The sequence below is a fragment of the Brachyhypopomus gauderio genome, chromosome 16, assembly GCF_052324685.1.
Source record: "Brachyhypopomus gauderio isolate BG-103 chromosome 16, BGAUD_0.2, whole genome shotgun sequence".
Lineage (NCBI taxonomy): Eukaryota > Metazoa > Chordata > Actinopteri > Gymnotiformes > Hypopomidae > Brachyhypopomus > Brachyhypopomus gauderio.
Genome location: NC_135226.1, coordinates 6,118,799 through 6,179,746, shown reverse-complemented (window position 1 = coordinate 6,179,746; position 60,948 = coordinate 6,118,799). Strand labels below are relative to the sequence as shown.

The window sequence follows — 60,948 nt, the reverse complement described above, 5'->3', positions numbered from 1 at the left end:
AACTTACTAAAACATAAATAACTTTATAACACTTCAGTTTCTGCATCAGAGGACCCCTTTAACATGATTAGAGAGAAGAAAAAAAAAATTCTATTTTTTTCAAAATTTGGGTTTTACAGGGTTAAACCAAACCTTCCTAAAAATTACAAACAGGATAGGAAGAGTAATATTGTAGGAAAAGTTGAGATAGACCAGGAAGCGGCGCAAAAGTAAAGGACTGGAATGATAAGAATAGAGACTAGAGAGATAATGCACATGAGACGAACAAATGCATAACCAGAGAAAGGCTGACTGAGAGTTCAAACAACTCAGCAGTGAGACACTGCAACTGTCTTCCTTAAATAGGAGGGGAGACAGCTGCAGGTCATCACTGCTGATTACGGATCCGTTGGGAACACCTCATGTTTCAGGATTGAGATGGAGTCCTGTGGGTCTCACCAACACCAGCATTCTACTACACTGTCCTGCCAGTGCTTTGCTTCCCCTGTCATCTCCTACTTTTCCATGGTTGCAGAGGTCTTTGATGCCCCTGCCACACCACTGAAGGGAATTTGGGCATTTCCAAATGTATGTCCCAAATGACTGTTCATATCCTTCTAAACTGCTGTCTTGCTGGTTCACCGATTTTCCATCATGTGGTTTGCAGTGTTGAAGACAGTCACAGTCAATGTTCTGTAATCTTCTGAATAATAATAAATAAAAAAAACGTTAAAATTACATTGTACATACAGTATTGTACAAAATGTTTAGGAACATGCAAAATATGCTGCAAAATAATCGTGCTTTCAATAAAAACGTGCAAATATATGTTTGTTCATTCACAAAATGCATATTGGTGTTCTGAGTTTTAGTTTTTTCAGTTATGTTAGATTTTTTTTAATAATCATTGCTTTACTTCATAGTTTCATTTTGACTGTATAATTTAAATAATTGTAAATGGAGGCAAACATTTCTTCCATAGTGTCACGGTCACAGCTCCGGACCCTTCCCTGTGGGCGTGCCACTATGTCGTCTGCGTGTCGTTATGCCCATGTATGTACTTCCGTGGGTGTGGGTTGTTCGTGAGCGTGTTCGTAGTCGCACCTGTGCCTTGTCTCGAGATCACGAGGGTTTGTGTTATTCACCTATTTAATGTGCGTTCGCGCAGTGTCTTGTGCTCGTCTTTGTCTAAAGCTACGTGTCAGCGTGAGTGTTTGTGTGCTACTTGCGCTCCGCACCAAGCTATTTCGTGTTGTGTCCAATAAATGTTGATTGTGCACCGTAATCGTCGTGGTGTCTGCCTCCTGCACCCGACGTTACACATAGACAATAGAACTGTTGTTTAATTATATATTGATGACATGCTTCAGGACAGTGTCAGTGTACTGAATCAGTCTACACATTCTACAAAGTCCAAAGGCTTTTATGTTTATGTGAATCTGCCCTTTATTTTTCTGAACACCATAATAAATGCATTTCTAAAGTCTTTTGTTTTCATTCCATATATAATTGGATTGACAACTGGAGAGATTGTAAAAGTCATTATACCACAAACTTTTTGTGCATTTGAAGATATATTTTCAAAACGATATGAAAGTATTGCAATGGTACTGACTATTTCAAAGAGAACAAATATAATTATCTGTGCTGAACAAGTATTTACAGCTTTTATTTTAGCATCAGATTGAGGGTGGGAAAGGCAGGTTTTGAGTATTTGTAAATAGGAAAATAATTGAACACCCACACCAACAACCTGCATAAATCCAGTTATAACCAACCCATATATGTTGTTTACTGTTATATCACCTGCACATGAGAGTTGCAATAAGGACATATTTGAACAATACACATTAATAATAAATGTCTTGCACTTTGGTAGTCTGGCCTGAAGGGCAAACAACACAGTTATTAAAGCAAAGTCAAGGCCCCAAGCCAAAGTTATAACACGTCCAACTGTGAAGGATGTCATTATAGCGTGATATCTGAGTGGCTTGCATATTGCTATGTAGCGGTCAAATGCCATTGCTGCCAGTATAAAATATACACTGCCTCCATACAAATGCAGAATAAAACCCTGTAAGACACATGTTGGGTAAGAGACAACATTTGATTGAGTTGGCCGAGCAAAAGCATGCAGTAGAGTCACTGTTTACACTTGATTGAAGGGGACATGACCTATGAAATAAATACAGAGGAAGACCCTTTTTGCTATCATGGAGAAACAGAATTACTGAACTTCTTAAAAACATGATTGAGGTGTGTGGATCATTGGGAAGTTACAAGTTTGCATAGGTCTTCTGGTTCTCTGAGGTGTTATCATGACAATTTCCAAAGCCAAACAAGTTTTTGAATGAAATATGCATTTATTTGGATATTTATTAAAGCACATTTGGCTTAGCTGTCAGTCACTGATTAATAATGATTAATAATGATGTAATGATGTTAATTATTTGCCACTTTCAATTAGACCAGGCCTGTGAAGGGGTGGAATAGAAGGTGGCCCACAGTCCACTGCTGCTGTAAGGAGAACCAATCAATGTGGGGGAGCAGATGTAACAGGGATATGGACACTACCCTCAACACCCCCTATGAATCAAATGCACAGACGTAGTGGCATCAACAGTGGAGCACAATGGCATATTTAAATATTGTTTAGCCCTCCAGAGACCATGACAATTACTCCCTAACACATCCCTCACACAACCCTCTATTTCATCACTCAACATTTTCAGAAGTTGGCCAATAGCCGAGCAAAAGAAGATGGTAGTCACTGTACACACTTGATAGAAGGGGAAACCCTAACTAGTGACAGATACACAGAGGAAGACCTGTATGCTATCATGGAGAAACAGAATTAATTATTAATTCAAATTTTAATTCTTTAAAACATGACTGGGGTGTGTGGACCATTGGCAATTTGCAAGTTTTGATAGGTCTTCTGGTTCTCTGAGATGTTGTCGTATCAATTTCCAAAGCCAACCCCATATTTTTGAACAAAATATACATTTATTTGGATATTCATTAAAAGGAAACTTGGCTTAACTGTCAGTCACTGATTAATAATGGTATTCATTATTTGACACTTTTCAATTAGACCAGAACAGGCATGTGAAGGGGTGGAATAGAAGGTGGCCCACAGTCCACTGCTGCTGTAAGGAGAACCAATCAATGTGGGGGAGCAGATGTAACAGGGATATGGACACTACCCTCAACACCCCCTATGAATCAAAAACACCTCATGTTTCAGCATTGAGATGAACACTGGAGTCCTGTGGGTGTCATGCAGCATAACCAGGAGGACCACAACACCCAGAATCGGATGCGTCAGCTGCCATGATCCTCCTCCCTTCATTAAACTTCACACCCGTTCCTACTTGGCCTTACCCATATAAGCCCCTCTCTGCCAATGTGTCTATGCAAAGTATTGCCGAATCTGATAGTAGTAAGCGTACTGAGCGTTTTCCGCCTTGTTATCTTTTTCATGATTTGACCTGGTTTTTGTATGACTATTCTCTTTTGGATTTGCCCCTTGGTACCTTCGCCTAATATATGTTAGTTTTGCATGCCAACTTGGATTACCTTTGACTCTGGTTTTGCATTAAGTTATAGATTTGACGGCTACGATTTTTTTCAGTACAATCAACTTTTTTCAAATCTGCATGTGTCTGCAAAGTGCCATGTTTCAGCCATCACATCACATCAAATCAAATCAAATCAAATCAAAGTTTATTTGATATAAGTTTATACACATGTTGTCACAAAGCGCTTTACAGGATTTACAAGGTTAACAATACTATGGTTCCAGAACCCTAATGAGCAAGCCAAAGGCGACAGTGGCGAGGAAAAACTCCCTATGATGGTGGGGAATAGGAAGAAACCTCGGGAGAACCAAGACTCAAAAGGGAACCCATCCTCCATTGGGTGGCCCGTTAACACACAAATTACACAAAATACAGACAAATACACAAGTCACACACAAATCACACAATCAGACTAAGTAAAAGGTAAAAATGAAAGTTCTGGGTTTTGATATTGTCACTGTAAATTTCTGTTGATGAACGCCAGGCTTTCATTCCGTGTCGGAGCAGTGATGCTGGTATTGTAGGCTCCGACTGCAGTGTTACTCCCCAGGTGAACCTCGGAGAAAAGATATGTGATGTGGTAAATATGTAACAGATTAATCAAAGGCCAAAGTAAACAGATAGGTTTTTAGTCGAGATTTAAACATTGAGACTGTGTCTGAGTCCCGAATAGAGGCAGGAAGATTATTCCACAATTGTGGAGCTTTAAAAGAAAAGGCTCTTCCAACTGCTGTGATCTTTTTGATCCTAGGAACAGTTAAAAACCCTGCGTCCTGCGAGCGAAGTGAACGTGCTGGGTTATATTGTTCAATAAGTTCACTAAGATAGTCTGGAGCTAAGCCGTGTAGTGTTCTATATGTTAATAAAAGTATTTTATCTAATTGGCAGCCAGTGTAGTGACGATAGTACGGGACTAATGTGTTCAAACTTTTTAGTTTTTGTTAATACTCGTGCTGCTGCGTTCTGAACCAGCTGGAGTTTGTTTATCGATTTACTGGAACATCCAGCTAGGAGACTGTTGCAATAATCTAAACGAGAGGATATGAATGCATGGATTAGTTTTTCCGCATCACTAGTATTTAATATGTTTCTAAATTTAGCAATGTTGCATAAGTGAAAGAACGCTACCCTAGTTATATTATTATTGTGTGTATCGAACGAGAGATCTGGGTCTATTGTGACGCCTAAGTTCTTTACCTCTGTGCTGGGGGTTATAGTAAAAGGATGTGCATCACATCACATCCCCCATCATCTCCTACGTTTGCATGGTTGCAGAGGTCTTTGATGCCCCCACCCCACCGCTGAATGGATTTTGTTCATTTCCAAATGAATGTCCTAAATAACTGTCCATATCCTTCTAAACTGCTGTCTTGTTGGTTCACCCAATTTCCATCATGTGTGTTGGTTCATCCATTTTCCGTCATGTGGCTTGCAGTCTTGAAGGCAGTCATATTCAATGTTCTATTTTAATCTTCTGAATAAAAAAAAAAACATAAAAATTGCATTTTCCTACAGTATTGTAAAAAACCTTTAAGAACATGGAAAATATGCTGCAAAATAATCATACTTTCAATAAAATAAGTGTTAATGTATTTTTGTCATTAACAAAATGCAAAGTGAATGAACAAAAGAGAAACTCAAATCAATATTTGATGCTGATACTTTTTTGAAGGCAAAGAGTGATGCCACATACTGATTTATGGCCTGATCAGAGCATGAGGATCATTTTTAAACAGCCTGTGTGTTTCTCTACATCCTCTGCACATATACAGTGAGTTACATTGGTTGGCTGCTCCACAAGTCCAAAGGCAAAACAGTATTTGGTGAAAAAAGACAGGTTCAGTGAAACTTTTACATTTTGAATGTTAGCTCTTAAGTATTGAGTTTAGAATTGCTATTCAAAAGGTCTACAGCTGTCTTAAACATTGCCTTGAGCATCAGCAGACATGAGCAACAAACAAAATCATTCAGTCAGCTTCAATCTCAGGAACAGTGTCTTATCACAGGTAGCTTATAGCTGATATATTTTTTATCTAGTCCTATCAAGTCAGTAACAAGCATTTTGCAAGTTATGAAATGTCTTCTGATTCCATGAGGTCCTTTCAGTATACAAAGTCAAATTATTTTGAACAAAATATGCATTTATTTGAATATTTAACAAAGTGCTACATGAATGTGTGAAGATGCTCAGCTCTGATTTTTGGTTTAAAAAGAAGACTTGTTTTTTCAGGTTCCTGAATGTGTAGCCAAACAAAAAAATGACATAAAAAAATTTCAAATTTGTTCACACCACTTTATGAAATTTATTTTTTTGTTTTTACACATAAAACAATAAAAAGGGTTTGATAACAGCACATTTGTTGTTGATTAACATCCAAAGATATACCTCAGTTGATAATTGCATAAATTAAATCATTCTGAATGAACATTTTCTTGAATTGACAAAATAATTGTTATTTATTTATGTTTTAATGACACATTGCAGGACAGTGCCAGCATATCTGATTTTAATTTAAAATATAATTATACTTAAGAACAAACCTTTTTGTTTATGTGAATGTGACCTTTATTTTTTTGAAGACCACAAGAAATGCATTTCTAAAATCTTTTGTTTTCATTCCATATATAACTGGATTGACTACTGGAGGGACTGTGAAAGTTAATATGCCACACAATTTTTGAGCATTGGGAGAGATATTTTGGAAACGATATGAAAGTACCCAAACAGTACAGACTATTTCAAACAGAACAAATATAATTATCTGTGCAGAACAAGTATTTACAGCCTTAATTTTAGCATCAGATTGAGAGTGGGTAAGGCAGGTTTTAAGTATATGTGCATATGAGAATAACTGCACACCCACACTAATAGCCTGAATAAATCCTGTTATAACCAACCCATATATATTGTTTACTGTGATATCACCTGCACATGAGAGCCGCACCAAGGACATATTATCACAGAATACATTAACAATAAATGTCTTGCATTTGGGTAGTCTGGCCTGAAGGCCAAACAAAAACATTATTAAAGCAAGGTCAAGACCCCAAGCCAAAGCTATAACACCTCCAACTGTGATGGGTGTCATTATAGACTGATATCTGAGTGGCTTGCATATTGCTATGTACCGGTCAAATGCCATTGCTGCCAGGATAAAAAATACACTACTTCCATATGTATGCAGAATAAAACCCTGTAAGACACATGTTGGGTAATAGACAACATTTGATTGAGTTACAATATCAATTAACAGTCTGGGAAGCAGTGCGGTAATTCCTAATATGTCTGCTAGAGGGAGGCTGAACATAATGTAGAACATTGGCTTATGAAGACTCCGTTGTGTCACAATGAGTGTTAGAATTATTCCATTACATAACACTGAAAACAAGTAGATCAAAGCTCCAGTCAGGAAGACAGGATATACAACATCTGGATGGACATCAAATTTGGCAATCTGAAGGATCCAGCTGAAGGTGTCATTTGACAACTGGGCCTCCATTTAAAATCTGTGGAACAAACAAAAATGTACCAGAAAAGTTAAATGTTTCCAAAATTATTTATCCCGTATTTTACCTAAGTAAACTTGTTTATTTTATATCACATTCAATCAATGTTGAGTAATTTAGATTTACTCTTTGATATATCCAATTTCTTGTTCATTTTGACTACATCATTTGGACATTTTTGTATTTTTGGAATGTTCTATGGCACAAAACATTACTGGGTTCTATATAACCAAAATGTAGAAAAGGCTAGTTATGACACAAGAAGCAAGAATATCACAGGTAATTATTTTGTTATATTTAAAAAAATGAACATTTGAAACAATAAAAGAATGTTATTCTAAATAAACTCATTCTCAAGTTTGTATGCCTGCTTTTGCTTACCTTTTGTTTTTCGGTCTATAGTTAACCTCGGTTGACTTTAACCAGTAAAGTTATGAAATGCACAGACGTAGTGGCATCAACAGTGGAGCACAATGGCATATTTAAATATTGTTTAGCCCTCCAGAGACCATGACAATTACTCCCTAACACATCCCTCACACAACCCTCTATTTCATCACTCAACATTTTCAGAAGTTGGCCAATAGCCGAGCAAAAGAAGATGGTAGTCACTGTACACACTTGATAGAAGGGGAAACCCTAACTAGTGACAGATACACAGAGGAAGACCTGTATGCTATCATGGAGAAACAGAATTATTTATTAATTCAAATTTTATTTCTTAAAAACATGACTGGGGTGTGTCGACCATTGGCAATTTGCAAGTTTTGATAGGTCTTCTGGTTCTCTGAGATGTTGTCGTATCAATTTCCAAAGCCAACCCCATATTTTTGAACAAAATATACATTTATTTGGATATTCATTAAAAGGAAACTTGGCTTAACTGTCAGTCACTGATTAATAATGGTATTCATTATTTGACACTTTTCAATTAGACCAGAACAGGCATGTGAAGGGGTGGAATAGAAGGTGGCCCACAGCCGACTGCCGCTGTAAGGAAAACCAGTTAATGTGGAGGAGCAGATGTGACAGGGCAGTCATGGCCTGGCGGTTAGGGAATTGGTCTTGTGACCGGCGGGTCGTGGGTTCGATTCCCAGAACTGAGGCCATGACTGAGGTGCCCCTGAGCAAGGCCCTTACCCCTCAATTGCTCACTTGTATAAAAAATGAGATAAAATGTAAGTCGCTCTGGATAAGGGCATCTGCCAAATGCTATAAAATGTAAATGTAAACAGGGATATGGACACTACGCTCTACACCCCCCTATGAATCAAAAACACCTCATGTTTCACAATTGAGATGAACATTAGAGTACTGCTGGTCTCACCAACACCAGCATTCTACTACACTGTCCTGCCAGTGCTTTGCTTCCCCCGTCATCTCCTACGTTTGCATGGTTGCAGAGGTCTTTGCTGCCCCTGCCACACCACTGAAGGGAATTTGGGCATTTCCAAATGTATGTCCCAAATGACTGTTCATATCCTTCTAAACTGCTGTCTTGCTGGTTCACCCATTTTCCATCATGTGGTTTGCAGTGTTGAAGAGAGTCACAGTCAATGTTCTGTAATCTAAAAAAAAAAAACTTTAAAATTTTGTACATTATGTACAAAACATTGTACATACAGTATTGTACAAAATGTTTAGGAAGATGCAAAATATGCTGCAAAATAATCATGCTTTCATTAAGTGCAAATATATGTTTGTTCATTAACAAAATGCATATTGGTGTTCTGAGTTTTAGTTTTTTTCAGTTATGTTAGATTTTTTTAAATAATCATTGCTTTACTTCATAGTTTCATTTTGACTGTATAATTGAAATAATTGTAAATGAAGGCAAACATTTCTTCCATAGACAATAGAACTGTTGTTTAATTATATATTGATGACATGCTTCAGGACAGTGTCAGTGTACTGAATCAGTCTACACATTCTACAAAGTCCAAAGGCTTTTATGTTTATGTGAATCTGCCCTTTATTTTTCTGAACACCATAATAAATGCATTTCTAAAGTCTTTTGTTTTCATTCCATATATAATTGGATTGACAACTGGAGAGATTGTAAAAGTCATTATACCACAAACTTTTTGTGCATTTGAAGATATATTTTCAAAACGATATGAAAGTATTGCAATGGTACTGACTATTTCAAAGAGAACAAATATAATTATCTGTGCTGAACAAGTATTTACAGCTTTTATTTTAGCATCAGATTGAGGGTGCACTGTAAAAAAAAACAGTTTTTTTACAGGTTTTTCCCAATAAATTTTACAGTTTTTTCCTGTATTTTAAAATGACAGGGAAAGTGTATTACAATTACCAGAACAAACTGTTTATTTAAAAATGTCATGTGATTTAACAAGAAAAATCTGTATAAATTAAATACATTATAAATCTGTTTTTTAACAATTCTTAGATAATAATTTTAACTAAACAAACTGTAAAAAGAAAGTAATATTGATTAATCTTAATGAGACAAAGTAATAGAATCTTCTGGAATTAATTTCAAGGAAATATTACAAGACAACATTGATGCATGTTTTAATTTAAGTTTTGACATGTTAAATATGTGATTTTCATGTTATAAAAGTGAGTAAAAAGTAAAATGTTCTTGACTGTGATTTATTTTTATATTTATAACATACATAAAGAGTTAAGGCATTCCAGATCCATCTCATTTTCAATCCACTATTAAATATGCACTGTATCTGTATCACTGTATCTACACTGTAAACCCGGATTAGGTTTTAATAAATTATTTTAGTAATCATTAATTATTATTTCATGTTTCATAAAAAATATTGCCATTACTAAATAAAACTAGTTGTTATCATTATTGAGCTGAAATAGGCATTGCAATGATCATGTTAAGTAAAGATAACTGAATATGTTAAGTTTATGATTGGTAGGGGTGGGGCCTGTTTGAATCGGACCACTGCACAGTGTGCATGAAGAGTTGTTCTGGTTGTGCATATTGTTTGAAGAACCTTTCGTTATCACCCCGCTGCAGCCCAAATGCATGAGTTTTGAAATCAGTGTTTCTTCAAATGAGTATTTGCAACGTCAGCTTTCAGTGCATGTAACTTATTTAGTTAACGCGTAATATATTCTTATCGGTTCATATAGTGCTAGAACATGTGTCTGGCATTTCTGTCCGATCATAGTTTAACTATAACCGTAGCGTTGAAATGTGTGTTCTGACGGTTCGGAGTTTATGGCTCATTTTAACTATTAATGTTATATATATTTTTATATTGAAGCGTCGGTCCAATGGGGGACGGCTGTAACGTGGCTCGCGCCACGGAGCGAGGAGACGGACACAATCGCTGAGAAGAGCGAGATTTATTGCAGGGCATTCCACAATCGTCATCGTAGTGGCAGGCAGGGGTCATAACAGGAGAGCCATCAAGGTTGGACAGGTACAGGGGCATAACGACACGGAAAGCAACAAACGACAGCAGGGCAACACGAAACTGAGAAACACATAAACGGTCAGACATCCAAAACAACCGACAACCAGACTGGGGAAATACAGGGACTATATGAACACTGAACTAAACTAGGAACAGGTGGGGACGATTATGACAGGGGCGTGGCGGACAATCAGGGAATCTCAGAGACAACGAGCGGGGCAGGGTAAACAGGCACGGAACACAGACACGAGGGAACCCAGAGTGGCAGCCACGAGAGGGGGCGTTGCCCTACGTGACAACGGCGCTACTTCCCATGAGTCTCTGCGACTCCGGTATCGTTATCTGTTAATGTGATGTCTATGCATGTGTTGATTAATTGTGTACTTGATTATGTGCATTACTTGGTTTAAGTCCCCCTTCATCAATTTATGTAGTTGTACTGTGTGAATTATTCTATGCCATGTTTGTGTAGTGTTGTCGTGTTATTGCCGTTATCTCATGTTTTGTGTCTAAATTAAGTCTCTTCTGCGTGATCGTGGGGTCTGGCGTGATTATGTTGTTGAGGCAGTTTGAATTTAAAAAGCCTTGTACTGCGGTGGATCTGTTTACTACCTCTCCTTCCTACACCACACTGCAATATTGTTATAATTGAATGTGAACTAGAGTAAAGACCACATTCAATTTTAGGAATATTTCCTTTAAAGTGACAGTGTTGCATGTTAAGTGTTATAATCACCGTTTTTTTACAGTTTATGTATGTTTTTAAATTTACAGTACTTATCTGTTTTTTTACATAAACTGTAAAAAAACGGTAATTTTCTGGAAACGGGGGCGCCAGAAAATTGCCGTTTTTTTACAGTTTATGTATGTTTTTAAATTTACAGTACTTATCTGTTTTTTTACAGTAATTTTCTGGCGCCCCCATTTCCAGAAAATTACCGTTTTTTTACACTTTTTTTTTTTACAGTGTGGGAAAGGCAGGTTTTGAGTATTTGTAAATAGGAAAATAATTGAACACCCACACCAACAACCTGCATAAATCCAGTTATAACCAACCCATATATGTTGTTTACTGTGATATCACCTGCACATGAGAGTTGCAATAAGGACATATTTGAACAATATACATTAATAATAAATGTCTTGCACTTTGGTAGTCTGGCCTGAAGGGCAAACAACACAGTTATTAAAGCAAAGTCAAGGCCCCAAGCCAAAGCTATAACACGTCCAACTGTGAAGGGTGTCATTATAGCGTGATATCTGAGTGGCTTGCATATTGCTATGTAGCGGTCAAATGCCATTGCTGCCAGTATAAAATATACACTGACTCCATACAAATGCAGAATAAAACCCTGTAAGACACATGTTGGGTAATAGACAACATTTGATTGAGTTACAATATCAATTAACAGTCTGGGAAGGATAGTGGTGATTCCTAATATGTCTGCTAGAGGGAGACTGAACATAATGTAGAACATTGGCTTATGAAGACTCCGTTGTGTCACAATGAGTGTTAGAATTATTCCATTACATAACACTGAAAACAAGTAGATCAGAGCTCCAGTCAGGAAGGCAGGATATAAAACATCTGGATGGACATCAAATTTGGCAATCTGAAGGATCCATCTAAAGGTGTCATTTGGAAATTTAGCATCCATTAAAATCTGTTGAACAAACAGTATAACAAAAAGACATTTCAAAAATGTTTTTTAGCATATTGTTTATCTTGTAAACCTTTTTTTCTTTGGTCCCTAATCGGAAATAAATAATCTTTACTGCTTTAGTAAAGAATACAATTTGTTTTTGATTCAGACTACACATATGATTGATTTGGACATTTGTGTGTTATTGGAATAGTCTATGACAGAGAACATTACTGATTTACATAACAAACATCCAAGATAGCTAATTATGACACCAGAAGTTATTATGATATATTTAAAAAAATGAAACAAAAAATTCTAAAAAAATGTCTTTATTTTCAAGATTGTATCATTTTGTTTTTACTTACCTTTGGCTTAGCCTTTGCTGTACAGGTAACCTCAGTTGACTCTTTGGCCAGTAAAGTAATGAAATGTACAGATCATCTAGTGGCACCAATAGTTGAGCACAATGACACTTATATATAGTTCAGTGCTTCCGAGACCATGGAAATGACTCACACGAATCACCAGAGAACATTAAGCAAAATATGTTTTACATCTAGAAGAGGCCTCCAGCAGTCTAGATCTTTGAGTGTTTGAAAATGCAAAACTTCCTTAAGTGATTATGAACTTAATGACATTTATTAAGGTTTTGTGTGAATGTGGTGCCATGAGTTTGCAAAGCCAAAATATTTTTAAAAATATGTATTAACATTTATTTGAATAAATTTTGAAAGCCAATTTGGCTTAACTGTTAACAATATTGATTAAATGACAACTTTCAATTAGGCATGAATAGGCCTGTGAAGAGGTGTTATTTTAGAGGGCCCGCAGTCTACTGCTGTAAGAACCTGCAGTCCTGTGGCCCTCTGGTCAATAACATCCTTTTTCTTTAGTACTTTGCTAGTGCTTTTTATCCAGTGTAACCTCCTACTATTGCTTGACTGAAGAGGCCCTTAGATTTTGACCCACCACACAACTGAAGGAATGTGTTCTGATTCTGATTTATTCATGTAGTAGATGAATCCAACCAACACGAAAGTACCTATATGTTGAATCAGAGGAGAGGATAATTAGTTATTAAACATAAACCAGAAAAAAGGTTTTGGTGTGCCTCATAGGTGATAATCACCTGTGAGGCAAAATATGAGTGAAATGAAGAAACACTTTCACTGTGCAGTGTGCTCTGCTACTGAACATTATGTTATTCATAAGTGACATGGAATGCCAGACACCCAGTCAGAGGGACATGCCCACTGACACAATTCTAATCACCCGATCACTGTCACCCATGTCTTGTCCTGTGTCTTGTTCTGTTCTCACCTACATAAAGCCCACAGATGCCTGCATCCAGTGCTACGGATTACTCTCAGAATGACGGACATCCCCGAACCTATGGTGTTGAGTCTGTGTTAAGTGTTCTCTCTCACCCTCCATGCCACTGTCACAGAATGCACAGCCACCTGACGGGGAGCACAGATTGGGCATGATATTTGGCAAAAGCAGATGTTAGGCAAACTCCTGTCCATGGTCAACTGCCTCACCCACTGTTTTTAAAGCCCCTCCGTGAGCCCCTGCTTTCGAGCTGGGAGTATCGACTGATTACTACCACCAAAGTTTATGGTGGGGACCTTGAATGCGTCTAGAGGTTTGTAGTCCAGTGTCAGCTCTGTTTCAACTAGCAGCCTTGGAAGATGGCATTCATCATGTCCCAGCTCATAGGAAGGACTAAAGTCTGAGGAACTGCACTGATGTCTGGTTATTCACTGCTACTGGGTGACTCCCCTGAATTTATAAGCAAACTGAACGAAATATTGTATCATCCAAGTTGTTTATATCCAAGCCCTGCTGAGTGTACAACAGGGTTCACAGTCAGTAACTAACTACATTGTGGAGTTCCAGACACTGGCTTCCTCATCACATTGGAATGAATCAGCACTCGTGGACATCTTCCTGGAGTGACTAAGTGTAAAGTTGCAGGCAGAACTCGCCTGCAAGCAAGAGGTGGTGATGATCTATGACATGGCCATCGCCTACGACTGTCTCATGAAGGACAAATATCACGCTCTCCACATGAGGTATTCACACCGGGCCTCCATTCGAGGTCTCCACACAAGATCATGTGCAACCGCAGTGTGCAAGGTAGCAGCTCCCAAGGAGCTCATGCAGCTGGGTGGAGCTAGGTTCTCCCAATACCTTCCTTGCTAGTCATGCATGCACTCGATAAAAGTCCTGTGGGCAAAGGTGTCATTAAATATGTCTATATTAGGTTAGACATAAATAATGCATATTCAGGACGCCTCACAGGCTAGGGCTGCCTTGGTTTTGCATGCATGATCCTCACATTTCCCTGGGCAGGTACTGTTCAGTGAGCCCCATCATTTCAACAGTGCTTCCTACCAGAAGTGGGTGTCTCTCTTGTCCACCTACATGGAACGTCCAGAGGTGCTCAAAGCCATCCCTACACCTCCACCCTATAGGTGATTGTGTTTAGCCCCCTCCTCCCAGGGACTACGACTGCACTGAAGGAGGGAGCCGTTCTGCCAAGTTGCAGGGTATACCCTCTCTCACAACAAGAGAAGCAGATTGTGGAACAGTACATCCAGGTGGCCCTGCCTCAGGGCTCCATCTGCCCCACCACCTCAGCTGCCTCAGTTATCGTTTTCTTTGTGAAGAAGCAAGATGGTGGACTGAGGCCAGGCATGGTTTATCAATGTCTCTGTACCAAGTTTTTTTTTTATCCACTCACGCTTGTCCCAGAAACTCTAGGACAGCTGTGTGGAGCATGGTACTTCACTAAGCCAGGCATGCGCAGTGTGTACAACCTCATCTGGCATTTTTCCTAATAAAATGAAAATAGCCAAAATTATTCCTATCTACAAATGTGGTGACAGACATCAATTTTCTAATTATAGACCAATTTCTCTTCCACCTCAGTTTTCAAAAAATTTTGAAAAATTATTTGTTCATAGACTCGATAGATTTGTTGAAAAGCACAATCTATTGAGTGATTATCAATATGGTTTTAGAGAAAATAGGTCCACTACAATGGCAGTAATGCAACAAGTAGAAGACATAGCTACAGCAACAGATAATAAAGAATATACAGTTGGAGTTTTTATAGACCTAAAAAAAGCATTTGACACTATTGATCATGATATATTGTTAAAAAAACTGGAAAGATATGGAATGAGAGGGGTAGCATACTCATGGCTCAAAAGTTATTTAGGCAATAGATATCAATATGTGCAAATAGGGAATAGTAAATCTGACTTATTAAATGTCACTTGTGGTATTCCTCAAGGTTCAGTGTTGGGGCCCAAACTGTTCATATTATATGTAAATGACATTTGTAAAGTCTCAAATCTATTAAAAACTGTATTATTTGCTGATGATACAAATTTATATTGTTCTGGGGAAAAACTGGAATGGCTTTTGAATACAGTAGGAAGAGAATTAAGTACTTTAAAGAGATGGTTTGATATTAATAAGTTATCATTGAATCTAACTAAAACAAAGTTTATGATATTTGGTAACCGAGAAATTAGAACTGAGGTAAAACTTAGTATAGATGATGTTGAAATTGAAAGAGTGTACGAAAATAATTTTTTGGGGGTGATAATTGATAATAACCCAGCAAACATGGCAACAGTGGCCCTCTTTGAGACCACAGCAGGCTTAAAATGTTGCCCTATTTGGGCTGCCCACATTGGACCCCCTCCGGTTTGAACGTGGGGGCGTAACAGGGCCCACTGTTATGGACCCAAATGGGCTACCCGCAATCAGCCCAGTTATCTGAGTTTGCCCAATTCAAGCCCTTTCAAGTATGGTGTGGTAGTGTGTAATAAATTCATAAATATTTCATATGTAATTCTAACTTACATGAAATGAAGTTGAAGTGATGGAATAAGTAGTAGACACCTAGAAAAATATATATTTTAGATATATATATATAATTTATAGATATAAATTTACCTACATATATCTGTACATATCCACTGTGTATAGGCCTACACAGAATTGTATATAAAAGCTAGCAACTATAGTCTAGACCCCCCATACTCAAATAGCGGCCCGCGGGCTATCTATTTCTGGCCCGTGAGCTGTTTTGAAAAGTGTTTTTTTTTTTTTAGGAATCTTTTTTCTCAATCGCGCTATCCGCTCTTATTTTGAAAATCGCGCACCGCGATCTCAAGACGATGCTGGGGATTGCCTTTATGGCAACAACATGTAGCAGTTTTATTTTTGAAAAAATAAAATGTGGCTCGTCATCATTTCTATTTGAGTACCCCTGGTCTAGACTCTGTAGGTGCTTGAAATCTCGAATGCGGCCTATATTACATGTAAAGATATATTTCACAAACAACATGCTAATGTATAAATGTTTAGCTAGCGGGTCTTGTCAACTAGCTAAATTTACGGGCGCACTGCAAACATTATATATACAGTCAGTGAGTGAGTGTGTGTGTGTGTGTGTGTGTGTGTGTGTGTGTGTGTGTGTGTGTGTGTGTTTGTGTGCGAGCGCGTAATAGATTTGATAAGACACCCTAACAGCAATGGTGTTCATTAGTCAACGTATTATATGGTAGGGATTACACCATGAGTAAAAATGTTAACTGCTTTGCAGTTTTGTGCATAATTATTCGAAATTTAAGTGCACGTATGAAATGATTGTATTGGTCAAAACATACCTTACAAATGCGTTAACGATTAACAGACGAGAACCGAAAAAGAGCTGGCAATCTTCTCAACAAACGATCTGCGCGGTTTCTTCTTGCCGCGATTTAATTATGTGCCTGTTATGTGACTGATGAAAAATGTTAAGAGCCATCATACAGCAAATTGACTGAGGCAAAACGCCTGTTTTTTAATCACAAATTGTTTAAGTTTTGTGTTTTTGTTTCACTCAAGATATTTTTTAAAAGATGAAAAGCGAACAATTGTGGCTGTTGTAACGAATTGTTTAGACACCCAACACTCGCAACAAAAAATATAAAGTGGGATTCAAAACAATATTCTACATGAGTGTCCACCAACTGTTGTTTTAACTACAATTCATCAGACTACAATACACAAAAGTGGGACTGAGGACAGCTGACAAAATACTTTACATTTCTTGAACATTTTACAGATTCTGTGCTAAAAGAATAAAAACAAGCCTACTCTTTGCTAACCTCCCATAAACTGTCAGGCACCCATTGTAAGCAGTCCCACTCCTCATATACACATGAAATGCACACAACCCAGACGCCCCCGTATACTTCTTGTTTAGTTCTAAAGTGCTACGTTTTTTAATTGTTTATTGTTTATTAAATCCTATAAACATTCGGTTTCGGTTCGGTTTCAAACTTTATTCATTTCTTAAAAAGACAAATAATGAAATGAAAGGTGGCAGAGAGAAGAGAAAATCTTATAATATATCAATTTAATACATTTAAATGCGGGGGGGGGGGGGGGTGTACAAAGGGAGAAGAAAAAGGGGCTGTAAAGGGAGACAGAAAAAAAAGTGCTACTTTTAAAGTTGTGGCATATGATGCCCAACCTAACCACATCTGTGATGTGAGACTTGAAAAGAGACACAATGCAGCATATTCAAGTAAAAGCAGCTGGGCTGCTGTCCTTAATTCTCTTTACAGTAATCAAACATGCATTTCTTAGTGTGGGGTTGACTATAGGCAAGCCCACATTTTACCTGTAATGGCCAGAAGTGGGCTAATGGGCACGGGCCCAGAGTGGGCTAAACTATTGTGTGCCATCATGAGGTTATCAGTGGGCAAGCCCTATCCCTCACTGCCCAAAGGAAACCCAAAATGGGCCCCAAATGGGATTGTTTGCTGGGTAAGTTATGTTGGAAACCACACATAAATAATGTAAAAACTAAAATATCCAGAATTATTGCAATACTGTATAAAACCAAACATATTTTAAATTAAAATTCACTATATATACTGTACTGTTCTTTAATAGTTCCATACATGACCTATTGCGTGGAGGTATGGGGAAATGCATATAAAACGAACACACATCCAATTTTCATGCTCCAGAAAAAAGCAATACGAATTATCAACCAAGCAGCATATTATGAATCAACTAATAAACTGTTTCTTAAAATACATGCTTTAAAATTTAATGATATAGTTGATTTACATATTGCACAGATAATGTATAAGGCAGAAAAAAATTCTCTTCCTAACAGTATACAGAAGTTATTTGAAATTAGAGACAACACATATGAACTTAGGGAAACAAGTAGATTAAAAAAAATAAGAGCAAGGACTAATATAAAAAATAGATGTGTGTATCAGTTAGGGGGTTAACTTTATGGAATAGTTGCAGTAAGGAAATGAAAATGTGTAGTTCAGTAAGTAAATTAAAAAAAATGTACAAGAGTAAAGTAGTAAATTCTTATAAACTTGTACAGTGAGTATATATGGATTGGGTGATATTTACTTATTTATTTATTTATTATTTATTTTTTATGTTATTTTGTACTGTGCTTTGGTATACAGAATGTGAGATAGGCTTAATGTAAAAAGGGTAGGCAAAATAAGCTATAGCTTCAACCTATACCTTTTCGGTTAAATGTATTTTGCTGACATGTTTACTTACAGCAAACTGAGGTTGTGTTGTTGTTTTGTTTGTTTGTTTGTATATATATTCTTTTTGATTGTGGAGCACATAACCGAAATAAAACTTTTCAAACGTCAATCTGCATCAAAAAGCGTGATGAGTGGAAGATTAGTAAGGCCTTAGGCCTTAGGGCACTATGAGTAACTGCTTCTCCCAAATGACCTCGCCGCAGCACCCTTGGTGTTTCAGGCATACATAAGGCATACATAAACACTGTTCTACAGAGGTTTCTAAATGGACACATTTTTGCCTATGTTGACAATAGCCAAGTGCATTTGCCCTCATATGCGTTCATGTGACATGTGAGAAGTCCTAAACACAGTCTGGCACAGTAATGACAGTTCCACATCTGCAAGGTTAACTTCCTGTTTTACATCATCAGGTGGCCCTATCCCTTCTGAACCTAGACCAGGCTCTAGACCAACATTGAAAAACGCCTTCACCGAGGCACCTGTACTGCAGCAGACAGATCCCAATCGTCCTTTCATCATGGAGACCGATGCCTCAACCCTGCATGCCGGTAAGCTGCTGCTTCACGCACAACATCAACAATGGTCTTACCTGGCTGCTTTTCATCCCCCTCACAGCATTTACTGTAGCCCAAGGAAACCTGTTTTGCCTCGTCTTCTGACACTTTGGGCTGCCCGAAAACATTGTGTCAGACCGGTGAGTCGAGTTCACCTCCAGAGTGGTGAGAATTGCTTGCAAAGGTGAACATCAATCTATGCCTCTTGTTTGGCTACTATCCACAGGCGATCAGACAAGTGCAAATAATTAATTAGGAGCCGAGGAAATCCTGGAGGCGGTAGTGACGGAACAGCCTCGCACATGCTTTTTTATCCCATGGGCACAAGAATATAATTCACAGTATTCATTACAATAAAGGTCCATTACATGCACAGGATCTAGATGATACTGATGTACAAAACTATTTTGTAATGATCATCTGTTTATAAATGTTCTTTTCTTTATGTTGTTTGGTATACTTTTTTAACATTGCAGCTGGTTAGAGTATGGTGTACTTCACACTGTTACCTTTTGCTAAATATCTTGTGATTACTGAAAGACAAGGTACATTGGCAGACTAATCTGATGTAGTTATAGACAATGAATGCTTGGACTAATAAGTAAGTAAAGTAGATAAATGCATAAAATGGACACTGTTCCCGGTGCTGTATCAACTGTTCAAGATTTCCATGTCACACATTATGCAATGAAGCATGAAATGAATGAAATTATGCAAAGTAAGCTAAATATTGTGGAAACATCTTATTAACGTTGATAGTGTTGAGTTTGGTATTGATATTAACTATTGAGTCTAGTATGTCTATTAAGTTGAACTACAGTTGGTATAAGCATCAGCCAATATGAAGAACAAATATTAAATTCTTTAGTCAGCTTCAGTGCCAGGAATAGTGTCTTATCACAGATAAGTTACAGATGATATATTTTATTTTTATCTAATCCTAGCAAGTTAGTAACAAGAATGCTGTAATTTATGAAAGATTCTTCAGATTCCTTGAGGTGCCTTCAGTTTGCAAAGTCAGAATATTTTGAACCAAATGCATTTATTTGGATAACTTGGCTTAAACACACAAAGTGCTACATGAATGTCTGCTGTTGCTCAGCTCTAGGTTTTGGTTTAAAAAGAACATATGTGGCTTCTGTGACGCGGGGTTGGAGGCAGCAGGAGGCAGAGGTTGAGCATCTAATGTTTTATTCTCCATAATCAACAGAAATACTCAGGCCACTGGGCGGTACAAAACAACAGGCAAAAAGGAATACTAAAGCAAAGCAAAGGCTGTGTAGCGAAGTCTGGCAGGAACAGCGTTGCAGCGGACTTTTCCCACGAAGCGAGGCGAGGGGTGCAGGAAGTATGCGCAGCGCTGGACGGCGCCACCTGCAGGAATATAAGGAGTCCGAGTCTGATTAATGACAGGTGTCAGTACTCGGGCGATTGAGAGTGAGGGCGTGACCGAGAGTGAGTGGGTGTGTGTGTGAAGGGAGGTGTGTGAGCATGCGCCCTCTGTTGGCGTCCGGACCGACCCACCGTAACAGCTTCAGCTTGCCTTGAATGTGCAACGAAACAAAAATGTAATGAAAAGGAATGAAAATTATGAAAGAATGTATGTGAAATAAAAGTTAGTTTTCAAATCAGTTCATACCCTTTACATATCAAATGATTATTGTTGTTTTTCCACTTGAAACAAGGAAACCTGCTTTCAGAATATTCTTTGGTTGTTCTTTGATTCTTTTTTAAACATCATAGTTTCATTTTGTCAGCATAATTTAATTTAGAATGAAGGTAAACATTTTTTGTATTGACAATGGAATTGATAATTATATTTTGATGACATGTCAAGACAGCATACATTTTAAATTAAATCATTCTACATATTCATAAAGTACAATGGCTTTGTACTACAGCTATCTTAATGTGACCTTTAATTTTTTTAAGACCATAATAAATGCATTTCTAATATCTTTTGTTTTCATTCCATATATAATTGGATTGGCAACCGGAGGCACTGTGAAAGTCATTATACCACACAGTTTTTGTGCATTGGGAGAGATATTTTGCAAACGATATGACAGTATCCAAATGTTGCCAAATATTTCAAACAGAACAAAAATGATTATCTGTGCTGAACAAGTATTTACAGCCTTAATTTTAGCATCGGATTGAGAGTGGGAGATGCAGGTTTTGAGTATTTGTACATAAGAGAATAACTGAACACCCACACTAACAGCCTGAATAAATCCTGTAAAAACTAAACCATATATATTATTTACTGTGATATCACTTGCACATGAGAGCCGCACCAAGGAAACATTATCACAGAATACATTAACAATAAATGTCTTGCATTTAGGTAGTCTGGCCTGAAGGCCAAACAAAACCATTATTAAAGCAAGGTCAAGACCCCAAACCAAAGCTATAATACCTCCAACTGTGAAGGGTGTCATTATAGACTGATATCTGAGTGGCTTGCATATTGCTATATAGCGGTCAAATGCCATTGCTGCCAGGATAAAAAATACACTGGTTGCATATGTATGCAGAATTATACCCTGTAAGACACATGTTGGGTAATAGACAACATTTGATTGAGTTACAATATCAATTAACAGTCTGGGAAGCAGTGCGGTAATTCCTAATATGTCTGCTAGAGGGAGGCTGAACATAATGTAGAACATTGGCTTATGAAGACTCCGTTGTGTCACAATGAGTGTTAGAATTATTCCATTACATAACACTGAAAACAAGTAGATCAGAGCTCCAGTCAGGAAGACAGGATATACAACATCTGGAGAGACATCAAATTTGGCAATCTGAAGGATCCAGCTGAAGGTGTCATTTGACAACTGGGCCTCCATTTAAAATCTGTGGAACAAACAAAAATGTACCAGAAAAGTTAAATGTTTCTAAAATGATTTATCCCGTCTTTTACCTAAGTAAACTTGTTTATTTTATATCACATTCAATCAATGTTGAGTAATATAGATTTACTCTTTAATATATCCAATTTCTTGTTTATTTTGACTACATCATTTGGACATTTTTGTATTTTTGGAATGTTCTATGGCACAAAACATTACTGGGTTCTATATAACCAAAATATAGAAAAGGCTAGTTATGACACAAGAAGCAAGAATATCACAGGTAATTATTTTGTTATATTAAAAAAAATGAACATTTGAAACAATAAAATAATGTTATTCTAAATAAACTCATTCTCAAGTTTGTATGCCTGCTTTTGCTTACCTTTTGTTTTTCGGTCTATAGTTAACTTCAGTTGACTTTAACCAGTAAAGTTATGAAATGCACAGACGTAATGGCATCAACAGTGGAGCACAATGGCATATTTAAATATTGTTTAGCCCTCCAGAGACCATGACAATTACTCCCTAACACATCCCTCACACAACCCTCTATTTCATCACTCAACATTTTCAGAAGTTGGCCAATAGCCGAGCAAAAGAAGATGGTAGTCACTGTACACACTTGATAGAAGGGGAAACCCTAACTAGTGACAGATACACAGAGGAAGACCTGTATGCTATCATGGAGAAACAGAATTAATTATTAATTCAAATTTTAATTCTTAAAAACATGACTGGGGTGTGTGGACCATTGGCAATTTGCAAGTTTTGATAGGTCTTCTGGTTCTCTGAGATGTTGTCGTATCAATTTCCAAAGCCAACCCCATATTTTTGAACAAAATATACATTTATTTGGATATTTATTAAAAGGAAACTTGGCTTAACTGTCAGTCACTGATTAATAATGGTATTCATTATTTGACACTTTTCAATTAGACCAGAACAGGCATGTGAAGGGGTGGAATAGAAGGTGGCCCACAGCCGACTGCCGCTGTAAGGAAAACCAGTTAATGTGGAGGAGCAGATCTGACAGGGCAGTCATGGCCTGGCGGTTAGGGAATTGGTCTTGTGACCGGCGGGTCGTGGGTTCGATTCCCAGAACTGAGGCCATGACTGAGGTGCCCCTGAGCAAGGCCCTTACCCCTCAATTGCTCACTTGTATAAAAAATGAGATAAAATGTAAGTCGCTCTGGATAAGGGCATCTGCCAAATGCTATAAAATGTAAATGTAAACAGGGATATGGACACTACACTCTACACCCCCTATGAATCAAAAACACCTCATGTTTCACAATTGAGATGAACATTAGAGTCCTGCTGGTCTCACCAACACCAGCATTCTACTACACTGTCCTGCCAATGCTTTGCTTCCCCTGTCATCTCCTACGTTTGCATGGTTGCAGAGGTCTTTGATGCCCCTGCCACACCACTGAAGGGAATTTGGGCATTTCCAAATGTATGTCCCAAATGACTGTTCCTATCCTTCTAAACTGCTGTCTTGCTGGTTCACCCATTTTCCATCATGTGGTTTGCAATGTTTAAGACACAATGTTCTGTATTAATCTTCTGAATCTTTAAAAACTTTAAAATTGCATTTTTTTGGCCCACCTCCATCCCCCATCTTTGGAGGACAACTTTGTTTTTATGTACAGATCAAATGATAATAATTCTGTATAATATAGTGCAAAGTGTTAATAATTATTGGGCTTAGGTGGATAATAAGAAGATAGAATATAGAAAAGGGGAAAAGAAAAGGGGGAGAGAAAGAATAAAAAGGGAAAAGACAGAAGGGCAGGGGAAAAATAAAACAACCAGCTCAAATGACTACTGCAAAGAAGAGCAGAAAGTGTGCCCAAGACATATAGCACAAATGACTGTGATGTATGTGTATGTGTGAGTGTGTGTTTATGTGCAACATAAAAGTGCAACATAGGATAAATGTACGGAATGTACTTGCCAGGGTAGAAAGCTGCGACAACATTACCCCAGAGGTCAGAGGCAGGCAGAGAAAGACCCGGGAGTCCCACCCGCCCACGGCCCCACCAGGAGCAGTGGAGTCCCAGGTCCGCACTTTCCAGTGACACCCGCATGCCCGCCCCAGCGCATGCCCGCCCCAGGAGAACCACCCACCACCCGGCAGGGCCCCCCTCCCACCCATATATTCCCCCCTCTCCCCTCCCCCCCAACACATACTCATTCATCTACCTATACAAAAAGAGACAAGGACAAAGACACACATTCATCCAAACTAACACACCCTCCGTGGCGGGGGCAAATGGCTGGATCAGCCCAGTCCCACTCCCCGCCCCGGCAGGGAGCAGGAAACGGGCCTTCCCACCCCTCCACCCCCAGTGCTGTGTTGTGTGTAGGTGTTGGTGTATATGCATGTATGGTAGTGTGTGATACTATGGTGTAGTTAAAATTGAGGGGACAGGTGCTGGGACAAACGTGGGCAAAGCCCCGGGCCACTTTTCAGTGTTTGTCCACACCGTCCCCTCAAAGGCCCTCGATGTCTAAAGTGCAGTAAAAACTGAGGGACAGACAGTGGTGAGGAGACGGGTGAGGCCATGGCAGCAGGCCCACCTTGTCAACCTCTGAGTAACATGCCTGCCCCCCAGAATCCTAAATGTATAAGGACTGTGTGTGTGTGTATGTATGTGTGGGGGGTGGGTGGGTGGGTGGGAATGCGTAGGTCCAGAGGAAATGGTCCTCTGGAAGAGGATTGGACACCGAGCTTCAATGCCTCCCCCCCAGACCCAACTCCCCAACACAAGGCCGACAGACCCACCCCTCCCAGTGGTGCGCCCGCAGCGGCGCAGGTCCCCCCGCGCAGGCAGGGCCCCAGGCACCGGGCCCTGGATCTCGCCACCTAGCCCAGCAGGGGAGGCCAGCCACCCCGGTAAGGTCCAGCACCTGCTCCCCCCGCACCCCCGGCCCCACATCCCAGAGCCCAGAAGCAGTGCCCTGCGAGCCCCAACCCCCCCACCCCAACGCCAACCAGGGCAAACACACAAACATCCCAGGTTGGCAGCCCCGACCCTCCAGCCCAGAAAGTGGCCGGCACAAGTAGTCCCCCCAGAGTTGACCCCCAGCCACCAACTAGGCCACCCAGGAGTCGATGCCCCAGCCAACCACCCCGACTAGCTAATGAAACTGATCAGTGGGAACCAAAGAACCAAATTTCTCCAACTGGTCTTTAGAGGAAGCAGACATTCTCTCCAGACAGATGTGATCGAGTAAAAAGATTTTGTAATGAGCATTATTCAGGTCCTTTTTTGCTTTCCAATTAATGAGAATGGTTTTCTTGGCGATGCATAGAGCAGTAAGAACTATGTATGATGTGTTTGCCTCCATAGCAAATTCACTGACGTCTCCTAGGATGCACAGTCTGGGGGAAGTTGGGATGCAGCATTTAAACCATGTGGACAAGTCTACACATATTTTCTGTCAGAATTCCTCAACAGGCCTACAATCCCATATAGCATGCATATAGTTATCAATTATATTGCCTGTACAATGGGTGCATATGCTTGACTGTGCTAGGCCCATTTGGAACATCCTTTGTCCTGTATAGTGTGTTCTATGAAGGACTTTGTATTGTATAAGTTTTAAGTTGGGGCTTTTACTTATTTTGAAGATATTTGTACATACACTACCATTCAAAAGTTTGGGGTCACTTAGAAATTTTCTTATTTTTTTAAAGAAAAGCAGATTTTTTTTCAATTTAGCTAACATTAAATGCATCAAAAATACACTCTATACATTATTAATGTGGTAAATGACTATTCTAGCTGTAAACATCTGGTTTTTAATGCAATATCTACATAGATGTATGGAGACCCATTTCCAACAACCATCACTCCAGTGTTCTAATGTTACATTGTGTTTGCTAACTCTGTAAGGAGGCTATTGGATATTTAGAAAACCCTTGTGCAAGTAGGTTAGCACAGCTGAAAATAGTTTTGCTGATTAGAGAAGCTATAAAACTGACCTTCCTTTGAGCTAGTTGAGAATCTGGAGCATTACAATTGTTGGTTCGATTAAACTCACAAAATGGCCAGAAAAAAACAACTTTCAATTGAAACTCGACAGTCTATTCTTGTTCTGAGAAATGAAGTCTATTCCATGCCAGACATTGCCAAGAAACTGAAGATTTCCTACAATGGTGTGTACTACTCCCTTCAGAGGAGAGCACAGACAGGCTCTAACCAGAGTAGAAGGAGAAGTGGAAGGTCCCGCTGCACAACTGAGCAAGAAGACAAGTACATTAGAGTCTCCAGTTTGAGAAATCGACGCCTCACAGGTCCTCAACTGGCAGCTTCATTAAATAGTACCCGCAAAACGCCAGTGTCAATGTCTACAGTGAAGAGGCGACTCTGGGATGCTGGCCTTCAGGGCAGAGTGGCAAAGAAAAAGCCATATCTGGCTAATAAAAGAAAAAGATTAATATGGGCAAAAGAACACAGACATTGGACAGAGGAAGATTGGAAAAAAGTGTTATGGACAGATGAATCAAAGTTTCTGATATATATTCTGATATAAGTTCCTGAAATGAAATGTTATTAAAGTTTCCATCTTTAATAACATGTTCTAAATGTTTCATTCCCTTATCATGCCATGATGTGAAATGTAGTACTTTCTTATTCTGACAAATGTCTGGATTGTTCCAAATGGGTGTTAGTTTGCATGGGATGAGTGGGGACCGAGTTAGTTTTAGAAATTCCCACCAGGCTGTCAGTGAAGTTTTTATATTAAGGCTTTTAAAATAGTCATGACGCTTAATATTAGAGCTAATGTAAAGTAAGTATGAGAGTTTTATTTTCCCACAGAATGCTTGTTCTAGGTCCAACCATGGGCTGTCTATTAAGTCATATTTGATCCATTTTAAAATGTACTGTAATCTATTGGCTAAGAAATAATGATAAAAATTTGGTAGTTCTAAGCCACCATTGAGTTTTGGCTTTTGCAAGGTTTTCAGACTTATTCTTGATGACTTGTTTTTCCATAGGAATTTTGAGATGTTTGACTCTAAGGACTTAAACCAAGCAGCACAGGGTTTATTTGGGATTAGTGAGAATAAATAGTTGACTTTTAGTAGAACCATCATTTTAATGGTAGCGACTTTCCCCATGAATGATATAGGTATAGCCTTCCAGCATGTGAGATCATCTTCTATTATTAGACTACTATTCTTCTATTAAAATTGCATTTTACAGACAGTATTATACAAAACTTTTAGAAACATGCAAAATCCGCTGCAACATAATCATGCTTTCAAAAAATAAGTGTTAATTTATTTTTGTCCATTAATAAAATTAGATTAGATTAGATTAGATTCAACTTTATTGTAATTGCATATTGTCACAAGTACAGGGCAACAAAATACAGTCCTCTGGGGCCTCGATGTAAAGCACCGCGATCCCAGAGCGGCTGCTGCATCAGACATGTGCCACCTTTCACATAAGGAGGAAAGATAGAGAGATAACATTATGAAGGAGACAAAATCCCCATAGCACATATAAGCATTGAAGGTGACACAGTCAGTCAAACAGTGAGCCATGTTCATCCAGAGGCTGGACTGGGACAGTTTTTGTGTCAAAGTTCGCGATGGAAAGCAAGAGCCAACCTCTGACGGTCCCTATGTGGAGAAGGAGCAGGTAACCAAGACAATGACCTTCAAGAAGAGTCTTGTTTGGGCACCAAATGTAGATAAGCAAGAATGTAGATTTCGCAAGAAGCCCGTCCAGTTTAAGCACAGCACTCTGAAGTCAAGCAGTCTCCCAACTGATCCAAATTTTCCTATAGAGCTGTGATTAGTTTTTAATAATAGCCAAAGTTTGTGTTCTGATAGCTCTACCCATGTAGTGTAATGACAAGGAATGGAAATTATAAAAGAATGTATCTGAAATAAAAGTTAGATTTCAAATCAGTTCATACCCTTTACATATCAAATGATTATTGTTGTTTTTCCACTTGAAACAATGAAACCGCTTTTATTGGTTTGACAACAGAATATTCTTTGGTTGTTCTTTGATTCTTTTTTAAACATCATAGTTTCATAGTTTTCATCTAAATAATTTAAATGATTTAGAATGTGTTGACAATGGAATTTATACTTAATTATATTTTGATGACTTGTCAAGACAGCATACATCGTATATATTAAATCAGTCTACATATTCATAAAGTACAATGTCTTTGTGCTACAGCTATTTGAATGTGACCTTTAGGTTTTTTAAGACCGTAATAAATGCATTTCTAATATATTTTGTTTTCATTCCATATATAATTGGATTGGCGACCGGAGGCACTGTGAAAGTCATTATACCACACAGTTTTTGTGCATTGGGCGATATATTTTGCAAACGATATGACAGTATCCAAGTGGTGCTGAATATTTCAAACAGAACAAATATGATTACCTGTGCTGAACAAGTATTTACAGCCTTAATTTTAGCATCAGATTGAGAGTGGAAGATGCAGGTTTTGAGTATTTGTACATAAGAGAATAACTGAACACTCACACTAATAGCCTGTATAAATCCTGTAAAAACTAAACCATATATATTGTTTACTGTGATATCACCTGCACATGAGAGTCGCACCAAGGACATATTATCACAGAATACATTAACAATAAATGTCTTGCATTTGGGTAGTCTGGCCTGAAGGCCAAACAAAACCATTATTAAAGCAAGGTCAAGACCCCAAACCAAAGCTATAATACCTCCAACTGTGAAGGGTGTCATTATAGACTGATATCTGAGTGGCTTGCATATTGCTATATAGCGGTCAAATGCCATGGCTGCCAGAATAAAAAGTACACTAGTTCCATGTGTATGCAGAATTACACCCTGTAAAACACATGTTGGGTAATAAACAACATTTGATTGAGTTACAATATCAATTAACAGTCTGGGAAGGAGAGCAGTAATTCCTACTATGTCTGCTAGAGGGAGACTGAACATAATGTAGAACATTGGCTTATGAAGACTCCGTTGTGTCACAATGAGTGTTAGAATTATTCCATTACATAACACTGAAAACAAGTAGATCAAAACTCCAGTCAGGAAGACAGGATATACAACATCTGCAGAGACATCAAACTTGGCAATCTGAAGGATCCAGCTAAAGGTGTCATTTGAAAATTTGGCATCCATTAAAATCTGTGGAGCACATCAATATATATTTTTAAAAAGTCAGACATAAAATGTTTTATTTTTTGTGTTTAAATGTTTTAAACAAGTGTACCTAGTAAATCATTGTTTATTTTTTTATCACATTGGGCCAAAGATTAATAAATTGAAAAATATATATTTTTTCCTGTTTTGACCAAATTTTTGTTATGTTATATGGCACAAAGCATTACTGGCCTTTATAAGCCAAAACACAGAAATATGACAGAAAAAGCAAGAATATCATAGGTAATTATTTTGCTATATTTTAACAAATGTACATTTGAAACAATAAAATAATGTTATTCTAAATAAACTCATTATCAAGTTTGTATGCCTGTTTTTGCTTACCTTTTGTTTCTGTCTATAGTTAACCTCAGTTGACTTTAGCCAGTAAAGTTATGAAATGCACAGATGTAGTGGCATCACCAGTGGAGCACAATGGCATATTTATACATTGTTTATCCCTCCAGAGACCATGACAATTACTCACACATCCCTACCTACTCAGTGGCGGACTTAGCAATTTGGGGGCTCAAGGCGAATTGCTAAGACCTAGCGGTGACGTCACAGTCGTGGCTGGAGGATCGCAGTTCACTTGATGAGATGGACTTCGAATTTAAACTAAAGTTAATTTCTATCGGCCAAACAGAAATAACTCGAATTTAACTAAGAAAGGAAGATGAGCTTGACTTTAAAGACGATGAAAACAAAAGTAAGTTTGATGACGACACAGACTAAATAAAACACTTTCTTGAGAAATAAATTATAACGAAGATCTTCTAGAGGTTGGACAAAGTTCAAACTTAATTGCGGTCTCTTGGCATCACTCCAACTCTAGAATTCACTCTCGAGGGACACCTTTTAAGCAACATTTAGGGGCGTGACTGTAGTTCCCCATGAGTTGCTATCCTGGTGATCATTGGACTTTGATTCCTGAATATGCATAATCTCTGCCCAGGCAGGAGGTAATCCGAGAAAGAGAGAGAAAGAGGAGAAGGGAAAAGAGGGAGAGAAGGGGGGTTTGTGACCCTGCCCGTCTCTCATAGGTTTAGTTAATGGGAGACAAAAGCAGACTATTACAATTTCAAGACAATTGGAATTCTCTTATTCCTAAATAAATTGATTTGTATGCTCTGCCTAAATAAGTATATGTATATGCCTACTATAGCACATTACATGTTGATACTCGGATATATATATATATATATATATATATATATATATATATATATATATATATATGCTATATATATATATATATATATATATATATATATATATATATATATCTTAATTAGACATTACACTGGACTACAAGTTTATTGATAGATCTCAAATAATGTAGCACATGGATATGAGAATATGTAGGTCTCTATGACCTTAACACACAGAACTTAATGACCTGGCATATCTAAATGGCAGAACATACAAGAATATGTATATGCATGCATGCCTTCACAATACAATTCAAAGCTACAAAGATAGGTGTATCTAACTAATGAAATTATAGTAATATATGGATATGCATCAATGTGGTGTGATTATATAACCTGTTGGGGAAAAATAAATTTTCTTCTGTAGACCCAGACGGGCCCCAACACCGCCCCGATGGACCGACAGGTTGTTGAATGGACGACTCAAATAAAGTCTTGACACCAAAAGTTATTTTGTATTCAATTTGTATTGTATATGATTAAATGCAGATTAATCAGAATATATGAGTATACGAGTACTAGGGCTATTTGTCTAAGTCTACTAAAGCCAAGTATGTCAATTAGCAGAGTTTGAGCAAGAAGCCCAGTGCTGGACGAACCATCTTCTTTTATATCCTTCTCTAGATTTCTGTTTGTTCCTTGTTCCAAAAGCACAAGTTCGTACAGAGGTCACAGATATTTTTCACATCTGCTTTTTCCCTGTATCGGTTCTTGTAACATTCTTATTTGCTGAACGGGTCAGTGCACTTGTTGCGCCTCATCGCTCACTTCTCCCCGATGCCAGCGTGCCGTGACCCCTCACTTCCCTGTACCTACACCTCTGACTCTGGTGTACGCCCAAGATAAACTTGCCCGAAGGCGTATTACAAAGATCACCAATTCCAATTCCGTGTACAGTTAAGATTTGGAGGTACAAGGATTCCTGAAATATTGCATCTTTAGTTCTGGGTCTTAACACAAGAATTCAAGGTGTTATAAAGTGGGGTCAAACCTTGGGGAATCAGATAGGCCTGTGATTTAGGTTTATGAGAGTAGACCTTTCCTGCTCTCTGTGCTCTGTGCCCTCCTGAGAAGGGTTGATCCTGGCCAGAGCACGTTAAGGGTCTTTGTTTTACTCTCAGACGATCAGATAAGTTAAGTCTTCCTAAGCTTTTTGGAGAGGAGAGCCATTAGGAGTATGAATTCCTTGGTGATTGTTACCAAGCGAAGGACCAGTGTTTATGTTTACATACACTTAAAGAGCTGTGGATGGGTTAGTCTCTTGCCTTCCAAGTTGAAAGTAATCCACTTTGTGATTTTGCAATGTCTTTGGCTGTCGCCGCTACAAAGCCAAACAAAACTTTGAACAAAATATGCATTTATTTAATGTGATGCGATCCTTCCAATGAAGAAAGAATCAGCGGTTTTAAAAATAGCAAACCCAAGTGCAAATCACAAAAAACCACAAACTGAGACATCCATAAAAACTACACGAGAAAAGAGACAAACTAAACACCCTGATAACAGCAAAAGTTAAGAAACAAAAAATACACAGAGAAAGCTCAACGTGTCAGTAAAACAAGAAACAAAAAAATAGACATGTCAGCAAAAGGGAAAACAAAATGCGTGAAAAACTCAACATGCAAAAATACAAACAAGAAACCAAAAAAGTCAGGGAAGTAACTGGTAGCCAAAGACATACAAATGTTAAACCAAACGTTCCTAAAAATAACAAACGGGATAGGAAGAGTGTAGGAAAAGTTGAAATAAACCAGGAAGTGGCGCAGGAGTAAAGGACTCCAATGATAAGGAAAGAGAGTAGAGAGGTAGGGAGAGAATGCTCATGAGATGAGCAGACATGTAACCAGAGAAAGGCTTACTGTGAGAATTCACATAGTGGCATCAAATAATTCAGCAGTGAGACTCTGCAACTGTCTTCCTTAAATAGGAGGGGAGACAGCTGCAGGCCATCACTGCTGATTACAGCTCCGTTGGGAAGTGACTCGCCAACCCCCCCCCCCCCCCCCATTGTGGCAGCAGGCTTTGCAAGCACGTGACCTACAGGCCCCCCACATGGGAGCAACCAGGATATCAGGGGGGAGCGCAGTCTCAGGAAACTGAGGTTCCGTCCTAGGTTCCCATTGCCTAGACAATGCGTCAGGTTTGGTGTTCTTTGATCCTGGCCGATAGAACAGAGTGAAATCAAACTGACCAAAGAACAGCGCCCAGCTGGCTTGTCTAGGGTTGAGACGCTTAGCTTGTTGCAGGTAAGAGAGGTTCTTGTGGCCCTTGAGCCAATGGCGCCACTCCTCCAGTGCCAACTTGACAGCCAACAATTCCTTACCCCCCACATCATACTTGCGTTCCGCAGGGGTGAAGCAACGAGAAAAGGCACACTGATGTAATTGTGGTGGTTCTCCCACACATTGGGACAGCACAGCCCCTACCCCCATCTCAGAAATGTCTGTCTCCACAATGAATGGGAGCTCCGGGTCGGGTGCTCGCAACACGGGAGCCGACACAAACTGCTGCGTAAGACCATCAAATGACGTTTGGGCTTCGGTGGTCCATTCAAACTTACCCAGCTTTTCACTGATGAGAGCTGAGAGCGAGGCAGCTAAGAAGCTAAAGCCCTTTACAAACCTCCTATAGAAGTTGGCGAAACCCAAGAAACATTGGGTCAGACAAACGGAGGTGGGGGTAGGTCATTGGGCCACAGCATGTGTCTTGGCAGGGTCCATGGCTAACTGGTTTTCTGAGAAAAAGGAGAGCTCATCCTTGATCTCCTCACTGAAACCCTTCAGATATATGGCTTCAAGAGCCTCAGTGCCCCAGTCACTCTCTGCCACGAGAGTGCTGAATTCTAGTGAGTATTCTGCCACAGATAACCGTCCATGGTGCATAAGCAACTAAGCCACCTGAATCAGAATGTTAAAAAGCCTGACACATTGCCTGAGAGAAGCACTCAAACAATGTGCATATGTCGGGCTGATTTTCCCAAACAGGGGTTGCCCATCTTAATGCCTTGCCTAAGAGAAGTGCCATGGCATAGGATACTTTTGACAGCTCTGAGGGAAACCATGAGGGGTGCTGCTCAAAGATGAGTTAGCACTGTAGCAGAAACCCCCTAAACTCATCGGGATCCCCACAGAGTGTGCAGGAGAAGGCAGTACTAGCTCAGCACGAGCTGTCATGGCCGGCTCAAGTGTAAACCACCAAAAACCACAAACTGAGACCTCCGTAAAACCAGCATGGGAAAAGAGACAAACTAAACATGCTGTGTCACGTCTAGCTCTGTCCTCCGCTCCTACTTGTTTTTTCATTTCCATAGTTCACAGATCTGTCTATCACTCCCCTGATCCTTTTGTCTCTACCCACGTCATTATCATTCCCAGCCGTGTTTCCTCTATCTCCCTTGAATCAGTGTTTAAAATCCCCAGGTTTCCCCAGTTCCCTCGTCGGTCATTGTCTGTATGTTTCTCGTGGTTCGTCGCTGTTGTCCCCGTCTCCTCATCATTCGGCCTTGCTCTCCCTACTCCCGGTTCTTTCTGTGTTTTGTTATCCTACCCTCGTTGCCTCAGTTCTTCCCGTGTATCCCGTGTCCTGGTTTAAAATATGTTTTAAACATTTTTCACATTTGTTTCTAGATATGTGCGTGTCTCGTAGTGTATTTAATGTTTCTGTAACATTTAGTGTTTCGCTGTTCGCTTCATATGCAGTACCCAGGGAAGTAACTGGCAGCCAGAGGCATACAAATAAACAGAATAGGAAGAGAAACACTGTAGGAAAAGTTGAGATAGACCAGGAAGCGGCACAAGAGTAAAGGACTCAGATGATAAGGAAAGAGATTAGAGAGAGAATGCACATGAGACGAGAAAACACGTAAAGAGAAAGGTTGACTGTGAGAATTGTCGAGGGCTGACCACGTTCCCACCACTTCAGCCCAGCGTGTTCGTTCGATTGTAGGAGAAAACAGGAGCCAACAGCCAAATTGTTGCAATGCTATCAAAAGGCTTTATTAAAAATCAGAGATATATCTCAGGGAGAATCTCAGAGACACCAACACAACCTGTGCATCCGAGAATTCTCAAAGAGTATGATTAGATGCAGTCGTTATATACTGTTTTCTCCACCCCTCCGTTCACTCTTCTATACCTTACATGGTAATGTCATCCACACGTACCACACTACTTCTTTCTGCACCCCCAACACTTTCCCTCATAGACTTATGGTCCCTACCGATGGACTGATAGGCCGGAAAAGAGACCACCATCCATGAAGATGCTGTAGATTCATATTTCCTCAACGTCGGCACAATCAGGCCTACGCCTTCTGCTTTTTAGGCCTCACTTCACTTCTACATTAAACAGTGGTTACATTTTATTAAATTACATTATGTTAAAAGAATACTGCATTATGTTAAAAGAATACTGTTAAAAGAATACTGTATTATGTTAAAAGAATAAACATGTGTATTATGTTAAAAGAATAAACAAAGCATGTGTTAACTGCTAAGCAAAAAAAAACCCAAATCACAACAGAATTCACTGTCTTCCTTAAATAGGAGGGCACAGGGGCGGACTGGCATACATTGCTACCGGGGATTTCCCCGGTGGGCCGATGGGTTAGTGGGCCGGTGGGCCGCCGTCCTCCGGTGGTTTAACTCGGCCCGTGGAGGAGCCACTGCCGCGCACTGCGGCCCCGGCCCATAGTCACGCTGCTGTTTAACGGTGTTATTACCTCCCCCGCTCCAGTCAGGCAAACCTGCGCTGCCGCGGACTGAGCCTGTAAACACATGAACGAGTTGGACCGGGCCGCAGACTGGGCCAGCTGATGCGGGCTGACGGCATGCAGCGGAGATCAGAAAAAAAACCAACTTGTCCCAGAAAATCCGGGCCGGACTACGAAAACATACAGCAGTTTAAATTGTAGATAACATGTTATTTTAAATGTACTGCTGTTGCCTCTGCAACGTCTAAGGCATCATGTACAATTTACCTTAACACGGTTAACACGGACGCAAGTGGTGGTCTTAAAGGTTCCAGAGCACTGCGCACTGTTTTTTTTTTTTAAAGCTATTGAAATTCTTAGATTAAAACTAACCACCACAAATAGGTAAGAGGAAGAAATACCCACGTTAGAGTTGTAGGTTGTTCTTTAGGATGCACTTTGCGTAAAACAACTTGTTTGGTGGTCTTATGATGGACTATTTAAAAGCCACTATGTGGCTTTGTAATCATATTATTGCTGGAATTAATATTGTCCATATGACAATAAACGCCGTCATATACACTACGTGCCATGTATAGATTCATATACAGTATACACACACACACACACACACACACACACACACACACACACACACACACACATATATATATATATATATACAGTATATACACACACACACACTATATTAGGGGTGGGCATAGATACATTTTTTAAATCTAGATTAATCTCACTGAAATTTTGAAATTAATCTAGATTAATCTAGATTAATCTATATTAAAATGGCTCATATGCGTGCTACCCAAGTAATGACCAAGTTTTTGAGATAGGGTTTCTTAATACAGAGGGTGCATTAGCTCATCTCCTGTTACCAAAATGCATCAATGACTGCTTGAGAAAGCTGTTCTACTTTGATATTTGAAGAAAAACATGTTCAATAAAATGTATGCTACTTGTGTTCAACGGTTTATTCAGTTAAACATGAATTTGTAAGCCTATACTGTACATTAAAAGGGGTTGATAACATGTTTATTCAGCTAAACATGATATTTGAAATGTAAGCCAACATTTAGTACATTTAACCTCACGAACGTAATTTGGGGGGGACTTTTTCAAAAGCCGGTTTTGGTCCTCTGCAGTTTTAACGGTTAAAAATAAATATTTAAATTGTGACGAATCTAGCGCTAGTACCATGCAGAAAACGACCGCTCCGAGCTCCGCTCCGGTAACACTTTACGTTCCTAAAAATGAATTTTCCATGAAGCAAACCTGACGACTTCGTGGCTGCATTCATGCAAACACATGTACGATTTGTAATTCACAGGTTTGAAAACTCGTTCTCGCCCCTACTGTGCAATTTGGTTAGGTATACAGCCGAGCTAAACTATCAAGTTGAAGTCATCATAGTTTGCTTACCCATTTTGACCCAGTTCCCAACCCAACATTAAGAATAATTTTTATATCCCACCACTAATATATATATATATATAGAGTGGGCCAGTCTGTCAGGAACTCCCGGGCCACTTTTTCTCCCCAGTCCGCCCCTGGGAGGGGAGACAGCTGCAGGTCATCACTGCTGATTACGGATCCGTTGGGAACACCTCATGTTTCAGGATTGAGATGATTCCTTTGGTTCTCATGTGGGTTCTCGCCCCCCAGGAATCCTTTCAGAAAAAATAGTATCAATTGCGTTGAGAGACAACTTCTTCTTGTTTGAAATTCGAAGATCAGCATCAGGGTACTGAGCCGAGACAGAGAAGCTAAGCTCAAATAAGCAGGAGCAAGAGAGTGTGACCGTCTCTCACTGAAGCCAGAAAATGTAAAGTGAATGAACAAAAGAGAAACTTGAATCAATATTTGATGCTGATATGTTTTTGAAGGCAAAGAGTGATGCCACAAAATACAGGTTTGTGACCTGGTCAGAGAATATGGAGTATTTTTGAACAGCCTGTGTGTTTCAGTAGATCCTCTACACATGTACAGTGAGTTACATCGGTTGGCTGCTCCACAATTCTGGCCTGAAGGGCAAGCAACAATTATTAAAGCAAAGTCAAGGACTCAAGCCCCAATGGTGTCATTATAGTGTGATGTCTTAGTGGCTTGCATATTGCTATGTTGCGGTCAAATGCCATTGCTGACAGTATAAGAAGTACACTAGTTCCATATGTATGCAGAATAAAACCCTGTAAGCAGTGATGGCTAAGTTACCTTGAGAAAGTAATCCGATTACTGATTACTGATTACTCCTTTTAAAAGTAACTTAGTTACGTTACATATTACTTGATTTTAAAAGTAACTACGTTAGATTACAAGTTACTTTAGTAGTTACATTCAGCAGCAAAATAAAATTTTCCAATACTCACTTTATTGGAAGTGCATTTTTACCAGTAACAATGTATTGAAGCAGGTTCGGTAACCGAGGCAGAAACTGCTTAATCCAAAAATCCCGAGGAGGGAAACTTTATTGATAACGCAACCCTGGCACCCCCCCCCCCCCCCCCCCCCAGTGTCACTTAAAGGGCAAGACTCTCCTGACATTACGTTTGTGTAGCTGCGCGGTATTATTTGTAAATTTATTTGTAAACGTAATACAAGCGAACTGGGGTGGGTTTCCCGAAAGGGACGTTTTTGCTACGTTCGTAACGCCAAGTACTTCGTAACCTTCGTAACCTCGTATGAAACGTACGAGGTTTCGTAACCTTCGTAACCTCGTATGAAACGTACGAGGTTAAGAAGTACTTAGCGCTACGAACGTTTCGGGAAACCCACCCCTGTTCAGTCAGACAGCTTGTGAAACGAAATACCATTACAACTTCAAGCATTTTAAAGTAGGCGACGTTAGTCAAAATTCCAGCACTTTTCAAACGTGGAACACAGTGCAACATTAAAATTCTTCAGGTAAATGTTCCTTCCCCTGTTTTTGAGGGGTGTTTCTTGTATGAAACGAAATTACTTGTATGAAACAATGACTTGTAAAACGTGCTCGCGCTCTCACAGGGTCGCGCACAGCATTCGGAGTCGTGCGCTACGGTCAGACGCAAAAGTAGAACTGAGCCAAGAAGAAAGCTAAAACATATATATTTAATAGGGAAAATAACAATAGTAACGCACAGTTATTTGGATAAGTAACTTTAATCTGATTACTGGACTGGAAATAGTAGCGCGTTATATTACTCGTTACCGAAAAAAGTGTAGAGTAACGCGTTATTAAGTAACGCGTTACTGACATCACTGCCTGTAAGACACATGTTGGGCAATAGACAACATTTGATTGAGTTACAATATCAATTAACTGTCTGGGAAGGACAGCAGTAATTACTAATAAGTCTATTAGAGGGAGGCTGAACCAGTGGGGAACCGTCAGGGTCCTCTACGCCCTCTCAGAGGGCCTAAAATATTCTTAAAACATTATATATATAATTATCCAATTTTATTTGATCTACTTACAGTTTTACAATCGACATCTAAACAATTACAAAAATATAAGCAAATAAATTATTCAAACGTGTCCATTCAATCTGTGTTGGAAGGTGAGGGGTTAAGTGGAAGCCTGTGAGCCTGTGTCTCCCCCTATCAGGACTGTGATGCCCGCTGTTCGTTTACAGAGGGCCTGCCAGTTAAAATTCAACGCAATACCAGTTTCAAATGACAGTAAAATTGACCAATCATATCTTCCCTCTTAGTGGGCGGGCTTTACTGTATGATAGTTTCCATGGACGTAATTTTGATTTCAAAAGTGGGGGGGGCATGGATTCGTCGCTATTTAAATATTTGGTTTAAACCGTAAAAACTGGTGGGGACCAAAACAGGCTTTTGAGAAAGTCCCCCCCCTAAATTACGCCCCCCCCCCCCCTAAATTACGTCCGTGATAGTTTCTGCCCGCTGTGGCGATGCTAGCTGTCGTTAGCGTACCGCCGCTAGTTAGTTTTGATTCAGTCCTTTGACGTCCTCATTTACATATTCCGCTTCCGCGAAACACGGAGCTGTGAAACCATATTTTGTTTGGAAACTTATTTTGCTTAACAAGTTATCTAGTACAAATGTTATTGTTTATTGCGTTTCTAAAGCTATACTGTCGTCTCGGTTTTTTCTTTATTCTTTATTGCAGTTTATTAGTGTGGGCCTTTCTATATAGGCTATATAGAAATATCCAACTGAAAATGTTGTTTTGGGGTTTTTTATTCTGGCACAAACTTATGGCATAAACAAAATGAAAAGTTTGCAGGTGTTAGGACCTAGCTCTGCCTCCTAGCAAGGAGGTAAAAAAAATAAAATTAAATTAAATAAAGCATTAGCCCACAACCTAATCTTTATACAAATACTAGCCCAAAATAATACGGTAGTGGCTAGTGGTCCGCGTGGCAGAAATCTCTAACACAGATGGGTATTTCTTCATGAACAAAAATATCACCACAGCTGCTTTAAACTTGTACACACTCCTGCTCAACCCGTGTTCTCTGTCCGGAATACTCACAGCGCATGCGTAACAACCCCCGCACACACTCATGGGTAGGGTGAGTCTTAAAGGGCCAGTACTCTTTTTAAAGAAAAAGAGAGCATACTGCTCACCACCTGGCTACATTCTCCCCTGCTTAAGGCAACGTCCCCGGTGCCCTAATACATTCCCTTCAATTCTTTAACAGCCTCCCCACGAACACAGTACCAAGGCTGGTAAGTACATGTGATAATGCCTCTGGACTAAGAGAAACCGCATTAACAGACCTTGGCTCATGGAAAGGATTTGAATGCTTGCCAGCATTACCCCTCTGAGTACGTCTGGGTGCTGGTACAGGCACCCAGCTCAGCTCTGTCCTCTGGTTGTAGAGTGAGAACTTCCTCATGCTCAAGTGGCATGGACAACTGAATGGGCTGTAATGCATCTCCCTCATGGATCCCTACTTCACTAGTCCCAATCCCATCTAACTGTTGGTGACCCCCACAATTACTTTCAGCCATTATATTGGACCCTGAGCTGATTCTGGGATAAGTGACTTCTTCCACTATCACATACTCCGCTTCTGAAGTCTTTGGCTTTGTTTGCTCTGACAATTCACTGGCTGTGGAGTAGTCATTCCTTAACAGAGGGACCTTCCTAGGAGCTGGGACAGGTACCTCACATGGACGCAGATGCACTCTGTGAACTCGTTTGACAGGTCCTCCTTCTATAGGTTCCACTGTGTGAGTCGTACCCTGTACTTCTATCACTCTGTACACTGTGGATCCCCAGGCATCCTGGATCTTGTTGCGACCTGGTGGCCTGTGATGTAGGTACACCAACTGGCCAACATTAACAGGGGGACAGTATACTTTACCCTCGTGAGATGACATTCTCTTAGCTGCTTTCAGTTTCGTATACTCTCTGGCCTTTTCATGTGCCTCCCTCAGCCTCTTTTTATGCAGGTCCAACCAGCATTGAGTCTTATCACCTTTAGGCTTCTGACCCAGCAGCGCATCCACCGGTAAATGAGGATTGACACCAAAGAGTAGATAATGTGGTGAGTAATCTGTTGTAGCATGTGGTGTTGCGTTGTAAGCATACACTGTAGGGGTTATAGTTATGAGATATAACTAACCTACCTGCTTGCCTACAACCAAGGACGGAAATAGGTGCAGAAGAAGGATTGACGTGCATAAAACTTAAATATCTGACTCCAAATTATAGTTGGTAAGAATCTAAAAGAACTCACTTCTCAAATAGATCAGTACAGGTTATAGAATATACCTAACCAACTTTATAAAGTACCTTGCTATAAACAATAGCCTGCTTTGTCAGAGGTTTATCATAAACATGCGTAGCAGATGGGATACTTTAGAGGGAATTGGCATTAGCATTGATTTACCTTTTAACTGATACTAATAATGAGCTCATCTGGCCCAGTATAGCTATAATCAAGGAAGACCGTGGCTACACAATTAACCAGAGTGAGTGTCTCTGTCATAGTGGAGCAAAGGGCAGTGATGTGCTTCCTGAAATAGCAGAACTGGATCAGGGTGATGGCGAGTATTAAAGAACTGGCCAGGACGCATCCCCGGAAAACCCAGTCCCACCAGGTATACATGTACTCCGCTGAAAGGGTTGAAGCACTGGTCAGGATTCTCACCGTCTCACTGGCGAGATGCACTTCCACTTGTGCTTGACGAAGATGATAGCTGGTTGTCTGAATCAGGCGCTGAACCAGCTGTACAGTGTCTGTGAGAGGTTTTGTGCTTTCCTCATAGAAAGTGTCTTCCCACCATGGAGAAACATCAGTGTCCATTGGTATCCTACCCAGAATGTTTAAAGGTCCCATTGTGAAGTCATCTCTCACCTCTAGACAGAACGAGTGATTGGCAGGGCACAGAAGACCCCCATAACTGAAAGATGTCATTTCACTAATCACACACCACTGGGTGTGTGATACTTGGACTGCATCAGAGTATCCATGCAACGAATGAACATTTATCAACTTAGTATCATTTGAAGAGACAGGTTGTAATGTATTGCATGTACAGATTACATAACTGGCTGTTTCATGGCAGCAAGAACGTGTAGTAAGCAACATTTCAGAACCCTTTACAGTCATATAACCAGTCACCTGATCCCATTTGACAACCTGATCCCTGATAACCGTACCCAATGAACGTATAGAGGTGGAATCTGGAAAAATTTGCTCAGGGTGAATAAAAGGATAAGTTGCATAAAAACCAATACAACCGGGGCACTCGTTTCCATTGTACATCATAATAGTTGTAAGAAGTTCAGCATAATAGATGGTTTTCATAGAAATTGATTTAAACCAACGATCAAGATCAAGCATTTCAATCAAATCAGCTAAGGCATGACGTGGTGATTTCTGGAATCGGAGATCCAATACCTCCTGCCTTGCTGCTGTAAACAGATCTTGAGCATAAGCTCTGCATGCAAAATCAAGCTCTAAGGTATGTGTTTGGTTAAAAAAAATGACTAAGGTGTAACAAAGCTTGAGCTTCTGACTTTACTGCTTTAATAATGTTATCTTCACCATTAGTCAGATGTTGAAAACCAGTTGCAAACTGATTGGTAAGCCAAGATGTATACTGTGATTGTTTGGAAATTTGGTATGTGTTTATTAGTGAATTACTACTACCAAATAATCCAGTGATGTCCGAGAATAGATCTCGCTTCATGCGTGCCTGTGAGTATGAAATTTCGACAGCTAATCTGCTTTTGTAGTCATACACCAAATCTTCAATTTGAGTTTTGAGCCATGTGTATGTTTTAGTGTAGGCTTTACAATGTGTCAGATAAGCTGATAGGATATTTGAAATATTGTAACTAACATGAACCATAACAAGGTTTACATCATGCAATAGAGTCTTATTAATGTTTCCTAGACCAGCTAGAGGGACAGGGTATGTATGTATTTGGACACTGTGTTGGTTTGTGGTAGCCGCATGTCATTAGATTGAAACAATGTTTACGTGTCCATGTGCAATTTTCTGCACCTGTCCACAAATTTAGGTCAGCTTCACACCTACCAACACAATACATGCCTTCCCGACGTTTTGTCCAAACAAAAGGTTTGGGCGTAATAGAATAATCCTGTGGAGAAGAGAGATTAAAAAGATGGGATATATATGTGTTGTGTGTAGAATTGAGTGGTTCTATATGTGTGCACTCGTACATGGCAGGTTCAAGTTCTTTTGTGTTATAGCACTTCCGAGGATCTACTCCATTATTTCCTCGCTTGTATAATGTGCTTAAAACACCTGCTTCTTGACCCTCAATTGATTTTAGTTTTATCCATGTTGTAGAATTGGCTTGGCTTGGAACATGGATAATAGGAATAGAAAAACTAATTGTAGGAGGATGGGTGGAACCTAAATTACAGCAAATTTCAGTTATACAATTTGGTTCTGGTGCTACACCAGGAGGCCATGTAACTATTTGCTTAGGTAAAATTGTCAGTGAATTTGGTGTGAATGGCCCCTTGAAATACTTCCATACCCATCTCCCACATCCGAGCATGTGGCTCAATTTGACTCGCTGTCCTAGCTCAATGCAGGTTTCTTTGGTCACCGTCCTAGCATCAGGGATCCATGGAACTGCAGTAGTGAGTCTGTGAATGTGAGAATGAAAACAGAACAACATGCTCTACATTTACTCACTATGTTTGAATAGCTTACATTGGGTCATATGGTACCACTTTAGTTTCTGCCTTGCTTTGACAGCTATACAGCTGTTGCAAACTCCTTTGACTTCACAAGGTCTGTGCCAGCGTGGAGCAAAAGCATGGTCTTTTACAAAAACTCTGATAAGAACCAAGTCTCCTTCTGAGAACTTGGTTTCTGTTGTCGGATTAAACAGAGCATCATTTGCTCTGTCTGACTGCTGCTGCTTCAGAGCTGCATGAGCATTCAGAACCTTGAGTCTATCTTGCATTTGCTGCAAGATAGTTTGCTGAGTGGTATGCATTAATGGACCCAAATCAGCAGGTGACACCTCTGGATCAATGGGAAGCTTCATGACTCGTCCTGTCATAAGCTCATAAGAGCTGATACCTGTGGCCCTTAAAGGAACGGCTCATAAGACAATTAACACTGTGGGCTCATCAGTCAGTGAAAGTGTAGCATCTGTACATGAACAGGCAGCTCCCGTATCAACAAGCGAAAAATCATAACCGGCCTCCAAGGTTAGCTCAAATTTTTGATACGATTACCATGATGGATAACACTGCCTATAGTAATGGAGGCCATGCACCCTTATTGAGGACCACTGTTTCTATCTGACCGGTTTTTGAGGTCAGATGTTATGAGCTTCGCTTGTAGAGCATCTAACTGCTGACTGATCAGTGCAAGCTGCTCTCTTAACGTCTGATATTCACCAGTAGGGCTAGCCTCTTGGCGTTCCTTTGGCTTATGTGCCCTTTTCAACTTCTGTTTGTTTAGCTTGAAACAGTCCTCAATTAGGTGTCCTACCTTGTTACAAAATTTGCAACGTTTCTCAAAAGTAGGCGTACTTGGTTTGCTAGGGACTTCACCCTCAGCTACCCACTGAACTGTTGCAAGAGGTCTCTTGTTTGTTTTCAAGCGACTCTCCATCCCCATAACCCACCTGACTATGGAGTCAAATGTGTTATCTGGAGGATTTGCTCCATGACTTAGTGCCTGCTGCACATGTGGACCTGCATTATTTTTAAGGATTTGCAACAGGATTTCATTATCCTTAGTTGGCTCTTCAATTCCTGAATACTCCCTAAAAACTACCCAAAGGCGCTCTGCAAACTGTTCAAACGGTTCTTTCCCTTGTTTTGCATCAATGATCTTATCCCAAGCTGCCGGAACCGTACCCCTAATATCTAGAAGGGTATCTTTCAGTCTGGCTAACACATCCGTGTGTGTTTCTCCCAGTAAGGGAGTCATGATTCTCCCATCCAGAAGTTGTTCTGGAGCTTTAGATATTGGCTCTGGAGGGATAGTTGTGAGAGCTATTTGCCAGATGTCCTTTGGTTCTAAGCTAAAATCGCTAGCTTGACGCATTAGCGCACTCCAGTATGGCTCAAATAGACCTTTACAGGGAAGCATCCCAACAACGCTGGAATGTGCTGCACATTCATGAAAAGTTAGCTGTCGGCTAACATTAAAGCGTTCCCCGTTGGGATCTGTCATTGTTTTAATGACGGCTACTTTAGATGCACTAGCAGTTTTAGACCTGGTGCAAATAGGACTATGCTCCCTGTGCTCAGGTAACCCTGGAATTGCTACTGCGAGCACCTGACCGCTTTTGTCTTGTCTCCATTTTCTTGGGCTTCCAGCCACATGGTCTTCCTTAACCAAATCTGCAAGTCGGGGTGTGGGCTCTGACCCAGCTGCTCCAGCTAGCTGTGGTATCACAGCTGGAGACTGCTGATAAACACTATCTGTATGAGGCTGTGGCACTAACCCAGGTGCAAGGATTGGTGCTGGTGGGGGTGGTAACACAACCCCCTGCTGGCGGGCCTGGTCTAATCCACTGTTAGCAAAGGCCATTAACATAACATCTTCATCACCCTCAGTATCATCCAACAAAGGCATGATTTGAGATTGAGGGTTAAAGATCTGTCGCACAGCAGCCACAGGAATTCCAGCATTATCACAGCATTTCTCCAAAGTTGAGGCATAGTTCGTACCTGCTCTCAACTTACTTTGGAGACTAGCTATTTGCCTAGTGAATGCCTCACTCTGGCGTGCCCAAGTTAGCTTATCATACGCAAAGCTGTCTATTTGTAAACGCATTCTCCTGATCTCCTCAGATCGGAGGCTTTCCAAGTTGCGCATACTGTCCAGTGCTTTCTTGTGTTGCTCTAAAGAGTTTAGGCTGTTGCGGAGGACTAAATAGCCTGTGGCAGCTAATAGTTTGTGTTGCTTAGGCTTTTTCAGTAAAATATGTTGGAGTTTACTCCTAGTGCTAAGCTTACAACCCTCAGATGAGAGCCAATTTAAAATGAACTCATTGCTAGCATTTAGCGACAATCCTTTGATGCGCATGCTAACCAGAGTTTCTTTTACCTCCAAAGCCCAATCCTCCATGAAGGCCTGCTCTTCTACACTAGCATATCCCTGAGCCATTGTGTATACAAGCTAAAATCCTTGTCTTTTTGCACGTGTCGGCACGCCTGCTACTCGGTGGGTATTCCGACCCGTTCTACAAATGTGTCTGTATGGTGCACCTATGTTTTCCCTGCTGCTAAAAGAAGGGTATATTTGTCTTACCTCAGAAGAGACCAAACCCAAAGATGCAGCAACATAGGTGTGAATCACAGACAGCAATCCGGGCGGATGGTCGTTATCTGCTTGCAAAACTGTAAACTGGTTACTTTGTACTAGTACTGGATCACACTAGTACACAAATTTCTGTACTAGTACCATATCACGTCGGGGTCACCAAATTCTGTAGGGGTTATAGTTATGAGATATAACTAACCTACCTGCTTGCCTACAACCAAGGACGGAAATAGGTGCAGAAGAAGGATTGACGTGCATAAAACTTAAATATCTGACTCCAAATTATAGTTGGTAAGAATCTAAAAGAACTCACTTCTCAAATAGATCAGTACAGGTTATAGAATATACCTAACCAACTTTATAAAGTACCTTGCTATAAACAATAGCCTGCTTTGTCAGAGGTTTATCATAAACATGCGTAGCAGATGGGATACTTTAGAGGGAATTGGCATTAGCATTGATTTACCTTTTAACTGATACTAATAATGAGCTCATCTGGCCCAGTATAGCTATAATCAAGGAAGACCGTGGCTACACAATTAACCAGATTTATTCAATAACCAACAAAATATAAAACAATAACAACCATACTAGACTAAAGTAACAATAATACCTAATGGAAACAGAGATACCAACCGGTGCAGGCTGCCTCACGGAGAAGGACCCCAAAGGAAGCAAAAAAGAGAGCCCAGATGAAAAAAAGAGCCAAGATGAAAAAAAGAGACCCCAAATGAAAGAAGAGCCCCTGCACCCACAAACTTCTCTTTTTATATCCCCCCAGCATCTCAAAGGGACAGCAGTCACAAAAACCAGGTTAACCAATGGGAATCAGGTTGCTGGTAAAGACATCAGAGTACATTTGCATACAGTGTGCATTCCATACAGGACTGTCCCCTTTGGGGTGAAGTCTACAAACCTTATCAGGGAGTGATGGAACTCTTATCCTGTTAGCATAGCCTTTACCCAGTACACAACAAGCTGCAAAATAAGACTAAACATGCCACACAAACATACTGACATAACTAAAATACAAATGGTCAGTTTTATCCCATTTCTCTGGGAACCTCTTGAGGTAAACCACCATTTGTTGCCCCCCATGGTTTTATGGAAGAACACCAGATCCTGCATCCCCCACAGGAACACATCTGAGCACTCCTACAACACCAACTCAGGTAAGTGCTCTGGCCACCTCCTTTTCTTTTCAGGGGGCAAGGTGCGCAATAGGTCATGAAGAGTTCGGTTAAATCGCTCACACTGAGCGTTACCTTCAGGATGATGAGGTGTGGTGCGGGTCTTTTTCACCCCATAGAGTCTGCACAGCTCAGCAATCACCTCACTCTTGAAGTTTCTCCCTTGGTCCGAGTGTAGTCTCTCTGGCACTCCATATTTCATGAACCACTCTTTTAGCAACACCTTGGCAGTTGTATCTGCTTTCTGGTCACGTGTGGGGAAAGCTTGGGTAAATTTGTGAACACATCTGTTACAACTAACACATTTTCACGCTCTAGGATAGTAAAATCCACTGCCACCACCTCCAAGGGTCTTGAAGCCATGAAAGCTTTCCTGGGTGGTTGAATCCTGGGCTGTGGCATCTTGGTCAGAATACATTGGTGGCACTTTTTCACCCAATTCTCCACATCCTCATACATCCCAACCCAGAAGCATCTCTGCCTCAACAAACTTAAGGTGCATTCAATGCCCTGATGACCCATGTCATCATGGACGTTGCGTAGCACTTTCTCCTTCAAACTAGAAGGGAGGAGGAGCTGATAACATTCACCTTGCTTAGCATTTTCCGTTAGACAATATAGCACTCCTTCATGTTCTCGAATCTGATCCCAATGTTTCAAGAGAGAGTGTGTTGCTTTTGGGCAACTAGACCGTTCTGCCATGTTGGGTTTCTTATTGGCCCTCCAGAACTTGCTGAACACACCCACACTGGGGTCTTGACTCTGGAATGCACTCAGCTCATTTCTAGTGTAACCAGGCAGGGTTTCTGTGTTACCATGCATCCTGACATCAAGATCCACTCCAGCGTCCCTTGCCCTGACCTCTCTGACACTACAACATCTAACACCTGCCTCTACCAGGTCCGGCCCTAGGTCTGTACCTCTATCCACAAAGCTGCAGATGGCCACACAGTCATGTATGTCTTCATCATCCAGGTCAGCATCTGGCTCCCCTGCTAATGGGTACCTAGAGAGAGCGTCAGCAGCAGTATTATGCCGGCCAGGCCGATGAATGACCTCAAAATCGAACACTGCGAGCTGTGCCACCCACCTTTGCTCAATGGCCCCAAGTTTAGCTGTTTTGAGGTGACAGAGTGGATTATTGTCAGTGATCACTATAAACTTAGACCCTAACAAGTAGCCTCGAAATTTCTCAGATACGGCCCACTTAAGAGCCAGTAGCTCAAGTTTCATGCTACTGTAATTCCGATCATTCCTCTCCGCATTTCGCAATCTTCTGCTGGCAAAGGCTATTACCGTCCTGACATTGCCTTGCTGTTGAGACAGGATAGCTCCCAAACCTTGACTGCTCGCATCAGTCTCTACAATGAATGGGAGCGTGAAATCAGCAAACCCTAAAATTGGTGCAGACGTCATCTTTTCCTTGAGCTGTTCAAATGAGGACTGGCACTCAGAGGTCCACATAGTGCTGAACATACTGCTACTCTGGGCAGATCTACCTTCATGAAGACATCGATTTACTAGGTCATGGAGAGGTCCAGCTACTTGTGAAAAGCCCTTGATGAAACGCCTATAATAACTGCAAAGGCCTAAAAATGACCTCAACCCCTTTACAGACTTAGGAACTTCCCACTGCCGAACCGCTGCAACCTTACTTGGGTCTGTCCCTATGCCCTGTGCAGATATCTGATGCCCAAGGAACCGAACTTCCTGTTGCAAGAAGTTACACTTCTCTAGTTTGACTTTTAACCCCGTTTCCTGCAGCCGTTGCAGTACAGTCTCCAGCCTTGTCAAATGCTCCTCAAAAGTCTCTGAAAATATCAGAATGTCGTCCAAATAGACTAACATAATGTGGAACGTCAGGTCACTCACGGTAGCCTGCATTAGCCGCTGAAAGGTTGCTGGCCCATTGCAGACACCAAACGGCATCCTGGAGTACTCAAACAACCCAAAAGGGGTGGTAAAGGCTGTCTTATGACGGTCTCTCTCATGCACTGCTACCTGGTGGTATCCGCTGGCTAAATCAATTGTGGAGAAGAATTTGGCCCCACGCAGTGCATCAAAACTTTCATCAATTCGTGGTAAGGGGAAGGCATCACGCTTGGTCTTGGAGTTCAACCGTCTGTAGTCTACACACATTCGTAGACTGCCGTCAGGCTTCCTAACCAGCACCACTGGAGAAGCATAAGCATTAGCACTTTCCTGTATAATCCCTTTTTTTAGGAGTTGACTGATATGCTCCCTCACTTCGTTATATTGATTAGGCGGGATTCGACGATAAGGCTGGGTTACAGGGATGTCATCAGTGAGATTGATCTCATGCTGAACTTTCTCTGTGTAGCCTAGGTCATCCTCCCCATATGCAAAAACGTCTGAGTACTTGGTCAGCAGAATTCCTAGCTTCACCTGCTGTACAGGAGTACCACCCAATTGAAACCTACCCAGAAGAGGTAAGGAGGCGGCATCCGGTGTGTGCTTCTCCCTTTTATCCACTGTGATCTGTTCCACACTTGCGGAGATCCTCTGAAATTTCACTTCACAGGGACTATGGGGGTTGACACATTCGACTCTTGACAGGGTGCCTAGTCATGTCCGGGGCTTCAACCATACGTCTTCCTGTGAGAAATTTATTACACGCACTGGAATCAGGTGAGTTTGTGAGGACACCAAACCAGGAATTACTACAAGGCCACCTGGCAAAGGATGTGCAGGCTTTAGTAGCATATCAGGAGCCCCCGTGGTTTTTTCTCCTAACCCCTTAGCCATGACTGTTGCCACTGACAGTGCTGGCACATGGACAATGTCCTTTCCTACCACACGTGCAACTGCTAATCTATTGACATGGTCTTTCCTGTGCGGGTGTGGTATTGCTGTTCCCCCATTCTGGTCCAACTGTCCACCCAGTGTTGGCCCTAACTCAGCTTGAACCAGCTGCCTACATCTACTAATGATGTTCATGCCAACTAGTACTGGAACTTGGTTACAAGAATTTTGGGGATCTTTTACAACCAAGAACCCACAGCTTGGTAAGTCTATGCCCATGGTCTCTACATCTAATTCCAGATACCCCAAATAGGGTATGTCCAAGCCATTCGCAGCAGTGATCTTCAACCACCCCGATGTTGACAATATGTCTTGATTGTCTCCCCCTAGGCTTTCCCTGAAAAAATGTTCTGAAATGGTGCTCACCTGACTTCCAGTGTCTAATATGCAAGACATTCTTACCCCTCTAATTTTTAGTTCCATGGTCGGGCATTTGCCCACTGCCCGCTGCAGCAATTGGCTACGACCAATTCCGATTTCGTCTGCGCCTAACGTGTTCCCTCGCATCTCGCGGCTCACAGCAACCGAAGGGGGTTCGTTTCTCCCCGCTGCTGCCACTGGTGCAGACTCATCCTCTGATGCAGGGGGCCTGCGAATACACTTCTTAGTAATGTGTCCTGCTTCTCTGCACCGGAAACATATTGGCTGTCCGTCATCCGTGAACCTACGCTGTGCCCTTGGCCTCTCATTGGATTCATTTCCTCCCCTTGACTGTTTGAGGGTCAGATCCCGCACGGCGCTGGTCAACTCTCCAATCACTCTACCCTGTTCTGCCACTACTTTTAGTACGTCTTCCAGTGTCACAGATGATTTGTTGGGCGCATATACAGAGGAGCACCATGCCTCCTTCTCCCCTTCGGTTTCACTTACTATATTCCTACTCTGTATATTTTTACTACTCAACTTGCAATCTTCAAATGACCAGGTCATTGCCTCATCGCATACTTCAATGAGAGTGGATTGCGGCCTACTTCTAACAAACTTTCGCAGTTCCCTGTGGAGCAGATCATCTCTCACCCCCTCTATAAACTGATCTCGAAGCAAGAGTGGGGTGTTTGACACCATGTCTGGTGCACATTTAGTGACTGAACTCAGTATTTTTGATAAGGCATGTGAATAGTCTCGAAGATCCTCACCCTCAGCTTGCTTACGGCTGTAGAACATACACAGCAGTTGAGGAGCACTGCGTTTCTCTCTAAACCCTTCCCTTAAATAAGTAAAGAGTTCAGTGGGTTGTTTAGACTCTCTACCCATACGTAACCTTACTTCTTCTAAGGCTGGGCCCCTTAACAAAGAGAGGACTAAATCAACCTGATCCTCTGCAGTTCTGTCTCTAACCCCCAAAATGCGTTCGACCTCCTCAATAAATTCATCTACTGACCTCCCATCTTTTGCTATAGGTCACCGCTGAACAGTTGAATATGTCGCTCCCTAGGTACATACACGTATGACCTTGTTGGTCCCTGACTTAAATTGGCTATTGCGGCCATGGCTTCATTTTGTTTCATTCTTAACTCATGTAATTGCATTTGCCAATTATCAGCGAGACCTTCAGCTTCACCCATTTCAACAGCCACATCATCACCAGACACCTGAGACATTGTGTCGGGTTTTCAGTTACCTCTATCTACTTAGAGTTCAACTTATTGCAGTCCTTGCAACAGTGAAAAGGATATTTCTGACAACAGTCTTTTAGGTCAAGAAGAGATGATCAGCACACTCCAACGTGCCAGCTGCCACGATGATGCTGCTGTCCCTTCAGACTGGAACACAACTGCTGCCTCCAGAGACGCACACCTCTCCCACCAGGCCAACGTCCTCTAGAACTGGGAAGCTCTGTCTTTGCCACTACCGTATTATTTCCTGTTTGCTACACTGTGATTTAGCTAGCCTAACTGCCAGAACCCCACTCCTGGTACCAAAAATGTGTGGGCCTTTCTATATAGACTATATAGAAATATCCAACTGAAAATGTTGTTTTGGGGTTTTTTATTCTGGCACAAACTTATAAACAATATGAAAAGTTTGCAGGTGTTAGGACCTAGCTCTGCCTCCTAGCAAGGAGGTAAGCATTAACCCACAACCTAATCTTTATACAAATACTAGCCCAAAATAATACGGTAGTGGCTAGTGGCCAGCGTGGCTGAAATCTCTAACACAGATGGGTATTTCTTCATGAACAAAATCTCCAATTGTTTTCCAACCAAAATGTCCACATAAATTCAAATATTAACAAAAATATCACCACAGCTGCTTTAAACTTGTACACACTCCTGCTCAACCCGTGTTCTCTATCCGGAATACTCACAGCGCATGTGTAACAACCCACTCATGGGTAGGGTGAGTCTTAAAGGGCCAGTACTCTTTTTAAAGAAAAAGAGAGCATACTGCTCACCACCTGGCTACATTAGGAGAGGAAAAAAACATTTCGGGGTGGGGGGGGTCTAGCGGGCCCAGGTTTAATGGTCACGGTTCGCTACTGGGCTGAACGTAATGTAGAACAATGGTTTATGAAGACTCTGTTGTGTCACAATGAGTGTTAGAATTATTCCTTTACATAACACTGAAAACAAGTAGATCAGAGCTCCAGTCAGGAAGACAGTATATACAGCATCTGGATAGACATCAAATTTGGCAATCTGAAGGATCCAGCTAAAAATTTGGCATCCTCTACACGTACAGTGAGTTACTTCGGATGAGTGCTCCAGAATTACAAAGCCAAAACAATATTTTGGGAAAAAAAAGAAAAAAAAGGTTCAGTGAATCTTTTACATTTTAAACATTGCCTTCAGCATAAGCTGATATGAGGAACAAATACTGAGTACTATGGTTGGCTTCAATGTCTTATCACAGGTATTTTAATGGTGATGTATTTTTAATTAATCCTAGCAAGTAACATGCATGTTGCAAGTTGTGAAAGGTCTTCTGATTCTCTTCTTAGGTGCTGTGAGTTTGCAAAGTCAAAATATTTTAAACAAAATTTACATTTATTTGGATATATATAAATAGAAAACTTGGCATAAAAACACAACGTGCTACATGAATGTCTGCTGTTGCTCAGCTCTGGGTTTTGGTTTAAAATGAGCACTTGTACTTCTCTTGAATGTACAAAGAAAGAAAACAATATAATTAAAAGAGCATGTCGGTAAATCTGACCTAAAATTTGGATTTCAAATTAATCAAATCAATTAATACCCCTCGGAAAATCTAATTATTATTGTTTTTCCAAACAAAACTGGTTTTCTTGTGCTTTTTTACATAATCAGGGCTTTAGTTCATATTTTCGTTTTGACAATATAACTTAAAATAACTTTAAATGAAGGCAAACATTTTTGTAGAGACAATAGAACTGTTATTTAATTACATTTTAATGACACTTTTGGACAGTGTCAGCACATTTTTGTGTACTGAATCAGTCTGCATGTTCATAAAGACCAAAGCTTTTCATGCTATGTTTATGTGAATTTGCCCTTAATTTTTTTGAAGACCATAATAAATCCATTTCGAATGTCTTTTGTTTTCATTCCATATATAATTGGATTGACAACTGGCGGGACTGTGAAAGTCATTATACCACACAGTTTTTGTGCATTTGGAGATATATTTTGGAATCGATATGAAAGTATTGCAGTGGTACAAACTATTTCAAACAGAACAAATATAATTATCTGTGCAGAACAAGTATTTAGAGCCTTCATTTTAGCATCAGATTGAGAGTGGGAAAGGCAGGCTTTGAGTATTTGTACATAGGAGAATAACTGAATTCCCACACTAACAGCCTGCATAAATCCTGTTAGAACCAACCCATATATGTTGTTAACTGTGACATCACCTGCACATGAGAGTTGCACTAAGGACATATTTGAACAATACACATTAACAATAAATGTCTTGCACTTTGGTAGTCTGGCCTGAAGGGCAAACAACACGGTTATTAAAGCAAAGTCAAGGCCCCAAGCCAAAGCTATAACACCTCCAACTGTGAAGGGTGTCATTATAGTGTGATATCTGAGTGGCTTGCATATTGCTATGTAGCGGTCAAATGCCATTGCTGCCAGTATAAAATATACAGTACCTCCATAAAAATGCAGAATAAAACCCTGTAAGACACATGTTGGGTAATAGACAACATTTGATTGAGTTACAATATCAATTAACAGTCTGGGAAGGATAGTGGTGATTCCTATTATGTCTGCTAGAGGGAGGCTGAACATAATGTAGAACATTGGTTTATGAAGACTCCGTTGTGTCACAATGAGTGTTAGAATTATTCCATTACATAACACTGAAAACAAGTAGATCAGAGCTCCAGTCAGGAAGACAGGATATACAACATCTGGATAGACATCAAACTTGGCAATTTGAAGGATCCAGCTAAAGGTGTCATTTGAAACTTTGGTATCCATTAAAATCTGTTGAACAAACAACAATGTAACAGAAAAGTTAAACATTTCAAAAATGTTTTTACCGATTGCTTACCATATACTAATATATATTTTTTCTTTGTTCCTACATTGCACAAAAGAGGAATCATATTCACTGCTTTATCTTACCTTTGGCTTCAGTTAACCTCAGTTGACTCTTGTCAGTAAAGTAATGAAATGCACAGATATAGTGGAATCAATAGTGGTACACAATGGCAAATTTATATGTAGTTCAGTTCTCCAGAGGCCATGGCGATGACTCACACACCAGCAGAGGTGGGCATTCCAGGTTCAGAAAGGAAAAGTCCTCACCAGACATCAAAATGTGTTCAAAATCTAGAAGAGGTCTCCAGCAGTCTAGATTGCTGTGTATTTGAAACCACACAGCTGTCTTAGGTTATTATGAACCTAATGATATTTATTAAAATGAATTTTTAATTAATTAAATGAATTAAAAAAATTTTGCCTGTGTACTGTGGTTGGTTTGTGATGATTGTACATGTTTCAGGCTCTGTTTTAGTGGTGGTTCTGGTTCTGTAGTGGTTGTCAGTATGATATAATGAAGGCAATGGACTTGGACAGTTTTGGATGGATCTTGTATGGGTACACTCCATCACCAATTGTACAGCACCCAGGGGATGGATACAGCTGTTAGTTATATAGAGGGCCATGATTTAAAAGTCCAATCGTGTTCACCTCAGGGCCCTTACTTTAGTAACTGACTGGTCTGTTTTAGCACAAAAAATATTTTTCACAACCAAAATAATTGGATTATTCAACATTCTTTAGTTGTGAACAATGTCTCAAAGTAGGGTCTAACATTTATAGAATTAGACATAAAATAACAGCAGTGAAAATACAAATATTAGCACTGAAAATGTGTTACAAAATGAACATTGTGCAAAAAATAAGTTGAAAACCAAAAACCAAACTCAGGATGAAGTTGTGTGTGTGTGTGTGTGTGTGTGTGTGTGTGTGTGTGTGTGTGTGTTTGTGTGTGAATTCAAGAACCCATGTCCTTTTTGGGGGAGAGCAGCCAGGGCTGAGGTTGGGGCAGCACCTGGGCTGGGGCATTGGCTTAAACACTCCTGAACAGACTGGTACAGGCTGGTGTGCGGGGAATGAAACTGTTGTAAGGACACAGTTACCTAGAATATAGGCCTCAGACATTTTGTAGCCTCATTGTTTGAGCAATATAGGCTACTCCTGCAAAAATCATCAGACCTATGTAGGCTTAGAGGCCTTTAAAGTCGCTTTCTCTCCAGGTGTCCCCAAACGCACACTTCACCTCCAGGTTTGTCATCTCCAGTATAATTACTAGGGGTGACCTGCAATAGTCGCTGATTCGACTATAATCGACTATACCCCCTAGTCGACTATGAACGTCACAGTCGAATGTACCATTCTAACTGCATGGGGGTGCCCAAGGATGCAGCTATGCATTAGTTGTTACATGAAATGTCTTTGTTTTCGTTATATATAGCCTTTTGTCAAATAAAATCATCCTAATTTCTGTTAATAAATATTTTAAAATGATGTTTGCACATTAACAATAGGCATCTTCCTTACTACACATTAATAAATCACACCCTGCTGTTGCACAATCCAAACGAGCGGAGCTGAACACGCTATAGAATACGCGCAGCATCTGCCGAGATTATAAAGTGTTACGGTGACAGTCCCGGACCCTTCCCTGTGGGCGTGCCTCTACGTTGTCTGCGTGTCATTATGTCCATGTATGTACTTCCGTGGGTGTGGGTTGTTCGTGAGCGTGTTCGTAGTCTCACCTGTGCCTTGTCTCGAGATCATGAGGGTCTGTGTTAATCACCTATATAATGTGCGTTAGCGCAGTGTCTTGTGCTCGTCTTTGTCTAAAGCTTTGTGTCTGCGTGAGTGTCGGATATTTGTGCTCATCCTCTGCACGGAGTTTACGTCTTTGTGTATTAAACGTTTCATGTTCACCGTACGACGCTCGTCGTGTCTCCTCCTTTGAGCGCGTTACAGAAAGACGAGCCCACGATGCCTGGTTACACGTCTGCGCGTAAGATGTACGTCAGTGCGTACATGCTGCGTCAGGCTCTGGCGGCCGAAACGGAGGCAGAGGCGGAATGCTTCCGGCTGGCCGCACAGACAGCGTGGAAGGAGAGGCACTGCCCTCCGACACCGGCATACCCTGAGGAGGAGTGGAGAGAGGACCCCTTCTTTCAGGCTGCGTGGAGAGAGGGTCTCCGCACGATGAGAAGGGAGTTCTCCCCTCCAGCAAGCTGTGAGGAGGGCAAGGAGGACCCGCTGCTGGTGTATGCGGGTATGGTGGCTGCGACCCCTCCCGAGCTCGACTCGGGGAGTGATGAGTCGGGAGAGGACGATACGGACGACGGAGCCAGTTGCATGCCGTCAGTGTACTCTGCTCCTACCGTTTACTACGGCGAGGAAAGGGAAGACATCAGCCCTCCGCCGTCAGTGTACTCCGCTTCCACCGTCTGCTATGGCAAGAAAGAGGAAGACATCAGCCCTCCGCCATCAGAGTGTTCCTCACCGTAGTAGATTGTGGGAGCTGAAGAGGAAGCTGACAGCCCTCTTCTGCCCGTTAGTACTCTTCCCTCCGTGCACGACGGTGGAAGTGAGAAGGAAGAAAGCCTCTCTGTCTGCTCCGAAGAGACCGTTAGGTCGGAGAAGGGGCGCCCGGACAGAGAGGAGGTTCCTTGTGCTCCCTGGAATAATAATAATAATAATACTTTTATTTTATAAAGCGCCTTTCAAGAGACCCAAGGACGCTGAACAATAGAATATACAACTGTAGATCAATAAAGATGATAAGGAAAAAACAGATGATACAGCAAATAGTATTGGCAATATTTAAGAGACTAAAAATCAAGAGTAACAAGAATAAAGTAAAATAATAATTAAACACTAACTGACTAAAGTAGATAGCATTTATACAAATTCAAATAAAATTCTCACTCATATGCTAGCTGGAAGAGATGAGTTTTAAGACCGGCTTTAAAACAAGGTAGAGAAGAACATGAACGCAGCTGTAGAGGGAGCCCATTCCACAGTTTTGGGCCAGCGACACAGAATGCTCTGTCACCGACAGTTCGAAGTTTTGTAGAAGGCACAATTATGAGATGAGAATTTGAAGAGCGTAAACTGCGAGTTGGAACGTACATCTGAAGTAAATTCTTCAAATATGTGGGGGCAAGATCATGGAAAGATTTAAAAACAGTTACCAGTATTTTATACTGTACTCTAAACTGAATTGGGAGCCAGTGAAGATCCCTCAATACTGGTGTAATATGATCCCACGATCTTTTCTGGGTCAACACCCTGGCAGCAGAGTTTTGCACATACTGCAGTCTAATTAAAAGCCGGGTAGGGAGACCATGTAACAATGCATTACAATAGTCTAATCTAGATGTCACAAATGCATGCGTAATGATCTCAGCCGCAGCAGAGGACAGAAATGGGCGAATTCTGGAAATGTTTTTTAAATGGAAAAAGGCTGTTTTGCAGACATTTTTTATGTGGGGTTCGAACGACAGTGTTGTGTCAAAAGTGACACCCAAATTTCAAACCTGTGCAGAGGGGGAGACGACAAACCCCGGAATAGAAAAAGGAAGGTTACTGAACTTCCTAGCAGTAGCAGGTGAAGAGATCAATATGGCTTCAGATTTAGTACTATTGAGACTTAGAATGTTCTCAACCATCCAAGCACGTACATCCATCAAACAGTCAATCAGCACACCGGGTAGACAAGTATGAGATGGTTTAGTGTAAACATAAATCTGGACATCATCAGCAAAACTGTGGAACTGGAGACCATGCCTTCTAATAATGTTACCCAGGGGGAGCATATATAGTATAAAGAGCAGAGGGCCAAGTACAGAGCCCTGGGGGACACCACAAGACAGCGCACACAAGTCAGACTGAAAGCCTCCAATAGAAACAAACTGCTGCCTGTCTGAGAGGTAGGACTTAAACCATAAAAGGGCAGTACCACTTATACCTATAAGAGTTTCAAGCCTAGCAAGTAGCAGGTTATGGCAAACAGTATCAAACGCAGCAGTCAAGTCTAAGAGAATCAACACATTCATCATCCCCTGGTCAGCAGCTATTAACAGATCATTCACGACCCTAAGTAACGTTGTTTCGGTGCTATGGTTCCTCCTGAAACCAGACTGGAACATCTCAAACAAATCATTAGATTCCAGATGTTCAGTTAGCTGAGCAGCAACAGTTCGCTCAAGTAGTTTGGCCAGAAAAGGAAGAATGGAAATAGGCCTAAAGTTAGCAAAATTCTCAGGGTCAAGGCCAGGTTTTTTTAGCACAGGAGTGACCGCAGCTAACTTCAAAGAGGGCGGGACCAAACCTGCAATGAGTGATGCATTTATGACCTTGGTGATGAGGGGACAGATAGCAGGAAGGCAAAATTTCACCCACTGTGTTGGGATGGGGTCTAACTGACACGTGGTGGCTCTAGATTTCAAAATGAGCTGGCCCACATAACTCTCATTAACAGTAGAGAAAGTATAAAAGCAGCTGCCAGAAAATTGCACAGGCAGAAATTGAAGATTGACTGTAGACTGGGTAAAAGGAAACTGTGAATAGATCAAGTCAATTTTCAAATTAAAAAAGTTAATAAACTGTGTACAGAGCTCAGTCGAAGGTGTTAAGGGAAAACAATTCAGAGAGCGAGTCAACTTATTAACTAATTGAAAAGGAGCTCGCGGATTGCCAGTGGAGCACTGTATGACACTCGTATAATAAAATGTTTTTGCCTTTTGCAGTTCCTCTTTATACCTGCCAACATGATCCTTGTAAGCGAGGGCATGCACCATCAGGCCGGTTCTCCTCCAGCGACGCTCCAGCCGACGACCAGCAGATTTTATTTTACACAACTCTGGTGTAAACCAGGGGGCAGGCTGGGTGAAAGATACTTTGCGAGTCTTTAATGGTGCCAATTCATTAAAGATAGCAGAGAGAGTATTGTCATAGTGGGTCACAAGCTGGTTTGCATTGTCACCATTAAGGTCAGCGTGATCAATCTGACTGAGCGTGTCCATAAGGACAGAGGGAGAGATATTTTTTGTGTTTCTTAATGAGAACTGATGTAAATTGCGCTGCCCACGCTGAGAACATGGTAAAACAACATTAAAAAACACGGCCTTATGATCAGAAATAAACAGTTCAACTCCATGCAGGTTAGTAGGAGTAATGCCAGTAGAGCAGACAATGTCCAGCACATGACCTTTGTTATGGGTAGGAAAATCCACATTCTGAGCAATGTCAAAACAATTAAGAAGATCTAAAAAACTTTTTTCAAATGAACAGCTTTCAGAGTCAACATGAATATTAAAATCACCAAGCAGCAACACATTTGAATACACAGGTAGAAGAGAAGAGAGCATGTCAGAGAGTTCAGAAATAAAGACAGGCGAGATTTTCGGTGGTCGGTAAATAAGCAGTTAAAACGGTAACACTTTACAATACGGTTCCTTAATTAATGTTTAAGTACTTATTAACTAAGCAATAGGTAATGGAGAATTATCGTCATAGTTTTACCTTAATTACTCTTCACTATAATAAACTACTATGTTAGGTCACATGTAAGTAATTAATAAGTAGTCTTCATCAATTTTCGTAACTACTTACTTTCGGTTCCTTAATTAATGTATTAGCTAAGCAACAAGTAATAGAGAATTATCATCATGGTTTTCATTAATTACTTTTCACTTCACTGTTAGTTCACATATAAGTAATTAATAAGTTGTCTTCATCTATTTTTGTAACTACTCACTTAATCAGTCCTTCATTAATGCTTATTGACTTGTCACTCCGGCGTGTCTTTTTGTGCATGTGCGCTAGTTTGGGTAAGCCCCCTGTGTGAGTGTGTGTGTCTAGCGATGTCTAGTCAATCGCCTTTATAAGTTCTCTCACCTATCTCTAGTCTCGTTGCACACGTTATGTATTATTATTGACATTGTCATGAGTGTTGTGTTGTTCGTTTTCGCCACTGCTTTAAACGCATCCTTACATACAGGCTACACTTTACTATTATACACTGCACACTATAACACTTCCTCATTGTAATTACCTGTAATTACAATGAGGAGTACTTAGTGTTAAGGAAACCGTACTGTTAAGTAAATATGTGATTACTTATTCTGAAGTTACTTACTGTGACGTTGCGAGTAGGCAGGATACCGAGATGGGAGCAGCTTTTAAAGCAGTGATGAAAACGAACAACACAACACTCATGACAAAGATCGAACAACGACTGATGAAGGACATGGGCAGGACACACACTTACATATCTCAACAATAATACCCAAACCAGCGCACATGCACACAAAGACACGCCGGAGTGACAAGTACATAAGCATTAATGAAGGACTGATTAAGTGAGTAGTTACAAAAATAGATGAAGACAACTTATTAATTACTTATATGTGAACTAACAGTGAAGTGAAGAGTAATTAATAAAAACCATGATGATAATTCTCTATTACTTGTTGCTTAGCTAATACATTAATTAAGGAACCAAAAGTAAGTAGTT

At 40.5% G+C, this 60,948-nt stretch overlaps 6 protein-coding genes across 6 annotated transcripts; all 6 read right to left on the bottom strand.

The window, feature by feature from the left end:
* Nucleotides 1–1,408: 1,408 nt before the first annotated feature.
* LOC143478316 (olfactory receptor 52B2-like) lies at nucleotides 1,409–3,367 on the bottom strand. The gene is made up of 2 exons (XM_076977275.1): nucleotides 3,364–3,367; nucleotides 1,409–2,124 (listed from the first exon to the last, which is right to left on the bottom strand). Exons 1-2 carry the CDS (start codon nucleotides 3,365–3,367, stop codon nucleotides 1,409–1,411), a joined length of 720 nt encoding a protein of 239 aa, XP_076833390.1.
* A 2,742-nt stretch (nucleotides 3,368–6,109) lies between these two features.
* On the bottom strand, nucleotides 6,110–7,060 carry LOC143478299 (olfactory receptor 52B2-like). Its single transcript, XM_076977262.1, has one exon. It carries the CDS (start codon nucleotides 7,058–7,060, stop codon nucleotides 6,110–6,112), a length of 951 nt encoding a protein of 316 aa, XP_076833377.1.
* A 1,962-nt stretch (nucleotides 7,061–9,022) lies between these two features.
* Nucleotides 9,023–12,135, bottom strand: LOC143477735 (olfactory receptor 52B2-like). Its single transcript, XM_076976468.1, has 2 exons — nucleotides 11,430–12,135; nucleotides 9,023–9,288 (listed from the first exon to the last, which is right to left on the bottom strand). The coding sequence occupies exons 1-2, from the start codon at nucleotides 12,133–12,135 to the stop codon at nucleotides 9,023–9,025; spliced, it is 972 nt and encodes a 323-aa protein (XP_076832583.1).
* A 9,042-nt stretch (nucleotides 12,136–21,177) lies between these two features.
* Nucleotides 21,178–22,128, bottom strand: LOC143478310 (olfactory receptor 52B2-like). The gene has a single exon (XM_076977271.1). It carries the CDS (start codon nucleotides 22,126–22,128, stop codon nucleotides 21,178–21,180), a length of 951 nt encoding a protein of 316 aa, XP_076833386.1.
* Nucleotides 22,129–27,568: 5,440 nt separating this feature from the next.
* On the bottom strand, nucleotides 27,569–30,031 carry LOC143478044 (olfactory receptor 52B2-like). Its single transcript, XM_076976973.1, has 2 exons — nucleotides 29,661–30,031; nucleotides 27,569–29,300 (listed from the first exon to the last, which is right to left on the bottom strand). Exon 2 carries the CDS (start codon nucleotides 29,292–29,294, stop codon nucleotides 28,344–28,346), a length of 951 nt encoding a protein of 316 aa, XP_076833088.1. The 5' UTR covers nucleotides 29,295–29,300; nucleotides 29,661–30,031; the 3' UTR covers nucleotides 27,569–28,343.
* A 23,395-nt stretch (nucleotides 30,032–53,426) lies between these two features.
* LOC143478297 (olfactory receptor 52B2-like) lies at nucleotides 53,427–54,377 on the bottom strand. The gene has a single exon (XM_076977261.1). The coding sequence runs from the start codon at nucleotides 54,375–54,377 to the stop codon at nucleotides 53,427–53,429; it is 951 nt and encodes a 316-aa protein (XP_076833376.1).
* Nucleotides 54,378–60,948: the final 6,571 nt, after the last annotated feature.

Bases quoted from the DNA above. Each gene is read 5' to 3' on its own strand.
- LOC143477735 (XM_076976468.1), bottom strand. From the start codon at position 12,135: ATGGATGCTAAATTTCCAAATGACACCTTTAGATGGATCCTTCAGATT. The intron at 9,289-11,429 runs GTGTAAAAAAAC...TTTTTTTTACAG, and splicing joins CCACACTGTAAAAAAAAAAA to TGCACCCTCAATCTGATGCT.
- LOC143478310 (XM_076977271.1), bottom strand. From the start codon at position 22,128: ATGGAGGCCCAGTTGTCAAATGACACCTTCAGCTGGATCCTTCAGATT.
- LOC143478297 (XM_076977261.1), bottom strand. From the start codon at position 54,377: ATGGATACCAAAGTTTCAAATGACACCTTTAGCTGGATCCTTCAAATT.
- LOC143478299 (XM_076977262.1), bottom strand. From the start codon at position 7,060: ATGGAGGCCCAGTTGTCAAATGACACCTTCAGCTGGATCCTTCAGATT.
- LOC143478044 (XM_076976973.1), bottom strand. From the start codon at position 29,294: ATGGATGCCAAATTTTCAAATGACACCTTTAGCTGGATCCTTCAGATT.